The 72,089-nt window shown below is 40.2% G+C and overlaps 1 protein-coding gene and 1 pseudogene across 1 annotated transcript; both read left to right on the top strand.

Moving 5' to 3' along the window:
• The first annotated feature begins 28,035 nt into the window (after positions 1-28,035).
• On the top strand, positions 28,036-29,380 carry LOC130869057 (spindlin-2-like; annotated as a pseudogene).
• A 5,770-nt stretch (positions 29,381-35,150) lies between these two features.
• On the top strand, positions 35,151-35,948 carry LOC130869079 (spindlin-2-like; the record flags this gene model as incomplete). The annotated part of the gene is made up of 2 exons (XM_057761171.1): positions 35,151-35,622; positions 35,770-35,948. Coding segments are annotated over 2 exons (651 nt in total), but the record flags the coding sequence as incomplete, so codon positions are not given.
• Between the last annotated feature and the right edge of the window lie 36,141 nt (positions 35,949-72,089).

Here is a 72,089-nt window from a genome sequence, read left to right as displayed (position 1 = left end):
TTAAGATTTTTTAAAACATACAGTCTCCTCCTTTTACATAACTATCCCCGTTCCCACCCCTTCCTCTCCTCCTGCTTCCCTCACCTTCCCCATCCCACTCCCCCATCCAGTCTTCATAAAGGGTAAGGATTCCTGTGGGGAGTCAACAAAGTCTGACACTTCACCTTGAGGCAGGTCCCTCCCCTGAGCAACGTTATCCCTCCAAAAAGAATGTGCTCCTAGATGCCAATTCAAGTACTAGGGATAAAACCTGGTACTATAGCCTGTGGCCCCACAGACTGCCCAAGCCTTACACTGTCCCCCATATTCAGTGGGCCTAATTTGGTCTTCTGCAGGTTCCCCCGCTGTCAGTCCAGAGTCAGTGAGCTCTCACTAGCTCAGGTCAGCTGTTTCTGTGGGGTACCGGGCGCGACATTAACCCCAACCAGCCAGCTCCCTCATGCTACACCCAGGTTTAATTCCCAGCACCCACATGGCAGCTCGCAGCTGTCTGTAACTCCAGTTCAAGAGAATCTGACATCGTTATACCAATGCACATGAAACAAAGTTAAATAAAGTTAAAAAAAAGATAAGTAATGTAGAAACTATTCTGGCTGGAACATTTATTTCTGACCAAGGAAATAATTTAATTGAAATGTCTGTAACTTATCCTGCTCCAGATGAAGTTTTTTTTAAGTGTTTAGATAATTCTCAATAAGTGATTAATAAATTTAAGAATGTAATAGATATTTGTACAACTAATTTAGGACTTTAAAATATAAGCTACATATTGAAACATCTAAGCAGTCTAGAACACAGTTTTTAGCGTCAGTGTTATTTGTTTTGTGTTTTGAGACAGGGTTTTGCTATGTAGTCCTTTCTGGCTATGAACTCAAAGGATCTGCCTGTCTCTGCCTCTAGACTATTGAAGGCATGGGATCAGACACCCAGCTTTAGTGGTTTTTGTAATGGTGCATATAGAGTTAGGACTCTGTAAAGTGCTACATAAGGTTATGTCTTGAAGAGTTAACATGCATCTTGCGTTGTACTACATTTGGTTCTTCATTTGTGCTTTGAGAATAGATTGGTGATTATGCAAAAGCTAAACCAGTATAAATAGCCACAAATATTTCTAAGTATTTGGGTATTTATGTATTTAGCTTATTTATTTATTTATTTGTTTGTTTATTTATTTTGATAGTCTTACATAGTCTTCTGTAGTCTAAGCTGGCCTGGAACTCATGAAGTTTAGGATGAATCATTCCTGCTGCCAATTCTACCTTAATGCTGTCGTTATGGGTGCACATCACCGAACCTTGGACATTTGAATGTTTTCATTTTTTGGAGTTTAAGAATCTACGTAATTGTTACATTGTATGTTAGATAAGTAATGATGTTCATTTGTCAAAATGATGTTTAATTAAAGTATTGCTTTATATAAAAGTTTAAAAAGTTACGTTTTTGTGTGTATGTGTGTGCATATGTTTGTGTGCTTTGATGTGTGTGTAGAATCAGAGTGCAAGTTTGCAGATTCTGTACTCTCTTTCCACCTTTATGTGGATACTGGTGATTGAATGTAGTTCATTAGGCATGTGCAGAAAGTACTTTTACTTACTAAGTCATTTTGCTGCCCTCACTTTACATAGTTTTCTTTTTTGTTGTTGTTGTTAAAATTGCAGAAGAATAGACTTTATAGACCTGGTTTTGTAGGAGGTTTTATTGGCCTGATATGATCTCAAGCATGTTTGTTGTTCTGGTATTACAGAGTAGAATACCAGTTTCTTCATACATATTCCCTGTCTAGTTTCATTCTTTTTATTGGCTGCATCTGTATTATTCTTTTGGGTTTTTTGATGCAGGGTTTCTCTGTGTAGTCCTGGCTGTCCTGGAACTTTGTCTGTAGACCAGGCTATCCTGGAATGGAGAGATCCACCTGCCTCGTACTCCCAAGTGCTGGGATTAGAGGCTTGTCTCACCACTCCAGGCAGCATCTGTACTTTTAAAACTTGTATTTTTCTTCTCTTTTGAAAGTTGTGTCTTTACTTGTTTCTTTACATTTGTGCTTGCCATTTTTAAAAATTCTTCCTCCTATTTCCTGTAATTTAGAACTTTGAAACACACATTGTTTGGTGAAATAGTCAAGTAAGTGAGCAACCATCATTGCTGTGAAAACAATTTGTTTCCTGGGGAAGCTCTGATGTGAGTAAACAGTAAACTTCAAAAGGTTCTGTATGGAATGTGATCTTGTCAAGCAATATGGATGTATAAAAATAACAGACTCTGGACCTGATTGGTTTTCATATGGACTTTGATTTAAGGAGTGGCTTTTATGGAGCACATTTGGTAATAATAGAACCGGCCAAATGTTTGGGTTTGTGTGAGGTGAAGGACTTTATGACATTGGTAAAGAAGGGTGGTCAGTGGAGACCATGAGCCTTGGAGAAACAAAGAAGAAGGTGGGGTGAGAATAGCTCTTGAAGTGCAAAGGAAATATAATTGAAAGCATTCAGATAGTCATGGTGGTGCAAGCCTGTCATCCCAGAACTTGGGAAGGGGAGGCAGGAGAAACTTAAATTTGTATGCAGCCAGGTCTGTGTATCAAGTTCTAAGGTAGTCTGGGGTACACAATGAGAACCGCTGGCAAGAAAACATTTAAAATTGATGTGGATCTGAGTGAATGTATCTTTTAGGATTTGAATCATTTTTAGATGACTATAAATTTGCATGTAGTTGAACAAAATAATACAGGGATTCCTCTGTACTCTTTACTCAGTTTTCCCCATTGATAACATCTTATAAATACTACGATGTCAGGTCCACAGTATTGATATTGTACCTTGATAATTAAATTGACATACTTCATCATCACAAGGAATGCTCAGGGTACCTTTCTTATAGCTTGGCCCATTTCCCTCTGCCTGTATTTTCTCTTCCACCTGACAACCAGTCATGTGTTTTGTATCAGGTTTTCAAAGAACCATATCTTATATACCCTACCTAACATTCTAGGATTTACTTTTTCCACTTAGCGCTGAAGTTTATCCTTTTGTTATAATGTAGCAACAGTGTACTTTTTTTTAATTGCTGAGTAGTTTGCCACAGTATAACTGTACCACCTTTTATCATTTACTCATGAAGACATCTTGGTTGTCTCTGGGTCTTGGCTATTATAAATAAAGCTCTTATATAAACATATACATATAGACTTGTCTTTGAACATATGCTTTTCTTTTCTTTTTTTTAAATTTTGTTTTGTTTTGTTCTTTTCGAAACATGGTTTCTCTGTAGCTTTTGGAAACTGTCCTGGAACTACCTCTTGTAGACCAAGCTGGCCTCTAACTCACAGAGATCCGCCTGCCTCTGCCTCATGAGTGGTGGGACTAAAGCTGTGTGCCACCACCGCCTGGCTGAACATCTACTTTTGATTCTTTTGGCTTATCCATGAGTAGAATTGCTAGTGTTATAGTAACTAACTTGATTGCCAAAATGTTCTAATTCCTTCATATCATTACTAGCATTTGGTGTTGCCATCTTTACAAGTTTGGTTAGTCTCTTCTATATGTAACAGTTTTAACTGTAGGTGTTTTGTGTTTTGTTTTTTTCCAACTGGTTCTTAGGTAACTGAGGCTGCTCTTGACATTCTGGTGTTCTCCTGCCTCTATGTGAGCTACTGCATCAGGCTTCATTGTAGTTTTCATTTTAATTCTTGTTGTTAATGACGTTTAACATTTTACATGTGCTCATTTGTTTTATATATCACTCAGGGATTCTTGCACTCAGGTACTTCACCACTGACCTCTACCTACTGCTTTTTTTTCTTTCTTTTTTTTTGGCATGAGCTAAATTGTTTTTTCCTGAAAGTTCGAGGTATTTTTTTAAGAAAATGGTTTAATATAAATAAACACACGCATATGTGTGTATGTGTGTGTGTGTGTTAAGGAAAGGGGCAGTTGTACACACAGTAGTAAGGGTGGGTATAGACTTCTCAAGATAGAGTTGCCAGCAAGACACTGTTCTATGCAATAATGTATCAGGATTAGCTTTTCAACTAGAAAACACCATTGTTTTTATTCTTTTTTAATTAATATTTCCACCTGCTCCCCGTTTCCCATTTCACTCCCCTCCTCCCAAATATTGCTCCCTCAGGCCAACCCCTTCCTTCTATCCCCACTCCTCTTCTCTGCACCCCACCATTCCCCCTCCCTTTCGATACTGAAGAGCAGTCCAAATTCTCTGCCCTGCGGGAAGACGATGGTCTTCTATCTACATCCAGGAAGGTGAGCATCTAAAAAGGCTGGGTCCCACAAAGCAGATTCATGTATTAGGATCGAAACCTAGTGCCATTGTCCTTGGCTTCTCATCAGCCTTGATTGTCCACCATGCTCAGAGAGTCCAGTTTCAACCCATGCTTATTCAGTCCCAGATGACCTGGGCTTGGTAGGCTCCCAATAAATCAGATCCACTGTCACAGTGGGTGGGTGCATCCCTCGTGGTCCTGATTTCCTTGCTCATGTTCTCCCTCCTTCTGCTCCTCATTTGGACCTTAAGAGCTCAGACCATTGCTCTGTCTCTACCTCGATCCATTGCCAGATGAAGGTTCTAAGGTGATATGTAAGACATTCATCAGTATAGGATAGGGTCATTTCAGGTTCCCTCTCCTCAGTTGCCCAAGGTACCAGCTGGGGACATCTCCCTGGACACCTGCGAACCCCTCTAGAGTCAAGTCTCTTGCCAACCCTAAGATGGCTCCCTTAGTTAGGATATATACTTTGCTGCTCCCGTAACCTCCCTTCCTATATCCCAACCATCCCAATCCCCCAAGCTCCTCCCATCCTCCCCTTCTCATGTTTCTCATCCCATTTCCCCTTTGCCCCATGCCACCTCACCGGCAAGTTCCCAGTTTTTGCCCTGCAATCTTGTCTACTTCCCCTCTCCAGGCAGGTGACTATACGATTTTCTTTGGGTTCACTTTCTTATTTAGCTTCTCTAGGATCACAAATTATATGCTCAATGTCCTTTATTTATGGCTAGAAACCGATTATGAGTGAGTACATCCCATGTTCCTCTTTTTGGGTCTGGGATACCTCACTCAGGATAGTGTTTTCTATTTCCATCCATTTGCATGGAAAATTCGAGAAGTCATTGTTTTTACTGCTGAGTAGTACTCTAATATGTATATATTCCACACATTCTTCATCCATTCCTCCATTGAAGGGCATCTAGGTTGTTTCCCGGTTTTGGCTATTACAAATAATGCTGCTATGAACATAGTTGAACAGATACTTTTGTCATTTGATGGGGCATCTCTTGGGTTTATTCCCAATAGTGGTATTACTGGATCTTGGGGTAGGTTGTTTCCAAATTTCCTGAGAAATCGCCACACGGATTTCCAAAGTGGTTGCACAAGTTTGCTTTCCCACCAGCAACTAATGAGTGTGCCCCTTTCTCCACAACCTCTCCAGCAAAGGCTATCCTTGGTGTTTTTGATTTTAGCCATTCTGACAGGTGTAAGATGGTATCTCAAAGTTGTTTTAATTTGCATTTCCCTTATCGCTAAGGAGGTTGAGCATGACCTTAAGAGTCTTTTGGCCATTTGAATTTCTTCTGTTGAGAATTCTCTGTTCAGTTCAATGCCCCATTTTTAATGGGTTAATTATCATTTTAACATCTAGTTTCTTGAGTTCTTTATATATTTTGGAGATCAGACCTTTTTCTGTTGCAGGGTTGGTGAAGATCATCTGCAGTCAGTGGGTTGCCTTTTTGTCTTAGTGACAGTGTCCTTGCTTTACAGAAGCTACTCAGTTTCAGGAGGTCCCATTTATTCAATGTTGTCCTTAATGTCTGTGCTGCAGGAGATAAACGTAGGAAGTGATCTGCTGTACCCATATGTTGTTGAGTACTTCCCACTATTTCTTCTATCAGGTTCAGTTTTTTTCAGACGAATATTGAGGTCTTTAATCCATTTGAACTTGAGTTTTGTGCATGGTCTATTTTCATTCTTCTACAGGTTGACAACCAGTTCTGCCAGCACAATTTGTTGAAGATGCTCTCATTTTTCCATTGATACTTTTAGCTCCTTTATCAAAAATTAGGTGTTCATATGTTTGTGAGTTAAAATCAGGGTCTTGTACTCGGTTCTATTGATTGACTTCTCTGTTTTTATGCGAATACCAAGCTGTTTTCAATACTGAGGCTCTGTAATAGAGTTTGAGGTCAGGGATGGTAATGCCTCCAGACGATCCTTTATTATTTAAGATTGTTTTGGCTATCCTGGGTTTTTTGTTTCTCCATATAAAGTTGATTATTGTCCTCTCAAGATCTGTGAATAAAATTGATGGGATTTTAATGGGGATTGCATTGAATCTATAAAGTGCCCTTGGTAGAATTGCCATTTTTACTATGATGATCCTCCCAATCCAAGAGCAAGGGAGATCCCTCCATTTTCTGGTATCCTCCTCAATTTCTTTCTTCATAGACTTAAAGTTCTTGTCAAATAGATCCTTTACTTCCTTGGTTAGAGTTACGCCAAGATATTTTATGCTATTTGTGGCTATCATGAAGGGTGATGCTTCTCTGATTTCCTTCTCTGCTTCCTTATCCTTTGTGTATAGGAGGGCAACTGATTTTTTGGAATTGATCTTGTATCCTGAAATGCTACTAAAGGTGTTTATCAGCTGAAGGAGTTCTTAGCTGGAGTTTTTGGGTTCGCTTATGTACACTATCATATCGTCTGCAAATAATGAAAGTTTAACTTCTTCCTTTCCAATTTGAATCCCTTTGATCCCCTCATGTTGTCTTATTGCTATTGCTAGAAATTCAAGCACTATATTGAAGAGGTATGGAGAGAGTGGACAACCTTGTCATGTTCCTGATTTTAGTGGAATAGCTTTGAGTTTCTCTCCATTTAATTTGATGTTAGCTGATGGCTTGGTATAAATAGCTTTTATTATATTTGGGAACGACCCTTGTATTCCTAATCTCTCTAAGACCTTTATCATAAAGGGATGTTGAATTTTGTAAAATGCTTTTTCCGCATCTAATGAAATGATCATATGGTTTTTTTCTTTCAGATTATTTATATGATGGATTACATTGATAGATTATCGTATGTTGAACCAGCCCTGCATCTCTGGGATGAAGCCTACTTGATCATAATGGATAATTTACTAATGTGTTCTTGGATTCGGTTTTCCAGTATTTTTTTGGGTATTTTTGCATCGATGTTCATGAGTGAGATTGGCCTGTAGTTTTCTTTCTTGGCTGTGTCTTTGTGTTGTTTTTTTGTCAGAGTAACTTCAGCCTCATAAAAGGAATTTGGCAATGACTTCTCTTTTTCAATATTGAGAAATACATTAAGGAGTATAGGTATTAGGTCTTCTTGGAAGTTCTGGTAAAATTCTGCATTGAAGCCGTCTGGACCTGGGCTTTTTTTGTGGGGAGGTTTTTTATAACACCTTCTAATTCTTCGCGACTAACAGGTGTATTTAGATTTTTCATCTGGTCGTGGTTTAACTTTGGTATATGGTACTTATCTTAAAAAGTGTCCATTTCTTTTACATTTTCCAATTTTGTGGCATACAGGTTTTTTTAGTAAAATCTAAAGATTCTCTGAATTTCGTCTGTGTCTGTGGTTATGTCTCCCTTTTCATTTCTGATTTTTTTAATTTGCGTATTCTCTCTCCGCCGTTTGATTAGTTTGGATACGGGTTTATCAATCTTATTGATTTTCCAAGAACCAGCTTTTTGTTTCCTTGATTCTTTGGATTGTTTTCTGTGTTTCTATTTTGTTGATTTCAGCCCTCAATTTGATTATTTCCAGTCTTCTACTTCTCCTAGGTGAGTCTGCTTTTTTTTTCTAAAGCTTTCATGTGGGCTCTTAAGTCTCCAATGTGTTCTTTCTCAGTGTTCTTTAAAGTGGGCACTTAATGCTATGAACTTTCCTCTTAGCACTGCTTTCAGAGTGTCCCATAGGTTTGAGTATGTTGAGTTTTCGTTTTCATTGAATTCAAGAAAGACTTTAATTTCTTTCTTTATTTCTTCCTTGATCCAGGTGTGGTTCAGTAGTTGACTGTCCAGTTTCCAAGAGTTCATAGGTTTTCTGGGGATAGCATTGTTGTTGAATTCTAACTTTAATCCATGGTGATCTAATAAGACACAGGTGGTTACCGATATTTTTTTGTAACTGTGTAAGTTTGCTTTGTTACCGAGTATGTGGTCAATTTTCGAGTAGGTTCCATGAGCTGCAGAGAAGAAGGTATATTCTTTCTTATTCGAGTGGAATGTTCTATAGATGTCTGTTAATTCTATTTGATTCATTACCTCTCTTAATCCTCTTATATCTCTGCTAGGTTTCTGTCTGATTGACCTGTCCATTGGTGAGAGAGGAGTGTTGAAATCTCCTACTATTAGAGTGTGTGGTTTGATGACTGCCTTGAGTTTAGTAACGTTTCTTTTACATAAGTGGGTGCTTTTATATTAGGGGCATATATATTCAGGATTGAGACTTCATCCTGGTGAATTGTTCCTGTTACGAGTTAAAAATGTCCCTCTCCATCTCTTTTGATTGATTTTAGTGTGAGGTCAACATTCTTAGAAATTAGTATGGCCACACCTGCTTGTTTCTTTGGTCCGTTTGCTTGATAAATCTTTTCCCAGCCCTTTACTCTGAGTAGATGTCTGTCTTTGTGGTTGAGGTGTGTTACTTGTAAGCAGCAGAATGTTGGATCCTGTTTTCGAATCCAATCTCTTATCCTGTGCCTCTTTATAGGTGAGTTGAGTCCATTGATATTAAGTGATATTAATAACCAGTGGTTTTAACTCCGGTCATTTTTCCCTTTCTCTCTTTCTTTATTTTGGTAGTAGAGTTTGTGTGTTTTCCTTCTTCAAGTTGTGCTGGTGAAGGGTCATTAGATGTCTGAGTTATTGTGGGCATTGTTGGACTTCTTGGTTTGTGATTTTCCTTCTATTACTTTCTGTAGGGCTGGATTTGTGGCTACGTATTGTTTAAATTTGTTTTAATCCTGGAAAATTTTTTTCTCCATTTATAGTGAATGAATGCTTGCCTGGGTATAGTAGTCTGGGCTTGCATCCATGGTCTCTTCGTTTCTGCAGCACATCTATCCAGGACCTTCTAGCTTTCCTGTTTTCCATAGAGAAATCAGGTGTAAGTCTGATTGGTTTACCTTTATAGGTAACTTGACCTTTTTCCTTTGCAGCTCTTAATATTCTTTCTTTATTCTGAATGTTTTGTGTTTTAATTATTATATGATGAGGAGATGTTTTTTTTTTTTTTTAATCCAGTCGATTCGGTGTTCTGTATGCTTCTTGGACCTTCAAAGGAATATCTTTCTTAAGGTCGGGAAAGTTTTCTTCTATAATTTTATTAAATATATTTTCTGGACCATTGAGCTGTACTTCTTCTCCTTCTTCTATCCCTATTATTCTTAGGTTTGGTCTTTTTATTGTGTCCCAGATCTCCTGAATGTTTTGTGATGAAAATTTGTTGGTTATGCTGTTTTCTTTGATCAGAGAGTTTATTTTCTCTATGGTATCTTTAGTGTCTGAGATTCTTTCTTCTGTCTCTGGTAATCTGTTGGTGGTACTTGTCTTTGTAGTTCCTGTTCCTTTATCCAAATTTTCCATCTCCATCCTTCCCTCGGTTTGTGTTTTCTTTATTACTTCCACTTCAAGTCTTGAACTGTTTCCCTTACCTGTTTGATTTCTTTCTCTTGTTTCTCTTGGTTTTCTTGGGTATCTTTGAGGTATTTATTCATTTCCTCTACCTTTTTGTTGGTAATCTCTAATTGATTATTGCAGTTTTTCACTTCCTGTTTAAGGTCGTCTATTATTTTCATATAATTCACGTTTGAATCGAATTCTTCTAATTCTTCTGGATTAGGGTGTACACTTCTCATTTCGGGATTCCTGGATTCTGGTGATGTCACGTTGCTTATCAAGTTGTTGGGGGAATTCTTGCATTGGCGCCTGCCCATCTTTTCCTTCAAATGGAGCCAGGAGAGGCCTGGTGTCTTGGACCAGTGAATATTTCCATTCTTTTGGAGTTTAAGACTCCATGTAATTGTTACATTGTATGTTAGATAAGTAATGATGTTTGTTTGTCAAAATGGATGACTTTAATTAAAGTATTGCTTTATATAAAATTTTAAAAAGTTACTTTTTTGTGTGTATGTGTGTGCATACGTTTGTGTGCTTTGTTGTGTGTTTAGAGTCAGAGTGCAAGTTTGCGGAGTATGTTCTCCCGTTCCATCTTCATGTGGATTCTGGTGATTGAATGTAGTTCATTAGGCATGTGCAGCAAGTACTATAACTTGCTGCCCTCACTTTACATATTTTTTTTTGTTGTTGTTGTTGTTAAAATTGCAGAAGAATAGACTTTCTATACCTGGTTTTGTAGGAGGTTTTATTGGCCTGATATGATCTCAAGCATGTTTGTTTTTCTGGTATTACAGAGTAGAATACCAGTTTCTTCATACATATTGCCTGTCTAGTTTCATTCTTTTTATTGGCAGCATCTGTATTATTGTTATTCTTTTGGGTGTCTTTGATGCAGGGTTTCTCTGTATAGTCCTGGCTGTCCTGGAACTTGCTCTGTAGACCAGGCTGTCCTGGAATGCAGAGATCCACCTGCCTCTGACTCCCAATTGCTGGGATTAGATGCTTGTCTCACCACTCCAGGCAGCATCTGTACTTTTAAAATTTGTATTTTTTTCTATTTTGAAAGTTGTGTCTTTACTTGTTTCTTTACATTTGTGCTTGCCATTTTTAAAAATTCTTCCTCCTATTTCCTGTAATTTAGAACTTTAAACACCAGTGTTTGGTGAAATAGTCAAGTAAGTGAGCAAGCATCCTTGCTGTGAAAACAATGTGTTTCCTGGGGAAGCTCTGATGTGAGTAAACAGTAAACTTCGAAAGGTTCTGTATGGAATGTGATCTTGTCAAGCAATATGGATGTATAAAAATAACAGACTCTGGGCCTGATTGGTTTTCATATGGACTTTGATTTAATAAGTGGCTTTTATGGAGCACATTTGGTAATAATAGAGCTGGCTGAATGTTACGGTTTGTTTGAGGTGAAGGACTTTATGACATTGGTAAAGAAGGGTGGTCAGTGGAGACCATGAGCCTTGGAGAAACAAAGAAGAAGATGGGGTGAGAACAGCTCTTGAAGTCCAAAGGAAATATAATTGAAAGCATTCAGATATTCATGGTGGTGCAAGTCTGTCATCCCAGAACTTGGGAATTGGAGGCAGGAGAAACTCAAATTTGTATGCAGCCTGGTCTGTGTATCAAGTTCTAAGGTAGTCTGGGGTACACAATGAGAACCGCTGGCAAGAAAAAACATTTAAAATACATGTGGATCTGAGTGAATGTATCTTTTAGGATTTGAATCATTTTTAGATGACTATAAATTTGCATGTAGTTGAACAAAATAATACAAGGATTCCTCTGTACTCTTTACTCAGTTTTCCCCATTGATAACATCTTATAAAAACTACAATGTCAGGTCCACAGTATTGATATTGTACCCTGATAATCAAATTGACATACTTCATGCTCACAAGGAATGCTCAGGGTACCTTTTTTATACCTTGGCCCATTTCCCTCTGCCTGTATTTTCTCTTTCAACCTGACAACCAGTCATGAGTTTTTGTATCAGGTTTTCAAAGAACCATAACTTATATACCCTACCTAACATTCTAGGATTGACTTTTTCCACTTAGCGCTGAGGTTTATCCTTTTGTTATAATGTAGCAACAGTGTACTTTTTTTAATTGCCAAGTAGCTTGCCACAGTATAACTGTACCACCTTTTATCATTTACTCATGAAGACATCTTGGTTGTCTCTGTGTCTTGGCTATTATAAATAAAGATCTTATATAAACATATACATATAGATTTGTCTTTGAACATATGCTTTTCTTTTCTTTTTTTAAATTTGTTTTTTTTGTTCTTTTCGAGACATGGTTTCTCTGTAGCTTTTGGAAACTGTCCTGGAACTACCTCTTGTAGACCAAGCTGGCCTCTAACTCACAGAGATCCGCCTGCCTCTGCCTCATGAGTGGTGGGACTAAAGCTGTGTGCCACCACCGCCTGGCTGAACATCTGTTTTTGATTCTTTTAGCTTATCCATGTGTAGAATTGCTAGTGTTATAGTAACCAATTTGCTTGCCAAAAAGTTCTAATTCTTTCATATCATTACTAGCATTTGGCGTTGCCATCTTTAGAAATTTGGTTAGTCTTTTATATATGTGACAGTTTTTCATTGTACCTGTTTTGTGTTTTGTTTTTTCCAACTGGTTCTTAGGTAACTGAGGCTGCTCTTGACCTCCTGGTGTTCTCCTGCCTCTATTTGAGCTACTGCGTCAGGCTTCATTGTAGTTTTCATTTTAGTTCTTGTTGTTAATGATGTTGAACATTTTTCATGTGCTCATTTGTTTCATATATTACTCAGGGCTTCTTGCACTCAGGTACTTCACCACTGACCTCTACCTACTACTTTTTTTTCTTCATTTCTTTTTAAATTAAGGATGAGCAGAATTGTTTTTTCCTGAAAGGTTGGGGTTTTTTTTTTACTTTTTTATTTTTTGAGGAAATGGTTCAATATCAATAAACACACGCATGTGTGTGTGTGTTTGTGTGTGTTAAGGAAAGGAGCAGTTGTACACACAGTAGTAAGGGTGGGTATAGACTTCTCCAAGATAGAGTTGCCTGCAAGACACTGTTCTTTGCAATCATGTATCAGGATTATTTTTTCAACTAGAAAACACCATTTGTATGGAGCAGGGAATTGCCAAATGTTTCTTGCATAATTCTAGAGGAAGAACGTCTTTCTAAGTAAGGGCTTTATTTTGTTTGAAATTTTTAAGTCAGTTTTAAACTATAAGTACTTATATGTGATACTAGTAATGAATCAGAAAGTGGCTTCTTTTTAAAAGTTCTATGAAAAAATACTTGATATCACTAATCATTAGAGTAATGAAAGCAAAACCACAGTGAGATATCATGTTATTGCCTCTTCTATGTTCAGAGGGTCATTGTGGAAAAGACAAAAGAAATAAAGCTTGTGGTGCACACCTTAATCCCAGCTCTTGGAAGGCTGAAGTGGGAGAACTAGGAGTTAAGCCTAGGTAAGTGTACCGTTGCCTAAATAGTGCATAGTGAGCTCAAGATCACCTTGCAGTATTAACCCCCCCCCAAAAAAAAAGAATAAAAAAAAAGAAAAAAAAGACAAAGACATTTTGGTAAAGACATAATAACAATCTCTATAGGCTGTTGGTGGAATTATGGCTTGGTACAGTCATTATGGAAAATAGTATGGAGATCCCTTAGAAAGTTAAAAGTAGAAACAAGATGATCAGCAATAGATAACGATAGCATGGTGTTTACAAGCATGCATGTATACACACAGTGGAAGACAACTCATACTTAATGAAGGGAATCCCATCATTTTATGTGATCTAATCTGGAAGACATTATAATAAATGAAATAAGCCTAGAACTGAAAGACATGGAAATACTGATTGTTTTAACTTATAAATACAATATAAGAAGTTGAACTCAGAGACAGAGGCTAAAATGGTGGTTATCAGAGGCTGCCTGGGAGAGGAGATGGAAAGATATTATTCCTAGGGTACAAAGTTTTAGTTAGGCTGAGTATGTTCTAGAGGTCTATTATACATCACAATTGCTATAAACAACAATGTAGCTCTTTAGAAAGGCTCAGTGATTGATGTACCATCACAGTTTGTACAAACTGCCTCTGACAAAACTATGCTGTAATAGATTGGAATAGAAAACCCTTGTAATAAAATTGTTTACTTTCATACAAAGAAGATTGAGAAAACACCAAAATCTGCATGTGGTGTGTGCCCATTTCATCTTTAAGGGGTTTGTGTGGTGAGATTCATGACACCATCTAAATCAGAATGGTTCAGCAGGGCCTATATTGCATCCATGTATGCTAAATATGTTCATGACAAGGTCCAGGATACTTTCCTTATTGAAGATCAGAAATCACTGTAAAAGTATTGTAGCCGAGAATTATAAAGCTAAAAAATGTAGTCTTTTTAAGGAATAAGAGAAACACATACTTGAAAATTGCAAAGAGTGTGGATCTTAAATGTCAGCAATAAAATGTGATAGGTAAGTGAGATGATAGTTGGTTACTTCATCTTAGACAATTTGTAATGTTTATCTGCATTAAGACCTTTACCCTGTAAATTTATCTGTTGGTTATACTTTAATAAAGCTGAGTAAAATTGAAAAAAATGAAAGTATGCACTATCATCATTAGAACAAAAAAAGACATTGACCTCTTTCTATAAGTTAAATTCTGGCAGATTGCTAGGGTAGGAAATTAAGCCTTTAGTGTTTTATCAGCTGTCAGCTGTCATGCTTTGGACATCATGGCCTAGAATCTGTTCTTGTTATAGGCTTATTAAAGTAAGCTAGGGGTTTATTATTAAAGTTAATTCTGAAAAGAATCTCTTGGGCCATCTTTGTATTTTTTTATTAAATATCCTACCCTCGACTTGTTAAGGAATTTTATTTTTTTTACAGTACAGTAAACTGGGTCCTGGAAGCTCAGTTTTCTTGCTGCTAATTTTTTTTTTATTTTACAAATTTTTTAATTTACAAAGTTTGTTGATAAGAGGGGAGAAATTGTCTGGATATATGAGACAGAGTCTCAGAGGGTTCTCATTTCCTTCTTTTTCTTCTGTTTACATTTTTATTGATTATTTGGGAATCTCACATTATGAGCCTCCATGGTGCTCACCTCCCAGTCTTCCCATGTCTATTTCCTGTCCACCATGATCTCCCCACTTCAAAAAAGACAAATCTATTTTGTATTGACTGTATATTCACTGAAATGGTAAAATTCTTTGTGGCCAAGTTCCCAAAGGAAATGAGTCTTTCTCAGCCTATATCCATGCCAGAAACCATCCATCAGCTGAGGAAACTTTGCAGTGGCTGGGATGGGGCGGGACTAGATGTCCTGCACCCATTCTACTGCCTGTATTGCCTGCACAGAAGGGCAGAGCAGGCTCTCCCATACTCACGGACATTAACATGGCTTCAGACATCAACTCTGACCATGGGCTTCCTCATGGACTTTGGTGGTAACTTGGACCACAGACATCAACCTGGCTGTTGGCCATATCAGAACCCTAGGGACTGCATGGACCGTGTCCCTCACACATGGTCTCAGGTGGTTACACATGCCACTCACACGGGCTTGGTGCACCAAGACAGCAGAGCCTGAGGACATCACCAAGGCATTGGAAAGTAGCACAGACTGTGTAGGTCCATGTGGATCTCAGGCTTCATCTCTGTCTGGGAAAGCAGCATGAACCTCTAACACCAACATAGCCTCTTGTGCTATCGTGGACAACACTGGTCCTTCAAGGAGGTCCAATCCAGAAGATGAATGTAGCCTCACGTCAGGTCTCCATTGGTGCCCAGAGCCAGGAGGAACTGCTGCCTGCCAACAGCCTGAAGGCTGTTGTATATCATGCTGTACTTGAACCTTTTGTGCATACCCTGCCTCCAAACTAAGCATCCCCTGCCTCAGCCTCTCAAATGTTAGGATTATAGATATGACCCACCATGTCCAACAAAGCAGACTGGCCATTTTTTCTTCATTTTTAGGGTAGAACCTCGATCTTATACATACTAGACAAATTCTTAGCTTCATCTTCAGACCAGAGAACTTGGTTTATTTTATAGATTGATTTTATTTTTATTTTATGTGTGACTGTTTTACCTGGATGTATATTCTGGGTGAAGTGCCCAAAGTGCAGAAGAGGGTACTGGAGCCTCTGGAACTGGAGTGATGATTGCTAGCCTCCATTTGGGTGCTGGGAGCCAAACCAGGGTCCTCTGGAAACGCCATTATGTACTCTTAACCTCTGAGCCATCTCTCCGGCTTCGAAGAAAGGTTCTTTTAATTGAATTTTCTGTGTTTAGTTCATTCACAGGTTAGCAACTCCAAAGTCTTAGAAATGAAAAACTTGCTTTCAGTAGATGACTGTACAGTTTCCATGAGTTTGTAGGCTTTCTGGGGGTAGCATTGTTCTTGAATTCTAGCTTTAATCCATGGTGATCTGATAAGATACAGGTGGTTACAGTTATTTTTTTGTAACTGTGGATGTTTGCTTTGTTACCGAGTATGTGGTCAATTTTCGAGAAGGTTCCTTGAGCTGCAGAGAAGAAGGTATATTCTTTCCTATTTTGGGTGGAATATTCTATAGATGTCTGTTAAGTCCATTTGATTTATTACCTCCATTAATTCTCTTATTTCTCTCTTAGTTTTCTGTCTAACTGACCTGTCCACTGGTGAGAGAGGAGTGTTAAAGTCTCCTACGATTAATGTGTTCTGTTTGATTGCTGCCTTGAGTTTTAGCAATGTTTCTTTTACATACATGGGTGCTTTTATATTAGGGGCATAGATATTCAGGATTGAGACTTCATCCTGATGAATTGTTTCTGTTAGGAGTAGAAAATGTACATCTCCATCTCTTCTGATTGATTTAAGTTTGAAGTCAACTTTGTTAGAAATTAGTATGGCCACACCTGCTTGTTTGTTAGATCAATTTACTTGATAAGCCTTATCCCAACCCTTTACTCTGAGTAAGTGTCTGTCTTTGTGGTTGAAGTGTGTTTCTTGTAAACAGCAGAATGTTCAATCCTGTTTTCATATCCAATCTCTTAGTCTGTGCCTTTTTATAGGTGAGTTGAGTCCATTGACATTAAGTGATATAAATGACCAGTGGTTGTTAACTCCGTTCATCTTTTAGTAGTAAATTTTCTGTGTTTGCCTTCTTCGAGTTGCGCTGGTGAAAGGTCTCTAGTTTTCAGAGGTATTGTGGTCATTGTTGGACTCCTTGGTTAGGTTTTTTCGGTTCCTCCCTGCCTCCCATTTCTCTCCCCCTCCCCCATCCCCCTCCCCCTCCCACCACTTCTCTTCTCCTCCCTCTCCAGTCCCAAAAGCAGTCAGGGTTCCCTGCCCTGTGGAAATTCCAAGGTCCTCCCCACTCCATCCAGGTCTAGAAAGGTGATCATCCAAACTGTCTATGCTCCTACAAAGCCAAAACATAAAGTAGGATCAAAACTCCGTGCCACTGTCCTTGGCCTCTAGCATCAACTCTCATTGTCCGCCATGTTCAGAGAGTCCTGTTTTATCCCATGCTTTTTCAGTCACAGTCCAGCAGGCCTTGGTGAGCTCCCAATAGATCGGCCCCACTGATTCAGTGGGTGGGTGCACCCCTCGTGGTACTGACTTCCTTGCTCATGTTCTTCCTTTTTCTGCTTCTCATTAGGACCTTGGGAGCTCAGTCCAGTGCTCCAGTGTGGGTCTCTGTCTCTCTCTCGATCCATTGCTAGATGAAGTTTCTATGGTGATATGCAAGATATTCACCACTATGGCTATAGGATAGGTTCATTTCAGATTCCCTATCCTCTGGTGCCCAAGGAACTAACTGGGGACATTGCCCTGGGCACCTGGTTGCCACTCCAAGCTCAAGTCTCTTGCCAACCCTTATGTGGTTCCCTTAACTAAGATAAGAGTTCCCTGCTCCCTGATACAACCTTCCTATATCCCCAATCATTCCGTTTCCTCAAGTTCCCCTCATCCTCTCCTTCACACTTTTCTCTCCCCATCTCCCCTCACCCCCATCCCACCCCACCCTCAAGATTCCAAATTTTTGCCCAGCAATCCTGTCTATTTCCCATAGTCAGGAGGATAACTATATGATTTTCCTTGGGTTTACCCTCTTGTTAGCTTCTTTAGGATCATATATTATAGACTCAGTGACCCCTATCCATGGCTAGAAAGCAATTATGAGTGAGTACATCCCATGATCTTCTTTTTGAGTCTGGGTTACCTCACTCTGGATTGTATTTTCTATTTCCATCCATTTGCATGCAAAATTACAAAAGTAATTGTTTTTTACCGCTGAGTAATACTTTAAATTATATATATTCCACACTTTCTTCATCCATTCTTCCATTGAAAGACATCTAGGATGCTTCCAGGTTCTGGCTATTACAAATAATGCTGCTATGAACATAGTTGAACAAATGCTTTTGTCATATGATAGGGCATCTTTTGTGTATATTGCCAAGAGTGGTATTGCTGGGTCCAGGGGTAAGTTAATCCCAATTTTTCTGAGAAACTGCCACACTGATTTCCAAAGTGGTTGCAAAAGTTTGCAGTCCCTCCAGCAATGGATGAGGGTACCCCTTTCTCCACAATCTCTCCACCAAGGCTATCCTTGGTGTTTTTGATATTAGCCATTCTGACTGGTGTAAGATGATATCTCAAAGTTGTTTTGATTTGCATTTCTCTGATCACTAAGGAGTTTGAGCATGACCTTAAGTATCTTTTGGCCATTTAAACTTCTGTTGAGAATTCTCTGTTCAGTTCAGTGCCCCATTTTTTAATTGGGTTAATTATGATTTTAACTTCTACTTTCTTGAGTTCTTTATATATTTTGGAGATCAGACATTTGTCTGTTGCGGGGTTGGTGAAGATCTTCTCCCAGTCAGTAGGCTGCCTTTTTGTCTTAATGAATGTGTCCTTTGCTTTACAGAAGCTTCTCAGTTTCAGGATGTCCTATTTATTCAGTGTGCCTTCAATGTCTGTGCTGCTGGGGTTATACATCTTGTTGATATTTCTATAATTAGATTAAGAATTTTATTTGTTCATTTAAGTCACACTAGGTAGGGCTGCTTACTTTTCATAACTTGTACTATTTGGAGTTGTTTCCATAATTAGATTGCGATTATTATTTGTTCTTTTTGAGTCACACTAGGTGGGACTGTTATTTGTGATATTTTAAGTATTTATATCTTTTAACTATTATCAGCAAACAGTACATTATTAGGACTTGGCTTTCATTTTTGTACTACTAATAGTACCAAGAGGTGTTTAATAGACCTTTTTTTCCTATATGATGCAGTGTAGATCCAGGCTGTGTGCTGACATAAGCATTTTGTTTACAGCTAATCACTTTGAAAGGGGAGGTCATCAGGTTTTGTGTTTGTTTTAAAAAGTGGTTTTTTAGCTTTACTTATATCCATTTGTAGGGATACATCTCTGATTTGACCCAATAGATTCTACTTCAGTATACCTGTGCTATAGCCACAACTTGTTATTTCTGTTTTCTGTAAGTTTATTCCACACAGCATCACTTGAAAGGGAAGTCAGTTGGTTAAGTGAGTTAAGGCGTGGTGGCATGACTAAGACCCTAAGCAATAGAGGTGAGGCAGCCAGATCTTGAGTTGCCCTCTATCCAGACTCATGATTATCATAAATATCACCATAGAACCTTCATCCAGCAACTAATGGCAAAAGAGGCAGAGATCCACATTGGAGCACTGGACTGAGCTCCCAAAGTCCAGTTGAAGAGTTTAAAGTTGTTTTCTTCTACTTCTTATGGGTTAGGATTATCAAGTCTTCCTGTTGTGTGACCCCTGGGTTCTGGTGTTACCATGTTGATTTTTAGGTTGTTGGAGGGATTCTTACTATGGCGCCTACCCATCTAGTCCTTCAAATGAGGCCTGCAGTGTTTTTGTGTCTTGGTCCAGTCCTTGAAGTGGCTGTCTGAGTGTTTGGGAGTTTTTCTTGATATGCTTTACTGTCCCTGTTTGTCTCAGAAGCTTCTGAGGTCTCTATATGCCTGCTCTCTCAGTCTTCTTTCCTGTTGTGTTCTCTTGGTGCTCTCTTAATCCCCTCAGTGTTGTAGCAAGCTCTTGGTCCCCTCAGTATTATAGCAAGCTTTCAGCTCTTAGGCAGCGTGTGGCTAGTACCTTGGGTGTTGTCCCATGGTGGGATTGGGTTTGAGGGGATCCTAGCCACAGGAAACTCCCTGCTGGCTGGCTAGAAAAGCCGAGCGAGTTGGGGAGGGGCCTGGAGTTTTATCCCACTTGGGAGGTCCTAGAGAGTGGGGCGTCCTGCCATGTGAATGTTCACTCACCTCTTAAGTCCCCTCAGTATTGGAACAAGCTGTGTTTTAAAGTCCAACACAAGTTGCAGAAGAATAGCCTTTATTATTTTTTAAAAAGATTATTTTAAAAAGGATTTATTTTATTTGTATGTGTGTCTTGAGTATGTACCAGGTATGTGCTGGTGTCTTTTGGCATGGTGAGAAGAGTTCAGATATCCTGGAACTGGAGTTACATGTCCATGAACTTACTCATGGGGCTGCTGTGATCCAAACCCAGGCCTCCTAGAAGAGCAGCAAGTACTCAGTGCAAAGCTATCTTCTCAGCCCCACGTTGAGTACATTGTTTTACAAAAAGTTAAACTGTAATCTTTACTATGTTGATTATAAATTAAAGAACTAGAAGTTTTTTACATTTATTTCCACACACGTGGTGGAGGGAGAGAAAGAGAAAGAGATAGAGAGAGAGAGAGAGAGAGAGAGAGAGAGAGAGAGAGAGAGCACGATACCAAGCTAATTTATAAAAGAAAGCATTTTACAGTTTCAGAGGGTTAGTGCATCACTGTGACTCTGGAATCTCCAACATCTTGGATCTTTAGTACAAATCCAAGCATCATGTTCTCAGCTTTATATGATGGCGTCTATGGGCATGCATGCCACATGCCATCAGGGCTGTAACATTTTTTTCTGAACTAATGAGGAAGATTTCACAACCTCTTAACTCCAGTATTTTGGATTCTAAAGTCAGGCATATTGTTGTACATTTTGGATGGAATATGGCTCTCTCATTGGATTCCATTTGTATAAACTTTGAACTCTTGGTGTTTTCCTTTGTTGAATAAACTTTACTTTGTTTTTGGAGTTGATTCTCTAGGGATTTTCTTTTTGCAGGTTTCATGGTTAGCTAGGTGGGATCTTTACCTTCATTCCATTTATCTGTACCTCTTTCAGCACAAACCTAGGTGTAGGTATTTTATATCCTGGTCTTCCTTTTTCTCCTCAGATTGTGCATTTGTATTTCTCTTTGCCCTGTTTACACTTTTCTTTCTTTCTTTCTTTCTTTCTTTCTTTCTTTCTTTCTTTCTTCCTCACTTCCTTTTTTTGGGGGTACAGTGTTTCTTTGTAGCTTTGGAACCAGTAGTTGGGGTTTTAGGTCAGTGGTAGAACACTTGCTTAGCACTTTTTCATTTTAGAGCTGCATTAAGAATGATTACTTATAACCATGTGTCAATACTGTCTTGAATGAAATCTCTGCCAATAATATTGTTCCAAAACTCTTCAATTTAGCCTCAAACAGGTTCTTAGGACAAGGGCCAAAAGCAGCCACATTGTTGGCTAAAACATTACAAGAATTGTTTTTATTCCAGTTTCTTTTTAAATATTTTTTTATTTTTTTAAAAATAATATCATTCAAAATTTGCACTTCCTCCCCTCCTCCCATTTCCCTCCTACTTCCCCACTCACTATGCCCCCTCTCCCCCACACCTAAGAGGGCAGGGTACCCTGCCCTTTGGGAAGGCCCTCCCCCCCTCCATCCAGGCCTAGGAAGGTGTGCATTCAAACAGACTAGGATCCCCAAAAGCCAGTATATGCAGTAGAGACAAATCTCAGTGCCATTATCATTGGCTTCTCAGTCAGCCCCCATGCCTCCAGCTGGATTTAGCTCAGGCACACTGTCTCAGTGGGTGGACCAACCCCGCCTGGTCCTGATGTCCTTACTCATCTTCTCCCTCCTTCTGCTCTTCAACTGGATCTTAGGAGCTCAGTCTAATGCTCTGATGTGGGTCTCTGTCTCTATCTCCATGCATCGCTGGATGAAGGTTCTATGGTGATATTCAAGATAATCATCAGTGTGAGTGTGGGACAAGGCCAGTTCCGGCACCCTCTCATCTACTGCCCAAGGACCTAGCTGGAGATATCCCCGTAGACACCTGAGAATCCTTCTAGAGCCAAGTTTCTTGCCAACCCTAAAATGGCTCCCTTAATTAAGATATCGTCTTACCTGCACCCATATCTACACTTCCTCCATTGCAACCATCCCACTCTCCCAAGCTCTCCGTAATTCTTACCTTCTCCCTTCTCTCTCCAACCTCCCCTTCCTCCCACCCTATCCCCACCTTCACAACTTTTTCCCAGTGCTCCTTTCTGGTTCCAGTTTCCAGGAGGATCTATATGTTTTTCTTTGGGTTCACTTTATTCCAGTTTATAATACTGTTTCACCCTGAAACTACTTGAACTGGGCCTCTATATTCCACAATGCTCTCAGTACTACTGTCTTCAAAGCTCTTATAGCATTTTTACAGCCCCACTTAAAACATTCAACCACTTCCCTCATGCAGAGTTCCCAAGTCAACATTCCTCTAACAAGCAGTTTGACAAGTCCTGTCACAGCAATACCATGTAACAACTTTATCATAGTTACTTTTCTATTATAAAGAGACACCATAATGAAGGCAGCTTATAAAAGAAAACATTTAATTGGGGGCTTGCTCATGGTCAGAGAGTGAGTACATGACAATCACGTCATGGGGCATGGCAGCACACAGGCATGACACTGGAGAGTAGCTGGGAGTTTTAACCTGATTTACAAGTTGGTAGCAGAGGTGGTGGAGGGAGGGGATGGACCTGTCTTAGGCTTCTGAAATCTCAAAGTCCACCTCCTGTGAAACACCTGTCCAATGAGGTCACATCTAATCTTTCTCAAAATGGTTCCACCAACTAGGGAATAAGCATTTAAATATAGGAGCTTTTATGGGACTATTCTCTTTCAAACCACCACATTAATCAAAATACCATTTTAGGACCCAAATTGCTCAATATTATATGATTAAGAACCAGCAAAGCAGATTCAGAGACTACTAGAGAAAAGAAATATATATTATAAGCATTATAATCAACTTCTAAAACTTGACAGAGATATCTTGCTGCCTGGACAGTAACCCAAAGTTCTTTTGTAACATCAGGAAATCCTTCTTCAGCCTACAGGCCCATAGTATCTGGCAGACTTTTCCATGAAGCAGTGAATTTGAAAGACTGTTTTGCCTCTATTGGCAGTTTGTCAGTCACTTTCTTCTGTGTCCTGCAGAATGTCTGGAACATTTCATGAAGCAGGAACCCTGAAGGACTCAGGAGACATTTTTATGGTGTTGGGTTTCTTCTACCTTTATGCAAGTTACAGGGATCAAACTCAGTTTGCCAGGCCTTGGTGGCAAACAACTTTGCCTGTTGAGCCCTCTTATATTTTCATTTATCTTTTTTCTCACACTGGACTAAGAGAATAGACTTCCTCCCTTTCCTGAAGAATCAAAGAAAAGGCCTTTTTCTTTTAGTGGGCCATGAGAATGTTTGGTTTTGGAGTCTGGAAGGATGTTTTGCACACATTTTCTCTGTCTCTTCAGAAAACTGCCCTTGTTGAGGGACCAGGTTTATGCCAAGTTTGCCTGTTTAGTATTGGGAGTGATAAGCCAGAGAAAATGAGGGGGTTGTCTGAGTTTCCTACCGGACTCAGGCATTGAGATCCAGTATGGTGTTTTCCAGCAGTAGTTTCTTTTCAATTCTATTTTGTTTCTAATTGCCATTTCTTGAGAAGTTTCTTCAGGTACTTAATGGTCTTTGGGGTTCTCCTCCTGAGAAGTACCTCATATGTTTATTATTTGTTTGTTTTAAAGTTTTTCTGAGGTCTATGTTTGAACATAATATGCAGCCGAGGCTGGCCTGGGACTCAGGATCCTTTCCCCTCAGTCTCTCAAGTGCTAGGATTACAAGCATGTGCCACCAGTGTCCAGCGCTGAGCAATACTCTAGCCTGAGATATTTGAACAACATCAACTTTGACCCACTGGGAAGTGTACTTTGTGGTATACTTTTTCCCTCTTGGTAATTGTCTTTTTCTTGTTCTTAGGTGATCTCTTGAGGCTGAGTGAAACTGGTGTGGTTGAAGACTGAGTCAGAGGAGCTGAGGGGGGATGCCCAGGAGAACTCTTCATCCAAACTGTAAATAACCATTGATGCAGAGTGACAGGGGGAGGACTTGTGTGTTGTAGTGGTGAGCTGAGGGCCTCTACCCACAGCCGGGCTCATGGCTGCCTGGCTAGCTCATGCCCCAAAATAACGACACACAAACTGTATTCTTTAAAACATTGCTTGACCCATTATCTCTAGCCCTTACTGACTAAATCTCATATCCTGCAATGAGTCGGATTCCCATGAGCTCTGACACTGTGATCTCACATAGATAACTCATTCAGTGTTCACTTCCAGGACATTGAGTTTTAATTTTTGTCCTAATCTGATAAAGAAAAATAGATGAGGAGAATAGAGGAGCCTTATGTAAGGCCTCAAAATGGGTCATTTGAAAAGGTAAGACTGCCTGCCTCCATGTGTGCTGCCAACCTTTATTAGCAAATCCATCCTTCCATAGATTAGCTATACACAACCCAAGTGTCCAGCACACTATAAAACACAGGTTGGTACCTAACTGCCTTTAATTTCTGGAGCAATTGCTGTCCCATCAAGGTCTCCTAACAACACAGCGAGTTATGTAAGAATGCCCCACCACCACCTTAGAGGAATTTCAGGACCCCAAAGAGGCAGCAAGTTATCTTTCTTGGAAATACAAATGTTTCTGCAGGGACAAAATGATGTACATGAAAAAACACATTGGTGTACTCACTCTGATTGTATGTGATATGACACACACAGGATTTTGGTTCTTAATACTTGGTCACTAGGAGGTTTTTAAGGTTGTGGAGAATCAGTACCTTGCTGGAGAAATTGGTGTCTGAAAGGATTAGCCTTGATTATTCAGGGCATCTTTCTTTGGTCCCCAATGTTTACTGATTTCCTTACAGAGAACAAGAAGCCTCCAACTCATGCTGCAATGGCTTCTGCAACATGAAATGTGAGAACCCCCTCCACACCCTGGCTGTTTTCATCACCAAAGAAGGTGTAACTCACAAACAATCTCCCACACCAGTTTAGAATTATGATTCATAAAATGGTTATTTCTTTTAAGGGGAAAAACTTACAAATTACCATGCCAGAAAACAGCCATGTGCAGGATCAGGAGGGGAGCCTAGTTGCTGGATGAAAAGGTGCATGAAAGAGAACAGCTGAAGGCAGTTGCTCCTTATTGAAAGAGAGAGAGACCACACCCCAATGGCCTTTATCTCAGTTGCTATAGCCTGAAGGAATAGAAGGAGCTCCTGCAACACACCTATTTGCAATTGGCACTATAATTTACCAGTATGTGACAAAACCTATTTTACTTTACTGTTTTCAGTCTTTCAGGATACACAGCAGAGACAGTATCTGCTTCATTCATTTGTGTGACCAATGATTTCCCTGTAAGAAAAAACCCAAAAACACTCCCAACAACATCACCAGCATTCAAAAACATGTCCATGATTTCTTTGTTTTGCCTTTGATGGAGTGGTAAATCATGCTGTTAGTTAATCTGTGCAAGCAATGTGAATTTCCCTGTGAATATATAGAGAGAATAGACAGTTTATCTTAAAAATGTCAGGTACATGGCAGAGACAGGACCTGCTTCATGCATTTGTGTGACCAATTATTTCCCTTTAAGGAAAACCCACAAACACTCCCAAGAACATCATCAGCATGACGAAAGGAGATGCAGTGTGTGGAAGAGGACAAGATGGCTGTTTAGAAAACAGAGGAGAGTGGCCAAAAAGATGTAGGAACTCAGAGAGGGATAATGCATGAGGGAAAAGCATGTCATATGGAAAGATGTGACATCGAGGTGTTGGGACTTAAGAGGATAGAGAGTGATCATGAAGGGTCACAAATGTGTACTCAGAAGCAAAGAAAAGAAGCAATCTGAATTTCTCTGTAAATATATAGACAGAATTGACAGGTATCTTAAACATGTCAGGGGGTCACACTGCAATGGAGTGGGTTAATCATCACCATCTGACAGTGACATATTTAAGATCTCTCCTTTGTCATTAAATCTCAGAATTGTCAAGATGTTATGTTTTTGTGAAGACTTCTCAGGGTTTTCTCCCATTCATGGTTTCCATGGATGTTTGCTAGTTACGCTTAAATGTCTTTTGCCAGATTCTGTCAGTTTTGCCATGCACTCTCAGCTCCACAACTTCTCCTGCCCTAAGATTCTAGTTCCAGGCATTTTAGACATCTGTGACTGTTGCACGAGTGTCTCATGTTCCGCCTAAATGATTTGGAATGTTATTTAGCCTGAGTTTTAACTTCCATCCCTGAGTTCATTGACTTTCCTTGACCATCTTTCTTGGGCCACTGAGCTGAACTAGTAGAGATTTGCTCCTGTTACTTCTCCATGCTGAGACAGCCTACAGTCTCAGTACTACTGTGATAGTGTTTCAGTAGCAAGTATTCTTCTCAAGATAAGAAGAAATTTCAATATTATAATCCATCTGCTGTTATTGTGTCTTAAACACACAAACACACCCCCATAAGTTAATGCACACACACTGTTGATATCTCAACTTAGGGTGCCGTTCTGGGGTTAGTAAGAGGCTTCTCTCTAGAGGGGTTCCCAGAAAGCCATGGGGTGACACCAACGAGGACCTTGGGCAGGTGAGCTGTGGGTGCCTGCACTGTGCCATGTCCCTAGGCACTACGGGTGCTTTGTCCCATAATCAGACTGATGACTATCTTGAATATCACCATAGAACTGTTGTACGGAAAAGGATGGAGATAAAGACAGGGACCCACATCAGAAAACTAGACTGAGCTACCAAGCTCCAGTTGGAGAGCTGAAGGGGAGAGAATAAGAGCAATGAACTAAGGAATACAAGGGCTTCGTCCACCCACTGAGACACTGTGTCTGAGCTAATGGGAGATCAACAAAACCAGCTATGCTGGGACTGACAGAGCATGGGATCAAAGTGGAAAAATTGAATGTGGCTGACAATTGGGGCAGAAGGAGAACCCATTGATAATGGCACTGGGATTTGTCTGTACTGCACATACAGATTTAATCGACCATATTATATGTACATGCATACCTTCCACAATCTGGATGGAGGGGGGGCAAGGGCTTCCCACAGGTTAAGGTACACTGCCTTCTATTAGGACTTGATTGGGAGTGGAGAGGATTGGTTGTTGCGTGAGTAGTTAGGGAGAGGAGGAAAGGAAGTGGAAATTTGAAATTTATTATTTATAAAGGAAGAAAAAATCAATAGAAGATAACCAATGGGAGATGCGATCTAAGAAAAAAAAACTTTCATGTGATTTGTTGACTCAGACACCAAAGATTTTTCAGAAAAATAAGATACAGGGATTGAGTTGCTTGGGCAAGAGTGTGACTTGAGTAATTTGGAAGATGAGTGGGGGCTTATTTTGGGTCCCCTGGTGGCTGTATACAGCTTTTGAGGAGCTGAATGCTGGATGTTTCTGTGGGTAAATAGGGAAGTAACAAGTTTGTGAGGGGATATCTGACATAAGTAGAGCCTTGGTGATGTCACAAAGCCTTGATTCCTGGTAGCAACTCTGTTCCACTCAAAGCACTAGTCTTCCATGAAGGTGGGTTTATTATCCTCACAGTGCCTGAGGAGGACAATTCAGCTCCTGGTCTCCACAACTGTACAACAGGCTTTTTGCACCTGAACATTTCCGGAAGATGGAATCTGGAGAGGTAGGACATTTTCTTTTGGTAAATATGTTTCCAAAGCAACTAAGACCTCAGTAGTACAAAAAAGTTTTCCTTCAACTGTCCTGCGGATCCACCATTTTTGATGTTTCCAGCTCCTATATTTGATAGCTGTGGGGATGGTGAATCCCAGCTATTCTTCCCACTTTATCTTTGCTAACAATATCAAATTCATCAATCCACTAAAATGGCAAAGCTCCTCTTTGTCCATAGGTGTTTTAAAAGATACTAATTATTTCTCAGTGACTGCTGTTGCCCAGAATCATGAGTCTTTCAGGTTGAAGTGCGTCTCACAGTACTCACTTCGACAATGAAGACACAGAATGGCTTTATGTAATATACCTGGGTCTGGATCAGCAGACACAATACAGAGAGCCAGTGGACTGGAGTGCCATGACCTTGGGCAGGCCGTCTTGGATTGAGCCCCCTACCTATTAGCTTGATGTCGATGGAGACGTATGGATGTCCTCGGAATTCTTTGTTATCTGTTCAGATTTTTCTTATTCATTTCGGGGATAGGCATACGTTATCCTCTCATTGACTTAGTCAGTCAGAAAGTAGGTTTCTCAGAAGAGGTCATTTGCCTTTGGGCAGCAGGAATGTGTCTCTGAGATTGCTATACTGAGCTCTAGAGAAAAATTTGCAAATTGCCATATTTATTTCTTAAGAGAAAATTACAGTTAGGTATGCAAACCTGTTGATCAATATCTTTGTCTCCTGCACCACAGATCTTCCAGAAAAGAGCCTTGACCTCATAGCCTTCCCTTGTTATCCTTGCAGGCACTCATGGTTGAGGCCACGACTTTGTTTCTGAATTAAAAGAAGGAAAGTTCTTTCAACCTAGAGAGTGGGCAGCTATGAAGCCCAAGCACAGAAAGATAGCCAAGAAACAGCGGACCAGGAGGTCAGTGGCCTATCTCAGTAAGTCTACAGCCATGATGAAGATGCCTCTTAGTATGAGATGCATGCCACCTGTCCAGAAGAGGAATGAGTCATCTCTCCAGAAGCAAAAACTGAGGAGGCCTTTTGAGGCCCTGGAGAATATTGTCAGCCGCAGAATTACTCACGGCTGGAAGGAAGCCTATGAACCAGTCACCCAGTGGAAAGCCATCATTCTAGATCAACTGCCAACAAATCCCTCTCTCTATTTGTTGAAGTATGATGGGATAGATTGTGTCTATGGATTGGAGCTTCACTGTGATGAAAGGATTTTAAACCTTAAGTTCCTGCCTAACAACGTACCATTTCGTCAGGAGACAGACACTCATCTCTCAAACACCATAGTTGGCAGAGCAGTGAAACATATATTTGAGGGCACAAATGGCTCTAAGGATGACTGGAAGGGGATGGTCCTAGAGGAGGTGCCAATCATGAAGACCTGGTTCTATATTACCTACATGAAAGATCCGGTCTTGTACATTTACCACCTCCTGGTTGACTACCTTGAAGGCAACCTCCACATCATGCCAGGCTCTATGGAGGAGTGGACTGGGGTGGTCCAAGATGAGGTGCAGACCATGAAGACCTGTTTCTACATTACCTACGAGAAAGATCCAGTTGTGTACCATCTAGATGACTACATTGAAAGCAACCTCCACATTATGCCAGGATGTCCTCCAATAGGGGTGAATTAGGAATTAGGCAGGGATTCCTTGGCAGGCAAAAGCGTGCAGCACAACGAAAAAGATGGAACCCAATAGATAGGTAAAATTATTTACCAAGTTCCCACCAAACCTTCCGTGCATTTCATCAAGTTTGATAATGACTTCCATATCTATGTCTATGATTTGATGAAGATGTGTTAAAGTGAAATTCACAAATTTTGGGGGTCAGACTTAAAACTGTATTTGGGGAACTCTTTTTTTCAGAAATACCTCAGGTCTTCTATTATTCCTGGTATCTTTCCCAATGGAAAGTTTTTGCTCTAAAAATAAAAATTTGTGAAGATGTTATGTTTTTGGTCAATGATGGAGTGTCTGGTGGATGGGACATCACAGAAAGACAGGCCTCAAAACAAAAGAGGACTTATGGTCTTTTCCCCTTGGAGAGGTAATGATGAAAGGAGATGCAGTGTGTGGAAGAGGACAAGATTGCTGTTTAGGAAACAGAGGAGAGTGGCCAAAAAGATGTAGGATCTCATAGATGGATAATGCGTGAGGGAAAAGCATGTCATATGGAAAGATGTGACATCGAGGTGTTGGGACTTAAGAGGATAGAGAGTGATCATGAAGGGTCACAAAGGTGTACTCAGAAGCAAAGAAAATTGGGTTTCATTTGATTAATGGTTTAATTCATACCATCCTGAAGCCACTGGGTATATTATCTCCACCTGAGCATGTTGAGTGACCCGTATCCTCCTGCCAAAAGAAAAGTGTCTCCTCTCAGTGGCTCTTCTGCAATGGGGTTGACCTCAGGCTACCTACTTACTTTTGCCAGGCTTCTATCTGCTACCTACTTTGTCATGCCTGGATTCTTTCTGTCTTGCACTCTCATAGGTCTTATGCATGACATTCAACCCCTGTGGGTTCATTTAAACAATTGGCCTGCCTTAACTGTAAAACATTCTTCCCATGTCATTGATCATGTTCTGTGGGATTTGGGCTATAAAACTCATGACCTGACTCACCCGAACCCAGGCTAAACTAGTACACATTGAATCACATTGGTGTGTGACATGCACAGATATGATGAATGCACCGAGCTCCGTAAAATCAGTTACCTAGGGAATCAGTGATGTTAGGTGAAGTGTGGCAAAGACCCCACAAAGCCATCAGACCCAAGGATACCAGTATGATATTGATGCCTGACTCCCATCATGCAAGGATCCTGACATCTATAATAGGGCAGTTTTGGTTCCTTCATCTTCAAAAACTTGGTTAGTAAGGTTGTTGGTGTCAAACTGCCATTCAGGGCCCAGCATGTGGGTCCCCTGTGCCAGGTCAGGTGATTTGGCTACAATGTGGGTGAAAACTTGTACCAGGGCATGCTGGTACCCTCGCCCCTTCTTCTCCTCAACATCATCATCACTCTCCTGGGTGGGTCTAGAGCACAAAGAAGGCAAAATGGACTAAGCTTCCTCCTTAGTGGATAACCTTATCTACCCTCAATTTGGACTGACTTTCAGAGGGCATGCAGCACATTTTATCCTATTAGCCATCTCTTTCATTGGATCACTCACTTATCCAATGAATGATTGAATTTATCCATTCCTCCATGTCTCTATCTTCTTCAATCCCTTCTTCCATTTCCCCATGTCTTGTGTCTACAGGTTGCCAAGATAAATCTACTATGTCTCTTCTGTTCTAGAAACTTTCATTTGTAAAGAACTTGCCCTCTCAGGGGTGGATTTTTCTGAGTTCTCTGTAGATGGAGACCATATGAGGAGGAACAGAGGAGCAACCATGACAACACTTGCGCAGTAGAGTTAGGCAGATTACAGATTGATGCCTGGCAAGCCTGTACAATGAGTCAGATTCCCATGACTCTGTCACTGTGATCTCACATAGAATACTCATTCAGTGTTCACGTCCAGGACATTGAGTTTTAATTTTTGTCTTAATCTGGTAAAGAAACCAAGATGAGGAGAATAGAGGAGCCTGATGTAAGGCCACAAAATGGGTCATTTGAAAAGGTAAGACTACATGCCTCCATGTGTGCTGCCACCCTTCTTAGGAAATCCATCTTTCCATAGATTAGCTATAGGCAACCCAAGTGTCCAGCACACTGCTAACCACAGGTTTGAACCCAGCTGCCTTTGATTTCTGAAACAATTGCTGTCCCGTCAAGGTCTCATAACAACACAGCAAGGTATGTAAGAATGCCCCACCATCAGCTTAGAGCAATTTCAGGACCCCAAAGAGGCAGCAAGTTATCTTTATTGGAAAAACAAATGTTTCTGGAGGGACAAAAGGATGTACATTAAAAAAACGATTGGTGTACTCACTACGATTTTATGTGATATGGCCCAAACAGGCTTCTGGTTCTGAATACTTGGCCTCAGGAGGTTTTGTAGGTTGTGGAGACCCAGAACCTAGCTGGAGGAATTGCGGTCTGAAAGCTCAAGCCTTGATGTTTCAGGGCATCCTTTCACTGGTCCCCAATGTTTACTGATTTCCTTACAGAGAATGAGAGGCCTCCTACTCCTGCTGCCATGGCTTCTGCAACATGAACAGTGAGAACCCCCTTCACACCCTGGTTGCTCTCATCACATAGGAATGTGTAAGTCACAAACAATCTACCACACCAGTTTAGAATTATGATTCATAAAATGGTTATTTCTTTTAAGGGGCAAACCTTACAGATTGCCATGCCAGACAACAGCCCTCTGCAGGATGAGGAGAGGAGCCTAGTAGCTGGATGTGGAGATGGTTGCAAGAGACCAAGCTGAAGGCAGTTGCTCCATTTTGAAAGAGAGAGACACCACACCCCAATGGCCTTTATCTCAGTTGCTATAGCCTGAAGGAGCAGAAAGAGCTCCTGCAACACACATATTTGGACATAGCAGCAAAATTTACCAGTATGTGACAAAAATCTATTTTAGTTTATTTTTTTCATGCTTTCAGGTACATGGCAGAGACAGGCTCTGCTTCATGCATTTGTGTGACCAATGATTTCCCTTTAAGAAAAAACCCACAAACGCTCCCAACAACATCATCAGCATTCAACAACATGTCCATTATTTCTTTGCTTTGCCTTTGATTGAGTGGTAAATCATGCTGCTAGTTAATCTGTGCAAGCAATATGAATTTCTCTGTAAATATATAGACAGAATTGACAGGTATCTTAAACATGTCAGGGGGTCACACTGCAATGGAGTGGGTTAATCATCACCATGTGACAGTGACATATTTAAGATCTCTCCTTTGTCATTAAATCTCAGAATTGTCAAGATGTTATGTTTTTGTGCAGACTTCTCAGGGTTTTCTCCCATTCATGGTTTCCATGGATGTTTGCTAGTTACGCTTTCATGGCTTTTGCCAGATTCTGTCAGTTTTTGGCATGCACTCTCAGCTCCACAACTTCTCCTGCCCTAAGATTCTAGTTCCAGGCATTTTAGACACTTGTGACTGTTGCACGAGTGTCTCATGTTCCGCCTAAATGATTTGGAATGTTTTTTATCTTGAGTTTTAACTTCCATCCCTGAGTTCATTGACTTTCCTTGACCATTTTTCTTGGGCCACTGAGCTGAACAACTAGGGGTTTGCTCCAGTTACTTCTCCATGCTGAGACAGCCTACACTCTCAGTACTACTTTGATAGTGTTTCTGTAGCAAGTATTCTTCTCAAGATAAGAAGAAATTTCAATATTATAATCCATCTGCCTTTATTGTGTCTTAAACACACAAACACACCCCCATAAGTTAATGCAAACACACTGTTGATATCTCAAACTTAGGGTGCCGTTCTGGGGTTAGTAAGAGGCTTCTCTCTAGAGGGGTTCCCAGAAAGCCATGGGGTGACACCAACGAGGACCTTGGGCAGGTGAGCTGTGGGTGCCTGCCCTGTGCCATGTCCCTAGGCACTACGGGTGCTTTGTCCCATAATCAGACTGATGACTATCTTGAATATCACCATAGAACTGTTGTACGGAAAAGGATGGAGATAAAGACAGGAACCCACATCAGAAAACTAGACTGAGCTACGAAGCTCCAGTTGAAGACCTGAAGGGGAGAGAATAAGAGCAAAGAACTAAGGAATACAAGGGCTTGGTCCACCCACTGAGACACTGTGTCTGAACTAATGGGAGATCAACAATCCCAGCTATGCTGGGACTGACAGACATGGGATCAAAGTGGAAGCATTGAATGTGGCTGACAATTGGTGCAGAAGGAGAACCCAATGATAATGGCACTGGGATTTGTCTGTACTGCACATACAGGCTTTAATCGATCATATTATATGTAGATGCATACTTTCCTCATTCTGGATGGTGGGGGGGCAAGGGCTTCCCACAGGTCAAGGTACCCTGCCCTCTATTAGGACTGGATTGGTGTGGGGAGGATTGGTGGTTGCGTGAGTAGTTAGGGGGAGGAAGAAAGGAAGTGGAAATTTGAAATTTATTATTTATGAAGGAAGAAAAAATCAATAGAAGATAACCAATGGAGAGACGGGATCTAAGAAAAAAAAACTTTCATGTGATTTGTTGACTCAGACACCAAAGACTTTTTCAGAAAAATAAGATACAGGGATTGAGTTGCTTGGGCAAGAGTGTGACTTGAGTAATTGGGAAGATGAGTGGGGGCTTATTTTGGGTCCCCTTGTGGCTGTATACAGCTTTTGAGGAGCTGAATGCTGGATGTTTCTGTGGGTAAATAGGGAAGTAAAAAGCTTGTGAGGGGATTTCTGACATAAGTAGAGCCTTGGTGATGTCACAAAGCCTTGGTTCGTTGGGTAGCAACTCTGTTCCACTCAAAGCACTAGTCTTTCATGAGGGGGGGGTTTATTATCCTCACAGTGCCTGAGGAGGACAGTTTAGCTCCTGGTCTCCACAACTGTTCAACAGGCTTTTTGCACCTGAACATTTCCGGAAGATGGAATCTGGAGAGGTAGGACATTTTCTTTTGGTAAATATGTTTCCAAAGCAACTAAGACCTCTGTCGTACAAAAAAGTTTTCTTTCAAATGTCCTGCGGGTCCACCATTTCTGTTGTTACCAGCTCCTATATTTGATAGCTGTGGGGATGGTGAATCCCAGCTATTATTCCCACTTTATCTTTGCTAACAATATCAAATTCATCAATCCACTAAAATGGCAAAGCTCCTCTTTGTCCATAGTTGTTTTAAAAAATACTAATTATTTCTCAATGGCTGCTGTTGCCCAGAATAATGAGTCTTTCAGGTTGAAGTGCGTCTCACAGTACTCACTTCCACAATGAAGACACATAATGTCTTTATGTAATAGACCTGGGTCTGGATCATGAGACCTAATACAGAGAGCCAGTGGATTGGAGTGCCATGACCTTGGGCAGGCTGTCTTGGATTGAGCCCCCTACCTATTAGATTGATGTTGAAGGACACGTGTGGATGTCCTTCGAATTCTTTGTTATCTGTTCAGATTTTTCTCACTCGTTTCGGGGATAGGCATACCTTCTCCTCTCATTGACTTAGTCAGTCAGAAAGTAGGTTTCTCAGCAGAGGTCATTTGCCTTTGGGCAGCAGGAATGTGTCTCTGAGATTGATATACTGAGTTGTAGAGAAAAATATGCAAATTGTCCTATTTATTTCTTAAGAGAAAATTACAGTTAGGTATGCAAACCTGTTGATCAATATCTTTGTCTCCTGCACCACAGTTCTTCCAGAAAAGAGCCTTGACCTCATAGCCTCCCCTTGTTGTCCTTGCAGGCACTCATGGTTGAGGCCACGACTTGGTTTCTGAATTAAACAGAAGGAAGTTCTTTCAACCTAGAGAGTGGGCAGCTATGAAGCCCAAGCACAGAAAGATAGCCAAGAAACAGCGGACCAGGAGGTCAGTGGCCTATCTCAGTAAGTCTACAGCCATGATGAAGATGCCTCTTAGTATGAGATGCATGCCACCTGTCCAGAAGAGGAATGGGTCATCTCTCCAGAAGCAAAAACTGAGGAGGCCTTTTGAGGCCCTGGAGAATATTGTCGGCCGCAGAATTTCTCATGGCTGGAAGGAAGCCAATGAACCAGTCACCCAGTGGAAAGCCATCATTCTAGATCAACTGCCAACAAATCCCTCTCTCTATTTGTTGAAGTATGATGGGATAGATTGTGTCTATGGATTGGAGCTTCACAGTGATGAAAGGATTTTAAACCTTAAGTTCCTGCCTAACAATGTACCATTTCCTCAGGAGACAGACACTCATCTCTCAAACACCATAGTTGGCAGAGCAGTGAAACATACATTTGAGGGCACAAATGGCTCTAAGGATGACTGGAAGGGGATGGTCCTAGAGGAGGTGCCAATCATGAAGACCTGGTTCTATATTACCTACAAGAAAGATCCGGTCTTGTACGTTTACCACCTCCTGGTTGACTACCTTGAAGGCAACCTCCACATCATGCCAGGCTCTATGGAGGAGTGGACTGGGGTGGTCCAAGATGAGGTGCAGACCATGAAGACCTGTTTCTACATTACCTACAAGAAAGATCCAGTTGTGTACCTTTACCACCATCTAGATGACTACATTGAAAGCAACCTCCACATTATGCCAGGATGTCCTCCAATAGGGGTGAATTTGGAATTAGGCAGGGATTCCTTGGCAGGCAAAAGCGTGCAGCACAACGAAAAAGATGGAACCCAAAAGATAGGTAAAATTATTTACCAAGTTCCCACCAAACCTTCCGTGCATTTCATCAAGTTTGATAATGACTTCCATATCTATGTCTATGATTTGATGAAGATCTGTTAAAGTGAAATTCACAAATTTTGTTGGTCAGACTTAAATCTGTGTTTGGGGAACTCTTTTTTGCAGAAATACCTCAGGTCTTCTATTAATCCTGGTATCTTTCCCAATGGAATTTTTTTTTGCTCTAAAAACAAAAATTTGTGAAGATGTTATGTTGTTTGGTCAATGATGGAGTTTCTGGTGGATGGGACATCACAGAAAGACAGGCCTCAAAACAAAACAGGACTTATGGTCTTTTCCCCTTGGAGAGGGAATGACGAATGGAGATGCAGTGTGTGGAAGAGGACAAGATGGCTGTTTAGGAAACAGAGGAGAGTGGCCAAAACGATGTAGGATCTCAGAGAGGGATAATGCGTGAGGGAAAAACATGTCATATGGAAAGATGTGACATCGAGGTGTTGGGACTTAAGAGGATAGAGAGTGATCATGAAGGGGCACAAATATGTACTCAGAAGCAAAGAAAATTGGGTTTCATTTGATTAATGGTTTAATTCATACCATCTGAAAGTCACTGGGTATATGAACTCCACTGGAGCATGTTGAGTGACCCGGATCCTCCTGCCTAAAGAAAAATGTCTCCTCTCAGTGGCTCTTCTGCAATGGGGTGGACCTCAGGCTACCTACTTACTTTTGCCAGGCTTCTATCTGCTACCTACTTTGTCATGCCTGGATTCTTTCTGTCTTGCACTCTCACAGGACTTATGCATGCCATTCAACCCCTGTGAGTTCATTTAAACAATTGGCCTGCCTTAACTGTAAAACACTGTTCCCTTGTCATTGCTCATGTTCTGTGGGATTTGGGCTATAAAACTCATAAACAGACTCACCCGCACCCAGGCTAAACTAGTAGTACATTGAATCACATTGGTGTGTGACATGCACAGATATGATGAATGCACTGAGCTCCATAAAATCAGTTACCTAGGGAATCAGTGATGTTAGGTGAAGTGTGGCAAAGACCCCACAAACCCATCAGACCCGTGGTTACCAGTATGATATTGATGCCTGACTCCCATCATGCAAGGATCCTGACATCTTTAACAGGGCAGTTTTGGTTCCTTCATCTTCAGAAACTTGGTTAGTAAGATTGTAGCTGTCAAACTGCCATTCAGGGCCCAGCATGTAGGTCCCCTGTGCCAGGTCAGGTGATTTGGCTACAATGTGGGTGAAAACTTGTACCAGGGCATGCTGGTACCCTCGCCCCTTCTTCTCCTCAACATCATCATCACTCTCCTGGGAGGATCTAGAGCACAGAGAAGGCAAAATGGACTAAGCTTCCTCCTTAGTGGATAACCTTATCTACCCTCAATTTGGACTGACTTTCAGAGGGCATGCAGCACATTTTATCCTATTAGCCATCTCTTTCATTGGATCACTCACTTATCCAATGAATGATTGAATTTATCCATTCCTCCATGTCTCTATCTTCTTCATTCCTTCTTCCATTTCCACATGTCTTGTGTCTACAGGTTGCCAAGATAAATCTACTATGTCTCTTCTGTTCTAGAAACTTTCATTTGTAAAGAACTTGCCCTCTCAGGGGTGGATTTTTCTGAGTTCTCTGTAGATGGAGACCATATGAGGAGGAACAGAGGAGCAACCATGACAACACTTGCGCAGTAGAGTTAGGCAGATTACAGATTGATGCCTGGCAAGCCTGTACAATGAGTCAGATTCCCATGAGCTCTGTCACTGTGATCTCACATAGATAACTCATTCAGTGTTCACGTCCAGGACATTGAGTTTTAATTTTTGTCCTAATCTGGTAAAGAAACCAAGATGAGGAGAATAGAGGAGCCTGATGTAAGGCCACAAAATGGGTCATTTGAAAAGGTAAGACTACATGCCTCCACGTGTGCTGCCACCCTTCTTAGGAAATCCATCTTTCCATAGATTAGCTATAGGCAACCCAAGTCTCCAGCACACTGCTAACCACAGGTTTGAACCTAACTGCCTTTGATTTCTGAAACAATTGCTGTCCCGTTAAGGTCTCACAACAACACAGCAAGGTATTTAAGAATGCCCCTCCATCACCTTAGAGAATGTTCAGGACACCAAAGAGCCAGCAAGTTATCTTTATTGGAAATACAAATGTTTCTGGAGGGACAAAAGGATGTACGTAAAAAAAAAAAAAAACGATTGGTGTACTCACTACGATTTTATGTGATATGGCCCACACAGGCTTCTGGTTCTGAATACTTGGTCCTCAGGAGGTTTTGTAGGTTGTGGAGACCCAGAACCTAGCTGGAGGATTTGCAGTCTGAAAGCTTAAGCCTTGATGGTTCAGGGCATCCTTTCACCTGTCCCCAATGTTTACTGATTTCCTTACAGAGAATGAGAGGCCTCCTACTCCTGCTGCCATGGCTTCTGCAACATGAACAGTGAGAACCCCCTTCACACCACGGTTGCTCTTATCACATAGGAAGGTGTAAGTCACAAACAATCTCCCACACCAGTTTAGAATTATGATTCATAAAATGGTTATTTCTTTTAAGGGGCAAACCTTACAGATTGCCATGCCAGACAACAGCCCTCTGCAGGATGAGGAGAGGAGCCTAGTAGCTGGATGTGGAGATGGATGCAAGAGACCAAGCTGAAGGCAGTTGCTCCATTTTGAAAGAGAGAGACACCACACCCCAATGGCCTTTATCTCAGTTGCTATAGCCTGAAGGAGCAGAAAGAGCTCCTGCAACACACATATTTGGACATAGCAGCAAAATTTACCAGTATGTGACAAAAATCTATTTTAGTTTATTTTTTTCATGCTTTCAGGTACATGGCAGAGACAGGCTCTGCTTCATGCATTTGTGTGACCAATGATTTCCCTTTAAGAAAAAACCCACAAACGTTCCAAACAACATCATCAGCATTCAACAACATGTCCATGATTTCTTTGCTTTGCCTTTGATTGAGTGGTAAATCATGCTGCTAGTTAATCTGTGCAAGCAATGTGAATTTCTCTGTAAATATATAGACAGAATTGACAGGTATCTTAAACATGTCAGGGGGTCACACTGCAATGGAGTGGGTTAATCATCACCATGTGACAGTGACCATATTTAAGATCTCTCCTTTGTCATTAAATCTCAGAATTGTCAAGATGTTATGTTTTTGTGCAGACTTCTCAGGGTTTTCTCCCATTCATGGTTTCCATGGATGTTTGCTAGTTACGCTTACATGTCTTTTGCCAAATTCTGTCAGTTTTTGCCATGCACTCTCAGCTCCACAACTTCTCCTGCCCTAAGATTCTAGTTCCAGGCATTTTAGACATCTTGTGACTGTTGCACGAGTGTCTCATGTTCCGCCTAAATGATTTGGAATGTTATTTAGCCTGAGTTTTAACTTCCATCCCTGAGTTCATTGACTTTCCTTGACCATCTTTCTTGGGCCACTGAGCTGAACAACTAGGGGTTTGCTCCAGTTACTTCTCCATGCTGAGACAGCCTACACTCTCAGTACTACTTTGATAGTGTTTCTGTAGCAAGTATTCTTCTCAAGATAAGAAGAAATTTCAATATTATAATCCATCTGCTGTTATTGTGTCTTAAACACACAAACACACCCCCATAAGTTAATGCAAACACACTGTTGATATCTCAACATTAGGGTGCCGTTCTGGGGTTAGTAAGAGGTTTCTCTCTAGAGGGGTTCACAGAAAGCCATGGGGTGACACCAACGAGGACCTTGGGCAGGTGAGCTGTGGGTGCCTGCACTGTGCAATGTCCCTAGGCACTACGGGTGCTTTGTCCCATAATCAGACTGATGACTATCTTGAATATCACCATAGAACTGTTGTACGGAAAAGGATGGAGATAAAGACAGGAACCCACATCAGAAAACTAGACTGAGCTACGAAGCTCCAGTTGAAGACCTGAAGGGGAGAGAATAAGAGCAAAGAACTAAGGAATACAAGGGCTTGGTCCACCCACTGAGACACTGTGTCTGAACTAATGGGAGATCAACAATCCCAGCTATGCTGGGACTGACAGAGCATGGGATCAAAGTGGAAGCATTGAATGTGGCTGACAATTGGTGCAGAAGGAGAACCCAATGATAATGGCACTGGGATTTGTCTGTACTGCACATACAGGCTTTAATCGATCATATTATATGTAGATGCATACCTTCCTCAATCTGGATGGAGGGGTGGCAAGGGCTTCCCACAGGTCAAGGTACCCTGCCCTCTATTAGGACTGGATTGGTGTGGAGAGGATTGGTGGTTGCGTGAGTAGTTAGGGGGAGGAAGAAAGGAAGTGGAAATTTGAAATTTATTATTTATGAAGGAAGAAAAAATCAATAGAAGATAACCAATGGAGAGACAGGATCTAAGAAAAAAAAATTTCATGTGATTTGTTGACTCAGACACCAAAGACTTTTTCAGAAAAATAAGATACAGGGATTGAGTTGCTTGGGCAAGAGTGTGACTTGAGTAATTGGGAAGATGAGTGGGGGCTTATTTTGGGTCCCCTTGTGGCTGTATACAGCTTTTGAGGAGCTGAATGCTGGATGTTTCTGTGGGTATATAGGGAAGTAACAAGCTTGTGAGGGGATTTCTGACATAAGTAGAGCCTTGGTGATGTCACAAAGCCTTGGTTCGTTGGGTAGCAACTCTGTTCCACTCAAAGCACTAGTCTTTCATGAGGGGGGGTTTATTATCCTCACAGTGGCTGAGGAGGACAGTTCAGCTCCTGGTCTCCACAACTGTTCAACAGGCTTTTTGCACCTGAACATTTCCGGAAGATGGAATCTGGAGAGGTAGGACATTTTCTTTTGGTAAATATGTTTCCAAAGCAACTAAGACCTCTGTCGTACAAAAAAGTTTTCTTTCAAATGTCCTGCGGGTCCACCATTTCTGTTGTTACCAGCTCCTATATTTGATAGCTGTGGGGATGGTGAATCCCAGCTATTCTTCCCACTTTATCTTTGCTAACAATATCAAATTCATCAATCCACTAAAATGGCAAAGCTCCTCTTTGTCCATAGGTGTTTTAAAAGATACTAATTATTTCTCAATGGCTGCTGTTGCCCAGAATAATGAGTCTTTCTGTTTGAAGTGGGTCTCACAGTACTCACTTCCACAATGAAGACACAGAATGGCTTTATGTAATAGACCTGGGTCTGGATCAGTAGACCCAATACAGAGAGCCAGTGGACTGGAATGCCATGATCTTGGGCAGGCTGTCTTGGATTAGCACCCTACCTATTAGATTGATGTCGAAGGAGACGTGTGGATGTCCTTCGAATTCTTTGTTATCTGTTCAGATTTTTCTTACTCGTTTCGGGGATAGGCATACCTTCTCCTCTCATTGACTTAGTCAGTCAAAAAGTAGGTTTCTCAGCAGAGGTCATTTGCCTTTGGGCAGCAGGAATGTGTCTCTGAGATTGATATACTGAGCTGTAGAGAAAAATTTGCAAATTGTCCTATTTATTTCTTAAGAGAAAATTACAGTTAGGTATGCAAACCTGTTGATCAATATCTTTGTCTCCTGCACCACAGTTCTTCCAGAAAAGGGCCTTGACCTCATAGCCTCACCTTGTTATCCTTGCAGGCACTCATGGTTGAGGCCACGACTTGGTTTTTGAATTAAACAGAAGGAAAGTTCTTTCAACCTAGATAGTGGGCAGCTATGAAGCCCAAGCACAGAAAGATAGCCAAGAAACAGTGGACCAGGAGGTCAGTGGCCTATCTCAGTAAGTCTACAGCCATGATGAAGATGCCTCTTAGTATGAGATGCATGCCACCAGTCCAGAAGAGGAATGGGTCATCTCTCCAGAAGCAAAAACTGATAGGCCTTTTGAGGCCCTGGAGTATATTGTCGGCCGCAGAATTTCTCAAGGCTGGAAGGAAGCCAATGAACCAGTCACCCAGTGGAAAGCCATCATTCTAGATCAACTGCCAACAAATCCCTCTCTCTATTTGTTGAAGTATGATGGGATAGATTGTGTCTATGGATTGGAGCTTCACAGTGATGAAAGGATTTTAAACCTTAAGTTCCTGCCTAACAACGTACCATTTCCTCAGGAGACATACACTCATCTCTCAAACACCATAGTTGGCAGAGCAGTGAAACATACATTTGAGGGCACAAATGGCTCTAAGTATGACTGGAAGGGGATGGTCCTAGAGGAGGTGCCAATCATGAAGACCTGGTTCTATATTACCTACAAGAAAGATCTGGTCTTGTACATTTACCACCTCCTGGTTGACTGCCTTGAAGGCAACCTCCACATCATGCCAGGCTCTATGGAGGAGTGGACTGGGGTGGTCCAAGATGAGGTGCAGACCATGAAGACCTGTTTCTACATTACTTACAAGAAAGATCCAGTTGTGTACCTTTACCACCATCTAGATGACTACATTGAAAGCAACCTCTACATTATGCCAGGATGTCCTCCAATAGGCTTCTGTCTGCCACCTATTTTGTCATTCCTGGATTCTTTCTCTCTTGCACTCTCACAGGTCTTATGCATGCCATTCAACCCTTCTGAGTTCATTTAAACAATTGGCCTGCAACAACTCTAAAACACTGTACCCTTTTCATGGATCAAGTTCTGTGGGACTTGGCTATAAAAGTCATTAACAGACTCACCTGCACCCAGGCTAAACATGTACACATTGATGTACATTGTTGTGTTACATGCACACATATGATGAATGCACCGAGCTCCCTAGAATCTGGTACCTAGGGAATCTGTGATGTTAAGAGGAGTGTGGAAAAGATCCCACAAACCCATCAGACCCGAAAATACCAGTACGATATTGATACCTGACTCCCATCAAGGTGTTTTGGGGAGTGTGTGAATTAGGATTAAAGTGAGGGGATGGATGATTCTGGAAATCAAATCACTGAAGGAAAGATTGAGTAAGGTATGTGGCCAACTGGCCCATTATATACAAAGGAATAAGATGTCAATATATCAGTGGTGAGGTGTCCATCATAATGCTGTGCATATCTGTCTAGGGCCAATGTGAAGGTAATGCAGTATGAACTTGCCTTTCAGCTCCTCAGAGTGTGAGTTCATTCTCAGTTGAAAAAAAAGTATGGTCGTGCAGTGAGTTCCTTGATTAAGATTTTAGACTTTGGTAATGAATTCAAATCTTGATTCCATCCTTCCTTTTTAAGACTGTGTAACATGTCTGAGACTAGCTTCCTTTTATCTTTGGAAGAGAGGAGGGAGGATTCAAGAGGCCAAATGAGATAGTGGAGAGGGTTCTTACAGAAAGATTTTCTCTAATGTCATTGTATGAGGAAGGCCAAAGTGATGGATGAGGGTTAAATGTCTATAGGTTAATAAAGAAACTGCCTTGGACCTTTTGATAGGACAGCAGGTTAGATATGCAGAGAAAACACAGAATGCTTGGAGAAAGAAGCCTAGTCAACAGACGCCATGCCCCCCTCCCCCCCGAGACAGAAGCAGCTTATGATTCTCATAAGCTCATGGTGCTTCACAGATTATTTGAAATGGGTTAATCAAGATGTGAGAATTAGCAACTAACAGGCTAGTCCTAATGGGCAAAGTATTATTTAAAATAATACAGTTTCTATGTAATTATTTTGGGTAAAGCTAGCCAGTGTGGGAACCTGGTGGCAGAAAACATTCAGCTGTTCCTACAACTCAAAAGAGCAGTCAAAATTAAGCTCAAAACTTCACCACAGAAATGTGTATATTTAGAAATTCAAAAGACAGTTGTTTAATATATGAGTGTAACTTTTTATGGAGATGTGTATACATGCATGCAAAGGCCAGAATTAACCCTGGGTGTCTTCCTTAATTACTCTCTGTCATGATTAAGATACGTCATCTCTTTGAACCTGGAGCTGACCAATTCCCCTTGACCAAACAACGAGTCTTAGAGACCCAGGGGTTGCTGTCTCCTCAGCTCTGAGTGATGAGTTGATATCTTTAATGCCGAGAATTTTGCACAAGTTTGAAGGGATCAAATTTATGGTCTCCATCTGTATGGAATGCACCTTACTGACTGTGCCATGGCTGAAGTACAAGACAGTTGGTTAAAAAATATTGAGCTGTGAGCAAATATTCTGGATCACAAAAGGGAATGGTATAACTTTAAAAGAAGTGCTGTGGAGATTGAGATGAGAGACATTCAAACGTGAATGCCTTTGTTTCCTCCCCTCAAGTCTCCTGGTGGATGTGTCCAGAGGCCTACTGTATTATCACAGCATGGGGAAACTGCGAACTGTGAAATCTGTTTGTGCTCAGGTCTTGATATCAAATTTAGGGTGTAATTATATAAAAGTGTACATCCAAAGGAAACATGCAATGGTAGGTCTATCCCAGTAGTATATCGCTTTTTAAAGCAGATGTTAATTTCTGTAGATAATCATTTTAGAGGGGTATGACAGCAGATGCTCAAGGCCGAGGTGCATTGCTATAGATGCTTAAGGAAAAGAAATATTGCTCCAGATGCTCAAGACAGAAATGCATCATTGTAGATGCTCAAGGCAGAGATTCATTACATGGGATTGAGATGTAATTTCAGCTCCTGAGCTCTGACTGCCAGGATTTGTGGCTCAATAACTTTTAAAAATGATATCAGTATCATGTTGGGATAGGGACTTGGGGTTCTTCATTGCTCAGTGACCACCCTTGACTCCCTCACTGCCTCCTTTTTGCAGTCCCAATTTTTCTACTTTCTGATTATGAAAGCCATCTTTTGCAGTCTTAGCTTTTTCCAGAATGTAACTGAATTTACTCTCTGAAACTCTGAAACTACCCATGGTGTTACATGACTTAGCTTTGGTATTAGGTCCTCAACTTCCATTGATGCTCAGAATTCTTCATTTGTTTCCTTGTTGCTGCATATGTAATTGTGGCCATGTATGTTATACCTCATTCTGGATGCTCTACCTATTTTTCTGTTATTCCTGCAAATGGTTCATCCCAATGTACCTGAGAGAGAGACCACTCTGAGGTAGAAGACCAGCAAAGAGGACATTTTAATGCCCTGGTATTACAATCCCAGATGAGATGCTTCCCAAACCAGCAGGCATTCTGTTCATATGATCAGAAGACAGGCAGATGTGCCTGTGTAGATTGACATCATCACATCCTAGAAGATGTATTATCTCCCAACTCTGTTAGTTATAATGCTTCTCCAAGTGTCCTTAATAAGCCTTTTTATTTTCATCTGTGAGATTGTTGTTGAGATTCTAGGGAGACATGCCTCCTTCTGTCCATGATGAGGATAACTCCAGGGAAAATGGTCATATGTGGCACACTCTGGCTGCCCCTCTCAGAAGAGAAACTTCCAATGCGTGTGCTAGCTGCTTGGAGATATTGTGGCCTAGACAGGAATAGTGACTGTGGAAAGAGCTGTGGCTGTTTCCTTCTTAGCTCAGGTCCCCTCCTCCATTTTGAAAGACTATAGGGTAGTGATCTCATACTCCCTTTCCTTCTCTTTTCTCTCTCCTGTCTGCGTCCACAATTGGAACTTCTTATCTGACTCTGACCCTTCAACCTCCCCATTTATAGATCTTTAATACCAACATGTAGTCTTGGTTGGTAAACACTATCCTGCAGGGAAACTACATAAGATAGAAAGTAACCAACTCAAATTAATTATAGAGAGTCCATTAAACTGAGCAGATTCAATAGACCCCTTCCTCCAAACAATATATTGGCAGTAAATATATAACCGAGCAATCATCACAGACAAATAGACATGCTTAGATGAAGCCCAGATCAAGTGAGCAAACAGATTTAGAAAAAAAAAAACACTCTTCAGTTCAACAAGCTGATTTGTTTGTGGAGGCCACTCATTAGTTAGTTTTCTGACCACGTTGATTTGAAATAATCACATAAAAACTATATTATTCACAATAGTCTTTGGCCAATAGCTTAACCATATTTCTAGATTCCTCCCTCATTCTAAACTAACCCATTTGCATTTATCTGTATCACCACTAGTTCATGTCTTACCAACAAATTTTTGTAGCTCCAGAGTAGGTGATTTTCCCTGGTGGTGTCTAGGTGGCTTCTCACTGACCCCACCTCCTTTCTCCCAACATTGTTTACTTTTACCACCTAGGTCTATTCTGCTAAGCTACTAGCTGAAATAATGTTATTCATTAACCAATAAAAACAAACATAGACAGAAGGACTTCCCAAACCAACCCTTTGTCCAATGTATAAATTCCAAGAACTGGTATAAAAATTTATTATTAAATGAAGTACTTGAAAGAGGTTGATGTTTATTCTCACGATCTGGAATTAATGTGTTGGTGGGGAACCTACTTCCTCAAGATGGGCTAGGAAATTTGGCTTTTGATATTCGTCATTTTGTATCACTTCTCTTAATGTCTTCATTATTTTATGAGCACACCACTGTTTTCCTGTGTGACTCTTTTGATATAGGGGTTTGCCATTGAATTTAAAGACCATCCTGACCTGAAATGACCAATTTTGAGAATCTTAAGCTTCTATTTACCAAGTTCTTTTTTTAAATAAAATCCCTCAGATGGCTACCTTAATTAAGATATATGCTTCCCTGCTCCCATATTCATACTTACTTTTTCCCAATCATCCCAATTCCCCAAGTTCCACCCATCCTCTCCTTCTTACTTTTCTCCTCCCATCCCCTCTTATCCTATCCCACCCCACCCCCCAGATCCCAAATTTTTGCTTGACAATCTGGTCTACCTTTCATATCCAGGAGAATAACTATATGTTTTTCTTTGGGTTCACCTTCTTATATAGCTTCTTTGGAATCACAAATTATAGATGCAATGTTCTTTGTTTATAGCTAGAAACCAATTATGACTGAGTACATCCCATTTTCATCTTTTCGGGTCTGGGACACCTCACTCAGAAAAGTGTTTTCTATTTCCATGCATTTGCATGCAAAATTCAAGAAGTCATTGTTTTTTACCACTGAGTAGTGCACTACTGTGTATATTTTCCACACTTTGATCATCCATTCTTACATGGAAGGGCATCTAGGTCATGTCCAGATTCTGGTTATTACAAATAATGCTGTTATGAACATAGTTGAACAAATGATTTTGTAATATGATAGGGAATCTCTTGGGTATATTCCCCAGTGTGGTATTGCTTGGTCCTTGGTTAGGTTGATCCCAAATTTCCTGAGAAACCGCCACACTGATTTCCAATGTGGTTGGACAAGTTTGCATTCTGACCAGCATTTGATGAGGGTACCCCTTCCTCCACAACCTCTCCAGCAAAGGCTATCATTAGTGTTTTTGATTTTAGCCATTTTGACAGGTGTAAGATGATATCTCAAAATTGTTTTGATTTGCATTTCCCTGATCGCTAATGAGTTTGATCATGACCTTAAGTGTCTTTTGGCCAATTAAACTTCTTCTGTTGAGAATTCCCTGTTAGTTCAGTGCCCCATGTTTTAATTGAGTTAATTACCATTTTAAAGTCTAGTTTTTTGATTTCTTTATATATTTTGGAGATCAGACCTTTGTCTGTTGCAGGGTTGGTGAAGATCTTCTCCCAGTCAGTGGGTTGCCATTTTGTCTTAGTGACAGTGTCCTTTGTTTACAGAAGCTTATCAGTTTAAGTAGGTCCCAATTATTCAATGTTGCCTTTATCATTTATGTTGCTGGGGTTATACATATGAAGCAATCTCCTGTGCCCATATGTTGTAGGGTACTTCCCACTTTCTCTTCTCAGGTTTAGTGTGTTCAGATTGATATTGAGGTCTTTGATCCATTTGGACTTGAGTTTTGTGCATGGTGATAGATATGCATTTATTTTCATTCTTCTACAGGTTGATATCGAGTTTTGCCAGTACCATTGGTTGAACATGCTTTCTTTCTTCAATTGTATACTTTTAGCCACTTTATAGAAAATGAGGTGTTCAGATGTTTGTGGGTTAAAATCAGTATCTTCTATATGATTCAATTGTTCGAATTCTTTGATTTTATGCCAATACCATGCTGTTTTTATTACTGTAGTTCTGTAATAGAGTTTGAAGTTAGGAATGGTAATGCCTCCAGACATTTTTTTATTGTATAAGATTATTTTGGCTATCCAGGATTTTTTGTTTTTCCATATTAATTTGATTAATGTCCTCTCAATATCTGTCAAGAATTTTGATGGGCCGGGCGATGGTGGTGCATGCCTTTAATCCCAGCACTTGGGAGGCAAAGGCAGGTGGATCTCTGTGAGTTCGAGACCAACCTGGTCTACAGAGCTAGTTCCAGGACTGGCTCCAAAGCCACAGAGAAACCCTGTCTCGAAAAACCAAAAAAAAAAAAAAAAAAGAAATTGCCTTTGCTGGAATTGCCATTTTTACTATGTTGATGCTCCCAATCAAAGACCAAGGGAGGTCCTTCCATTTTGGTATCCTCTTCAATTTTCAATTTCTTCCTTCAATTTCTTAAAGTTCTTGTCAAAGAGACCTTTCACTTTCTTTTGTTAGAGTTACCCCAAGATATTTTATGCTGTTTGTGGCTACGAGAAAGATGATGCTCTTAGTGGGAACTAGTACTTGGGTATATCTCTTTTATGTCCTGGTTTCCTACTCTACTGTGTATTCACATGTTCTCATTACAAAGACTATGTTACTTGGCAAGAGGCACTACATTTTACTTAACCCTGTGTGATTTGTTTTTCCTTTGTTAAATAGTATCTTTAATGTATTTGAGAGAAAGGAAATGAAATGCTATTTCAATATCTTAAATATGCCTTAATCCTTGGTCATCTTTCTTTCTGAGGGTTGGTTTTGTGTTAATTTCAGGTGTGTACTTGCAAAATGTCATGGTTTCATTCCGTTTGCTGTGACAAAGCATCGTGACAAACAAGCAATCAAAAAGCATCATGAGAAAAACAACTTAATGGAGAGAAAAGGTTTAATTTGGTTCACCATTTCAGAGGGATTGGTTCAATAGCTTTGAGAATAGCATAGCAACAGGAGTGTGAGGCTGACTGGCCACATTGCCTAAACAGTTAGGAGGCAGAGAGAGAAGAGGACGTTGGGTGATTCTATAGATTCTTAGAGCCTATCTTCAGTGGCATACTTCCTCCAGCAATTCTATGCCTCCTAAAGGTTTTGCAACCTCTTTAAAGAGCAGCACATGTTGCCGATAAAATGTTCAAATATGGGAGCTTATGGGGGACATTTCTCACTCAAACCACAATAAGTTCTATGACAGTAGCTTCCAGAAATAACCAGTGAAAACTATTATCACCCATGATGGGCAGCTTCTCATACTCAGGGAGAGATAAATATTAACTCATGCACAACCTAAAGATGGCTCCTGTAACTTTAAGCTGTCATAATTACATGCACAATGTATAGGCATCAGGTAGATTCATAAAAATGCAACCTTGAAAGTCTAATCAATATTAATACTTTAAAGTCTTTTAACCCCATGTAAGGATCCTTCTTTGAAGAAGCTGGTCTGTGGGAGAAGAAGAGGTGACAAGTTGAATTACAGGGAAAAGGATAAAATGTTCTCTAGCTTGATCAGCTGTTTGAGGAGCTGGTCAGTGAAGCTCCATGGGAAATGAGCACAAGCCCCACAGTAGCAGCTTTATTGGATCAGTGTGTGCCAGCACAGTAGGCTGTTTGATCGAAGTCTCCCTAAGTATTTGGGCTTCCAGAGTAGATTAAATGGAAGTCAAGTGTGTTCTGAGAGGGCTCCTCAGAGAGACACACGAGTTGACATCATCCCTCAAGCAGTGGGAACAGGCCAGGTGTAACAGACAGGGAGAGGGGGATTTGACAGGACAAGGATGAATTCTGGAATGAGCAACTATTATTTCCATTGTATTTTGACATCATAGAAACCCAAATAAACCTGCCTCTTTCAATTTGACTTGAAAGAACATAGAGAGAATTCTAAAAAATCAAAGAGACAAAGCCATTTCTTTTCCTCTTTTAATGTACAATGCTTCACACAAAAAAATACTATGTAATAAAGCCCCACTCTTTGTCTATTTCTGGGCAAAAATTTCCTTCTTTTCCATCATTGCCAGGAGCCACACAGCTAAGAAAAAGTTGTCAGGCAGTTTGGCTCTTGGTCATTTTGCTGGTACTTTGGAAATTTTTTGTTTCATTTCGTGTTGGAGATGTGTGATATATTGTTCAGGCATATACACTGTGTATTCTCAATCTTTTTTTTCTGAAACTTCATTACTGAAGTCGCAAGTCATAAACAATCCCACACCAGTTTGGAATTGTGATTAATAGGGTGGTATTTATTTAAAGGGGAATAAACTTACAGATCACCATCCCAGACAACAGCCCTCTGCGCACGCAATTAGGAAGAAGTCTAGTCGCCAGAACCAGAGCAGGAAGTAAAGAGAGAGAGGAGGGAAGTAGCCACTTGTTTTTTTAAAGGGAAAGAGACCACACCCAAATGGGCTGGTATCTCGGTGGCTATTGGCTGGAGGAGCAGAAGGACGTCCCACAACACCTCCCCCTTTTGTTTAAGTAAGAGAGTTCTAAACCTACTATGAAATTATATACAATAAGTAAAAATATCCTATTCTAACTAGCTTAGGTCTTATATAATAAATAGCTGGGCTAAGTCATGAGTCGAAAGTAACAACATTTATATTGTCTTCAACCCCATCGAAGATCTGTGAAGGGAAATAATGTTTCCTGAGTAATTAGAAAGTGCAATCAAACACCTTCCAAAACATGCAACAAATCACAGAGACAACTAGCTACCTGGGCAATCACCCAAGGTCACTTTTGCAGTGTTGAAGCAACCAACTTTGGCTAAGGCCTAGCATAACTGACACACCATTTTCAAAGTCAAGAAACTTGTCAAAACTATCTTACCCTGTCTTGGCAGGATATGACAGTCCTGTTTTTTCCATTCACAGATACTCTGTATATCTGTCAGTGGTTGAGGTATGAGCATTTCTTTACCCAAAGGCCAGTTCAGCCAAGAAGAAAGGCTCCAGGTGGAGTGTCTTTGGTGCTCAACATTCTCTCGGGCATAGAGCGGTGTTGCCAGGAGCAATTGTGTCTCACTACCACAAAACTCTGAGTTAGATTAAAAGACATTTTCTACAGCTCTTTGAAGAGGTTGAAGATTATCTATCTATACTGAGTATAATCTCTATGTATCTAAAGAACCTGATTAGTCTAATTATAAATGACAAACTTAGAATACTATTGATCTATATAATTCTCAATAACTATCTAACTTAAAGACTAAGACAATAAACAACTGTGAAACAAATGAGGATAATGACCTCCAAATATAAGCAATGTACAAATATACATTGCAGTATGGTAAATATATATCAATACACAAGCAAAATGTAAGTATCTTAATCAGAGGTAGAAATGTACACTGCAATATGGTAAATATATACAATATATATCAATACAATATATGTCAATACATAAAAAATGTTTTTAAACAGAGGTAGAAACATGCATTCATACAATAGTCAATATAATTTCACTTTGTATCAATATATAAGAATCGATACCAATACATTTGTCTCAAAACAATAACTCACAAGTACCAACAAGTACCAATCTATTATCCCTCTTTTTTTTTCCCAAATGATCCCCGAGCTTATAAAATTTTTTCCCCAACCCTCAACCATATACCAATTTATAATCAACCCCTAAATGATGTCCCTAAACCCAAGGGCAAACTTTACTGGGAGAGGGGACGTCGTCCTCTAGAGTTACTTCCAGCTGTCATGGGGGCGACGTTCTTTCTGGGAGATCCTGTGAAAGTAAAATGATGGTTAAATTTCAAGATCGATGTCTTTTAAAATTGCAAGTAGTCTCTGACATATTGTGCAAGTCTGGCCAGAATGTTGTATAAGAGGTGCACCATTTCAGCTAACCAAGTTGGGATCATCTTGTGCAGCTGGTACCCAAAACAGGTCTTGTAATAGCGCTATCAGTATCATGACGTCATATCAACCAGGTGTAGTCGTAGTTATGGGGCCCCATCTTCTTCCTGGAAACTTTAAATGTCACTTCAGGAAAAACTCATTGTTCATTGTGAAAAACTTAAACATTAATCATATAGACATACACACACACACACACACATATATATTCAATGAAAGGAATGATAGATATATTCAATGAAAAGTATGATAGATATGAAGAAAAGCAAAGATGTTTTCTAAACTCATATTTCTTTCTGTCCCATATCATGGCTCTTGACAATAGACAGAAACTCCAGAAACTCTGGGTTTTTCTCTTACCAACAGGCTTGGAATTGGAGAGGGACTGAGCCAGAGTCCACCTTCAAAACCAGCTCTATAAATTTAGAAATATGGTTTAGTATATTTTACTTACACAACTTATTTAGTTTTCTTGATAGTTCCTATTGGGCAGGTATTTTTCCATCTGTCAGTATCCAAACATCCAGGATCCCTTGAAATTTTCAAAGATGAGTGTTTTCCTGTGGAGATAAGAACAGAACCCTGCCCGCATTCTATATGTTTTTCTTACCACCTGTAGGAATATCATCATTGTGGATGAGTTGTCATTTCTCCTTTCCAAGAGGTTTCTCCTCTTCAAATCAAACCTTTATTAATTTTGATGGTACCCACAATTTTTCTTCTCCTGTGGAAACAAGAGCAAAACCCCTTCTCCAACGTAGCACATCTCCTGGCTTTCATTGAGAGGTCAGGACATCTTTGTAGTAAATTGGTTGATTTAGTTCAGCAGACTTTTCCATTATCCAATGTCTTTCTGCTACTGTCGTTCCTTTCTCATTAGCGTTAAGAAATTTCAAGGTCAATAAAGCATTATGTAATCTATTTCTGGGAGTATTTTTGGTCCCTTTCTGTTTGTTCAGCATATCCTTTATAGTACAATTTGATCTTTCTATAACTGCCTGACCTGTGGGATTATGTGGTATACCTGTAATGTGTTTTATATTATAATAAGCAAAAAAGCATTTCATTTTCTTAGATACATATGCTGGACCATTATCTGTCTTTATTTGTGCAGGTATTCCCATGATGCCCATAACTTCCAATAGATGTGTGATTACTGAATCAGCCTTTTCTGAGCTCAGGGCAGTAGCCCATTGAAAACCTGAATACGTGTCTATGGTGTGGTGTACATATTTTAATTTACCAAATTCCATAAAGTGGAACACATCCATCTGCCAGATTTCATTTCTCTTAGTACCCTTTGGGTTACTCCCTGCAGGCAACGGTGTTTGATTATAGAAAGAACAAGTAGGACATCTCTTTATAATGTCCTTAGCTTGTTGCCATGTAATGGAAAATTCTTTCTTTAGGCCTTTACTATTGACATGATGCTTCTTATGAAATTCTGAGGCCTGCAACACGCTTCCAATCAATAATTGATCAATCTCCGCGTTGCCTTGTGTTAGAGGACCAGGCAGACCTGTATGGGACCGGATGTGTGTTATGTACATTGGACAAAGCCTCTTCCTGATTATGTCTTGTACCTGGATAAACAATGAAGTCAACTCTGTGTCATCTGGTATAAATTCAGTGGTTTCAATATGCAAGATAACTCTTTCTGCATATTGTGAATCTGTAACTATATTAAGAGGTTCTTTAAAATCCCTTAGCACCATAAGAATGGCATATAATTCTGCCTTCTGGACAGAATTATAAGGGCTTTGTTCCACCTTACTCAATTCATCTGACTTATAACCTGCTTTCCCTGATTTATTTGCATCAGTATAGAACGTACAGGCTCCAGTTATTGGAGCATCACGTACAATTCTAGGAAGAATCCAAGAAGTTCTCTTTATGAGGTTAAGTCTACCACTTTTGGGATAGTTGCTATTAATTTCTCCCAAAAAATTAGCACAAGCTCTTTGCCATGGTTCATTGTCTTCCCATAACTTTTTTATTTCTTCAGTAGTAAAAGGCACTATAATTTCTGCTGGGTCTATACCTGCTAGTTGACGAAGTCTCAGTTTACCTTTTATAATTAATTCAGAGACTTTTTCCACATAAGTTTTTAATTTTTTACTTGGTTTATTAGGTATAAATATCCACTCTAAAGTAATATCTTCCCTCTGCATTAGAATCCCTGTAGGAGAAATTCTGGAAGGTATTATGACTAGGATGCAGCTAAGATTTGGGTTCATCCTATCCACATGTGCCTCCTGTAATTTTTCCTCAATCATTTTCAGTTCCTTTTCTGTTTCAGCTGTCAGTTTTCTTGGACTATTCAAACCTTATCACCATCTAAGGTTTTGTTTAAATGAACTATTAGATCAGGTGTTATCCCAACAGCTGGTCGTAGACTGGAAATGTCTCCTAACAATCTTTGGAAGTCATTAAGAGTCTTTAACTGGTCTCGCCTAATTTGTGCCTTTTGCGTTTTAATTTTCTCTAACCCTATTCTGTAACTTAGGTAATTAATATAATTTCCTCTTTGAATCTTTTCAGGGGCAATTTGTAATCCCCACCTAGGCAAGACTTTCTTTACTTCTTCAAACATCCTTTCTAAAGTATCTTTATTTGAATCAGATAACAAGATGTCATCCATGTAATGGTAAATTACGGACTTGGGGAATTGTTTACGAATTATTTCCAATGGCTTACTTACAAAATATTCGCACAATGTAGGACTATTGAGCATACCCTGTGGGAGGACAGTCCATTGATATCTCCTATTAGGCTGAGAATTATTATAAGTAGGCACTGTGAAGGCAATTTTTTCTCTATCATTTTCTTGTAATGGTATGGTGAAAAAACAATCTTTCAAATCAATAACTATAAGAGGCCATCCTTTTGGTAATAGAGAAGGCAAAGAAATTCCAGATTGTAGTGGGCCCATAGGTTGAATTACCTTGTTGACAGCTCTTAAATCTGTCACCATTCTCCATTTACCGGATTTCTTTTTTACAACAAACACAGGAGAATTCCAAGGGCTGGTTGATTCTTCAATATGGTGAGCATCTAGTTGCTCTTGCACCAGCTGTTCCAATGCCTGTAATTTATCTTCAGCTAGAGGCCACTGTTTGATCCATATTGGCTTCTCAGTTAGCCATTTTAAAGGTAGGGCTGTTGGTACCTCTAAAGGTTCGGTATTTGCTGTATGTTCTTGTACAGCCTGAATGGCTGGTGACGTTTTCCCATAATATCTCATCATGTCCTTCCCAGAATTATGAGTTCCTGGAACTACAGGAATGTTAATCTGGGTATTCCATTGCTGTAGCAGGTCGCGGCCCCAGAAATTTATTGTGATATTGGCAATATATGGCCTTAGTCTTCCTATTTGCCCTTCAGGCCCTATGCATTCAACCCATCTTGTGCTTTGTTTTACACGAGATAGGGTTCCAATTCCCAGGAACTGAACATCTACCTCTTGAAGAGGCCAATTCGGATGCCAAGATTCTGGAGTAATGATACTTACATACACACCTGTGTCTAATAAGACTTCAATAAAAGTGCCATTTATACAGACTCTTAGCTTTGGTCTTTGATCATTAATAGAAGTCTGCCAAAATATGCGTTTACTCTGTCCTACTGGGTTATTTTTACTCATCCTCCATGCGTAATTCATCATTTAGACCAGTAATATTTTTTAGGGCAGAAATTGGAGCTTTTAATTTTCTTGGTGAGGCACGTTCTCTCCTGTGACTGGGAATGACTGGGCCACTGTTGGCTTGGGGGCCTGCGAGAGGCCCCTCAAGGAGTTTCCCAATGGTATCGGGTTGCCTTGTCTGTCTGTTGTTGACCTGCATTCGTTGGACCAATGTCGGCCTTTACCGCATCTCCTACATATACCTGAAGGCCGAGGTCTCCTATTTTTGTCATTCCCAGAAGGGATATTATTCCTAGAAATCCTTTGCCTGCAATCCCTTTTCAGATGTCCTAATTTACCACAATTAAAACACCTGGCAGTTTGATGTCTCCTCATTGCTTGGGAAATCACTTCTCCTACCCAAGATTCATCATTATAGCTAAACGTCTCAACATTCATTGTATGCTGAATCCATTCATCCATAGGTGCTGATCTAAACTTTAAAGTCCCAATTATCTTTTTGTATTCTATGTTTGCATTCTCAAAAACTAGAGATTCAAGAAGTAGTCGTCTAGCTTCTGGGTCTGTTAGCCCTATGTCCAGAGCCTTAATTAATCTTTGCAAAAAGTCAATAAAGGGTTCTCTCTGTCCCTGCCTAATTCTGGTATATGATTCAACCCTTTTTGCTGGATCTTGTAGCCTATTCCAAGCATTTAAAGCTGCTTGGTGACATAAACACAGTACTTCATCATCATAAAGAGCTTGGATCTGTGGATCAGCATATTGTCCTACACCAAGAATTTGATCTTGAGAAACCTCCACACCTTTTGCTCTTCCTTGCTGTTCCATATGTTTAGATTCTTCTCTGAAAAAGATTCCAAACATCAAGGAAGGTCCATTATCTAAAACTGCAGACACTAACTGATGGAAATCGTGGGGCTTAGCTCTAGCATTAGAAGCCCAAGTCTTTATCATTTCCTTAATATATGCAGAGTGCAAGCCAAAGGTAACAATAACTTGCTTAATTTCTTTTAGATTATTCATTGCTATTGGCATCCATCTAGCTTCTCTGACTCCCTTTGAGCCTTTAGAAGTTGACGCTTTGTCAGAATGAATTACAGGGTATGTCGCTAAAACCCTGGGTAAGCCAGATCTAATAGCTGGTGGTGGCATTGTATCCTGTCCTTGTGCCTTCTCACTCTGTTCACCAGCTCCAATAATTTCTTCAATCATTTCAAGTCTTTTTATCATTTTCTCTCTTAAATCCTGAATCTCCTGGGCTACATGTGTTTCTAGTGATTTCACTGAGGTATCAATTTTTTTGTCCGCATTGTGCACCTGTGATTTCAAAGCTTTTGAATCCTGAATCTCCTGACCTGTATTAGTTTCTGTTAAAGATTGTATGGTTCTTAGGACCATATTTTTCCTAAATAATAGAATATTCAAAAGAATACTGAAATCTAGTAACCAGTAAATTAAGTTATCTCCATAGTGATATAAACCTTGCATGAAAAAACCCATTGTTTTGGTAGTCAAACAGTAAAATTCATGTTGGAAATGAAAACTTTCATATTACCTATTATCCAGCAGGTGGCGCTGTTCCCAAGTCGCGACGAAAACAGGGTCCTGTTTCAGTGTCCGCCTAGTATTGGTTAAAAACTGGGAAATGCCAGTTGCTCAACAAAGTAAATGTAATTAAATCAATTCCGTACACGGAACCATAAACCCAGAATCCAGGGGTAGAGAAGAGTAACCCGGAAGCCGTGTATGCCTCCACGTGACAGAGTTGTCCCAAGGGGTTGCAGCTTTCCACAACCGGTAACCGCGTGCTCTGGTTCATTCCGCTTAAGAGCTGCGCTTGCAAGGGAGATTTGAAAATGATTCAGAAAAGAGCATACCACTTGGGCAAAGAATATGCGGGCCTGTGGAATTTAAATCCACATAGCGAGGCAAACGATAGGCTGCGTCGGGACTTGAAGTCAATCTGAGGTGTCTAACGGGAAAATATAAAAAACTGCAGGAAGAAAAGCCACTGCATGATGATTTATGTTAAACTGCTGGCTCCACGCACAAGGCATATGCCGCAAGGAACAGGCCGTGGGCGAACTGGCGGCTGGCAGCCGAGCGGGGATGCGGGGGGAAGGAGGGGTCCTAAAACCAAACTTTGGGTGCCAGATGAAGGCGCAATTCATAAACAATCCCACACCAGTTTGGAATTGTGATTATTAGGGTGGTATTTATTTAAAGGGGAATAAACTTACAGATCACTGTCCCAGACAACAGCCCTCTGTGCATGCAATTAGGAAGAAGTCTAGTCGCCGGAACCGGAGCAGAAAGTAAAGAGAGAGAGGAGGAAGTAGCCACTTTGTTTTTAAAGGGAAACAGACCATGCCCCAATGGGCTGGTATCTCGGCGGCTATTGGCTGGAAGAGCAGAAGGACCTCCCGCAACACATTACACTTTTAATATCAATTAGAGCATATTTTAATTTTTGCCTTTGGCATGTCTAATTTAGAATAAGCATCCTGGCACTACTTCTACCTTTATCAAGGCAATCTTGGAATGAGCCATCTTGAACCTACATACTTCCAGCATCTCTCAGGAGTTGTGCAACTTCACTCCCTTCCCACCCATTACATGATTTGAATACCTGTTGCTCTCCTTCTCTAGACAGAGACCTGGGCAGATCTGGTTGCTGGTACCTATGACTTCCATGGATACAATTATTGTCTGCTGTACATGTGCTCCCTGGGAATTAAGTGATTCAAATACATTTTGTTATTTGATGTAAGTGTAATTAGTTAGTGGTGGAACTATCAGCTTTATTGGAATTAATTGAAACAAACTGCCAAGTTCAACTTAGTCACACACATGTAAGATTCAGTCCCAAGTAGGGGTGTATCTAGGGACAGGATATATGTGACAAGGCTAGTGACCACTTCTGCCATATGTTTCCTAACAACTTTTCAGAGCAGTAATGGATGTCCATGAAAGGTAAATCTTTAAATGAATACCGATTAGGCTTTCTTTTATGTTATAGGTGTTTTTCAAATGCATTGATGTTATCAAAATTACTCACCATCAATATCACAGTTGACTTTTTTTCAGTTTTTTTTATTAATTTATTTCTTTATTAAAGATTTCTGTCTCTTCCCCGGCACTGCCTCCCATAACCTTCCCCCTCCCCCATCAGTCCTAAGAGCAATCGGGGTTTCCTGCCCTGTGGGAAGTTCAAGGACATCCCACCTTCTTCCAGGTCTATTAAGGTGAACATCCAAACAGCCTAGGCTCCCACAAAGCCAGTATGTGCAGTAGGATCAACACCCAGTGCCATTGTTCTTGACTTCTCAGCAGTCCTCATTGTCCGCTATGTTTATTGAGTCCAGTACTATCCCATGTTTTTTGAGACCCAGTCCACCTGGCCATGGTGAGTTTCCAAAAGAACATCCCCTTTGTCTCAGTATGTGGGTGCACCCCTCGTAGTCCTGAGTTCCTTGTTCATGCTCTCTCTCCTTCTGCTCCTGGTTTGGGGTTGTAGTCTGTTGCTCCAATGTGGGACTCTGTCTCTGTCACCTTTCATCGCCTGATGAAGGTTAAAATTCAGGAGGATGTCTATATGTTTTCCTTTGTGTTCACCATCTTTTTTAGCTTTCCTAGGGTCATAAATTATAGAGTCAATGTCCTTTATTTATGGCTATAAACCAAATATGAGTGAGTACATCCCATGTTCCTCTTTTTTTGGGGGTCTGGCTAACCTCACTCGGGATAGTATTTCTATTTCTGTCCATTTGAATGCAAAATTCAAGAAGTCATTGTTTTACTGCTGAATAATATTCTAATATGGATATATTCCATACTTTCTTCATCCATTCTTCCATTGAAAGGCATTTCGATTGTTTCCAGGTTCTGGCTATTACACACAATGATGCTATGAAAATAGTTGAGCATATACTTTTGTTGTATGATAGGGCATCTCTTGGGTATATTCCCAAGAGTGATATTGCTGGGTCAGGAGTATGTTGATCCCGAATTTCCTGAGAAAGTGCCACACTGCATTCCAAAGTGGTTGCACAAGTTTGCTTTTCCAACAGCAATGGATGAGTATACCCCTTTTTCTACAACTTTTCCAGCAAAGGCTATCATTGGTGTTTTTGATTTTAGCCATTCTGACAGGTGTTAGATGACATCATAAAGTTGTCTTGATTTGGATTCTCCTTATCTCTAAGGAAGTTGAGCATGACCTTAAGTGTCTTTTGGCCATATGAACTTCTTCTGTTGAGAATTCTCTGTTCAGTTCATTGCCCCATTTTATAATTGGGTTGATTAGCCTTTTACGGTCTAATTTATTGAGTTCTTTATATATATTGAAGATCAAACCTTTGTCAATTGTGGGGTTGGTGAAGATCTTCTCCCAGTATGTGGGTTGCCTTTCTGTCTTATTGACAGTGTCCTCTGCTTTACAGAAGCTTCTCAGTCTCAGGAGGTCCCATATTTTCAAAGAGGCCCTTAATAACTGTCCTGTTGTGGTTAAACGTAGGAAGTGGTCTCCTGTGCCCATCTGTTGTAGAGTACTTCCCACTTTCTCTTCTATCAGGTTCAGTGTGTTCTGACTCTTATTGAGGTCTTTAATCCATTTGGACTTAAGTTTTGTGCATGGTGATAGACATGGATCTATTTTCATTCTTCTACAGATTGACATCCAGTTTTGCCAGCATAATTTGTTGAAGATGATCTTTTTTATCCATTGTATGCTTTTAGCTCCTTTATCGAAAATCAGGTGTTCATAGGTTTGTGGGTTAAAGTCTGGGTCTTCTTTACATTCCGTTGGTTGACTTCTCTGTTTTTATGTCAATACCAAGCTGTTTTCAATACTCTAGCTCTGTAATAGAGTTTGAAGTCAGGGATGGTAATGCCTCCAGACAATCCTTTATTGTATAAGATTGTTTTGGCTATCCTGAGTTTTTTATTTTTCCATATAAAGTTGATTATTTTCTTCTCAAGGGCTGTGAAGAATTTTGATGGGATTTTGATGGGGATTGCATTGAATCTATATATTGCTTTTGGTAAAATTGCCATTTTTACTAGATTGATCCTCCCAATCCAAGAACAAGTGAGATCCATCCATTTTCTGGTGTCCTCTTCAATTTCTTTCTTAAAAGACTTAAAGTTCTTGTCAAAGAGATCTTTCACTTTCTTGATCAGAGTTACCCCAAGATATCTTATGCTATTTGTGGCTATCGTGACAGATTTGTGGCTATCGTGACAGGTGATGCTTCTCTGATTTCCCTCTCTTCTTCCTTATCCTTAGTGTATAGGAAGGCACCTCTTTCTTGGAGTTGATCTTGAATCCTGCCACATTACTAAAGGTGTTTATCTGCTATAGGAGTTCTTTGGTAGCGTTTTTGTGGTCGCTTATGTATACTATCATATCATCTGCAAATAACAAATTTTCACTTCTTCCTTTCGAATATAAATCCTCTTGATCCCCTTATGTTGTCTTTTTGCTATTGCTAGAACTTCAAGCACTATATTGAAGAGGTATGGAGAGAAAGGACAGCCTTGTCGTGTTCCTGATTTTAGTGTGATGGCTTTGAGTTTTTCTCACTTTAATTTAATGTTTGCTGTTGGCTTGCTGTAAATAGCTTTTATTATATTTAGGTATGACCCTTGTATCCCTAATCTCTCCAGGACCTTTATCATAAAGGGGTGTTGGATTTTGTCGAATGCTTTTTCAGCATCTAATGAAATGATCATATGGTTTTTTTCTTTCAGTTTATTATATGATGGATTACATTGATAGATTTCCCTATGTTGAATGAGCCCTGTATCTCTGGAATGAAGCCTACTTGATCATAATGGATAATTTTTTTTCATGTGTTCTTGGATTTGGTTTGCCAGTATTTTATTGAGAATTTTAGCATCACTGTTTACGAGTGAGATTGACCTGTAATTCTCTTTCTTGGTTAAGTCTTTGTGAGGTTTTGGTATCAGGGTGACTGTAGCTTCATAAAAGCAATTTGGCAGTGACTCTTCTGTTTCTATATTGTGAAATACCTTCAGGAGTATAGGTATTAGGTCTTCTTGGAAGTTCTTGTAGAATTCCACATTGAAACCATCTGGTCCTGGGCTTTTTTTGGAAGGGAGGTTTTGGATAACAGCTTCTAATTTTTTGCGACTAACAGATCTATTGAGATTGTTCGCCTGGTCTTGGTTTAGCTTTGGTATATGGTACTTATCTAAAAAAATGTCCATTTCTTTTGCATTTCCAGTTTTTTGGCATACAGGCTTTTGTAGTAAGATCTAATGATTCTCTGAATTTCCTGTGTGTCTGTGGTTATGTACCCTTTTTCATTTTTGATCTTATTTATTTGAGTGTTCTCTCTCTGTCGTTTAGTTAGTTTGGATAAGGGTTTGTCGATCTTGTTAATTTTCTCCAAGAACCAACTTTTTGCTTCATTGATTCTTTGGATTGTTTTCTGTCTTTCTATTTTGGTGATTTCAGCCCTGAGTTTGATTATTTCCAGTCTTCTACTCCTCCTGGGTGTGTCTGCTTCTTTTTTTTTTTCTAGAGCTTTAAGGTGTGCTGTTAAGTCCCCATTGTATGGTTTTTCTGTTTTCTTATGTGGGCACTTAGTGCTATGAACTTTCCTCTTAGCACTGCTTTCATACTTTCCCATAGATTTGAGTATGTTGTCTCTTCAATTTTATTAAATTCACGGAAGATTTTTATGTTTTTCTTAATTTCTTTCTTGACCCAGGTGTGGTTCAGTAGTTGACTATTCAGTTTCCATGAGTTGGTCAGCTTTCTGGGGGTAACATTGTTGTTGCCTTCTAATTTTAATCCATGCTGATCTGATAAGACACGGGTGGACACTGATTTTTTTTTGTATCTGTGGAGGTTTTCTTAGTTACCAAGTATTTGTTTAATTTCAAGAAGATTCCATGAGAAGAAGGTGTAGTCTTTCCTATGTGAGTGGAGTGATCTATAGATGTCTGTTAAGTCCATTTGCTTCATTACTTCCAATAATTCTCTTATTCTCTATTAGGTTTCTGTCTGATTGACCTGTCCATTGATGAGAGAGGTGTGTTGATGTCTCCTACAACTAGTGTGTGTGTGGTTTGATGTCTGCCTTGAGTTTTAGTAATAATTCTTTTACATAAGTGGGTGCTTTTATATTATGGGCATAGATATTTAGGATTGAGACTTCATCCTGATGAATTTTCCTGTTATGAGTATAAAAAGTCTCAACCTCTTCTGATTGATTTTGTTTGAAGTCAGTTTTGTTAGAAATTAGTATGGCCACTCCTGCTTGATTCTTAGGCCCGTTTGCTTGAAAAACTTTTTCCCAACCCTCTAGTCTGAGTAGATGCCTGTCTTTGTGGTTGAGATGTGTTTCTTGTAAAACAGCAGAATGTTGGATCCTATTTTCGTATCCAATATCTCAGCCTGTGCCTTTTTTTTCTTGTTTTTCTTTTATTTATTTTTTATTCTTTTTTAATTAAAATTTCCACCTGCTCCCCGTTTCCCATTTCCCTCCCCTCCTCCCAAATATTGCCCCCTCCCCCCACTCCCCTTCCCCTATCCCCACTCCTCTTCTCCTACCCCCACACCATTCCCCCTCCCTCTCGATACTGAAGAGCAGTCCAAATTCTCTGCCCTGCGGGAAGACGAAGGTCCTCTATCTACGTCCAGGAAGGTGAGCTTCTAAACAAAGCCAGTTCATGTATTAGGATTGAAACCTAGTGCCATTGTCCTTGGCTTCTCATCAGTCTTCATTGACCGCCATGCTCAGAGAGTCCGGAATCAACCCATGCTTATTCAGTCCCAGACCAGCTGGCCTTGGTGGGCTCCTAATAAATCAGTTCCACTGTCACAGTGGGTGGGTGCATCCCTCGTGGTCCTGATTTTTTGCTCTTGTTCTCCCTCCTTCTGCTCCTCATTTGGACCTTAAGAGCTCAGACCGTTGCTCCAAATTGAGAATCTGTCTCTACCTCGATCCAAGATCCAGTAATACCACTATTGGGAATATATTTTTATTCCCAATGATTATTATAATGTGAGGGTTTTTTTTGACTCATTCTATTCGGTATTCTCTATGCTTCTTGAACTATTATAAGAATATCCTTTTCTGAAGTTCATTGAATATATTTTTGGGCCTTTGAGCTGCAATTTATCTTCTTCTTCTAACCCTATTATTTTTATGTTGGGTCTCTTTATTGTGTCCCTGATTTCCTGGATGATTTGTGATGAGATATTTTTAGATATGCTGTTTTCGTTGAACAGTGTGTTTATTTTCTCTATATGGTCTTCAGCATCTGAGATAGCTTCTTCTATCTTTTGTATTCTGTTGGTTATGCTTGCTTTTCTCTGTAATCTCTGTTTGTTTACCTAGATTTTCCATATCCAGATGGCCCTTGTTTCTTGTTTTCTTCATTACCTTCATTTTAGTTTTCAAGTCTTGAACTGTTTCCATTATCTGTTTCATTGTTTTTTCTTGGTTTCCTAGGGTTTCTTTTCGGAATCATTTCTTCAAACTTTTTGTTATTCTTCTCATCCATTTCTTTAACGGAGTTTTTCACATCCTGTTTAAGGGACTCTATCATTTTCATAATGTCTATTTTTTCTATTTCTTCTGCATAAGTGTGTTCCAGTCTTCCTGTTATACGTTTATTGGATTCTGGTGTAATCATGCTTTTCAGGTTGGTGGAGGAAATTGTCTTCTCATTTCTTCCTTCCATTGCCTTCTGATGGATCTTCTGGTACAGAATCAGAGCCACTTGCTGGCCAGGGACATCTCAGAAAAATGGACTAGCTTGCTGTTTCCAAACTGAGTTAAACAAAGAAAATCCTGCCCGGTTGCACTCACCACACCATCCCAGAGCCTCAGCCCTCAAACAGTCTGAGCAGGGGTATTTTATGGCCTCACAGAAGGGAATGTGTTCCTGGGAGCAAGCTGGAATGGAATCGGATAAGAGAGGCAGTAACTGGGGAGAGAAGCTCCTGCAGAATGACCACAAAGTTTAGGGCCTTTGGGGGTGTCTGTGCTCCATTAATAGCATCGGCCAACCATTCAGGAACACACTCAACTTGCTGATGGATCTACTCTTCAGAATTAGGACCACCTTCTGTTCAGGGAACTCACAGATAAGAGGACTAGCTTGCTGCTTGAAGATCAGTGAAACAAACAAAATTCCTTCCTGGCTGCCCTCACCTCCTGACTTTATTTCTTTTCCTATCTAAATAACAAGGCATATGAAAGAATATACAATAATGTGACTTGCTTGTTTTGGCAAGGGTCATTCATTACATAAATTCAGACTTGTTCTCTATTGTCATTTGATTGGAACATATCAGTACACTCTAGTGAGCCTTGAATTGACAACTAAAAGGCAGAGAAGCATTTCTATGTTGAATCATACTCAATACAAAGCATAAAATTATGGATAGGGCAGAACGGGATGCAGAGAAATGTAACCTTAACTCTTGAGCACATAACTGTGAAAGAAGATTATAAGAAAATGCTTTACACTAAGTATCAAGATCACTAAAATTTGTACCCAAATTTTTCATTTGGTTACATGCACTACACAAAAAGAACACTGCATATGCCAGACCGAGATCTCATGTAAGGGAAAAACAAATTTTTAATTTATTTATTACTTTAAAACAATCTATTTTATATACTAGTCCCAGTTCTTACTTCCTCTGTTTCGTACACTCCCCCCAACTTATACCCTCCCAAACTCCCATCCACTGCTCAGAGATGGAAAGTCTTCTCATGGAAAGTCAGCAAAGTCTGATACATCACTTTGATGCAGGATCAAGTCCCTCTCCCCTTATCTAGTGTGAGCATGATAGCCATCCCTCCAAAGTAAATGGGGTTTACAAAACGAATTCAAGAAATAGGATTACATACCAGTCTTACTGCCAGTGGACCCACAGTCTGCCCAAGCCATATACATGTCAGTCACATTCAGACAACCTAGTTTTGTTCAATGTGGTATTCTCAGATGTCATCCTTGAGTCAGTGAGCTCCCACTAGCTCAGGTAAGCTGTCTCTGTGGGTTACCCCACCATGGTCTTGACTCCATTGCCTGTATACTCTCTTCTGCCTCTCTTCAACTGGACCTCAGTAGCTTCGCTCACTGTTTAGCTATGGATTTTAGCATCTTTTTCCATCAGTGGTTGAATAAAACTTCTATGATGATATTAGAGTGGTCAAGAATGTGATTACAGATGCAGGCCAGTTCAAAACCCTCTGCACTAGTACTAGAATTTTTATCTGGGACTGTTTTTATGGATTACTGAGAATTTTTCTGGCAGCAGTTTTCTCTCTAAGCCTAGTATTGCTTTCTATATCAAGATATTTTCAGGGCAGACACACGTGCCGGGGGAAACCAGTGGGCAGACGCACGCTGCGGGTGGAGACCAGCGGGCAGAATCGGCAGAGACAGGCATGCAGACGCGGCAGGAGACTGGCACACAGACATGGTGGAGACCTGCGGGCAGAAGCGGCAGTGACAGGTGCGCAGATGCGGCGGAGACCGGCAGAGGTGGGATAGTCTAAGCATGAAACAGTGAAGCCCACACTGAGAGCAGATCGCCCCACTACTATTAAATCAAGTAGGTTTCTTGGTGCCTAACCTACAGATTGGGAGGCCTTGTATTGGCGAGATCCACTGGCCTGCCCTGAAGACACTCCTGGGTGGGGAGAGTGTTCTTGGCCCACGGCGGGCCACAGGAAATGTAGCAGGGCCATTCCCAGACCCCCTTGACCCCTCAGTTAGTGTGTGAGGGCTGGTACCCTCTGCTGGGGCTGCTCTTCCTCTGCTGTGACCTCTCTCCCCCAGGCCCAGCTTGCGCCCAGGGGACGCCATCACTCTCCCTCCCTTAGCAGGGTCATGGGATCACCCAGTTTAGCCTATTTGGGCTCTGGGTCAGGCGCTCAGGACAAAGGGTAGTTGGAGATTCTCTGTTTTGGTGGCTGGCCCACAGAGTGGTAGGCCTTTTTTTGTGAGATCCCTGGCAAACGGGGAGCCTGGCCCTGTTCCTGAAGACCCTTCTGAGTGGTGAGAAGGATCTTTGCCCGTGGTGGGAGACAGGAAACGAAGCAAGGGCATTTTGTAAGCGAGGCCACTGGCCCAGCAGGGAACCTGATCCTGCCTTAAAAGACCCATTAGATCACATTGATAGGAGGAGATGGACAGGTACCAAGGAAAGAATTCACCCAACAATCTGAAAACAACATGAAAACACCAGAACCCAATGATCTTACACCAGAAGGACTTGAACACCCTAAAACAGAAGTAGTGGAAAAATTGACTTTATGAAACAATAGAGTCCCTTAAACTACATGAAAAATGCCCTTATAGAAATGGATGAGAAATATAACAAAAGGTTTGAAGGAATGGGTAAATACGTGAATGATACCCTGGGAAACCAAGAAAAAACGATCAAACAAGTAATGGAAACAGTTCAAGAATTGAAAACTGAAATGGAAGCAAGGAAGAAAACACAAACTGAAGACCAGCTCGGTATGGGAAATCTAGGTCAACCAGCAGAGACTAAAATATCAAGCATAATCAATAGAATAAAAGAGATGAAGAAAGAATCTCAGATTCTGAGGACATCATAGAGAAAGTAAATGCACTGATCAAAGTAAACAGCAAAGTCAACAAATTCTCATCACAAAACATTCAGGAATTATGGGACACAATAAAAAGAACAAACCTAAGAATAATAGGTATAGAAGAAGGAGAAGAGTCACAACTCAAAGGCACAGAACATATTTTTAAAAAAATTCTGGAAGAAAACTTTCCAGAACCCAATGACTTACATCAGAAGGACTTGAACACCCTAAAACAGAAGTAGTGGAAAAATTGACTTTATGAAAGCAATAGAGTCCCTAAAGAAAGATATTCCTTTGAATATTCAAGAAGCATCCAAAACACCAAACAGACTGGATCAAAGAAAAACATCCCCTCACAATATAATATTCAAAACACAAAATATAGTGATTAAATAAAGAATATTAAGAGCTGCAAAGGAAAAAGGGCAAGTAACTTATAAAGGTAATCCAATCAGACTTACACCTGACTTCTCTATGGAAACCATGAAAGCCAGAAGGTCCTGGATAGAGGAACTGCAGAAAATAAGAGACCACGGATGCCAACCCAAACTACTAGACCCAGCCAAGCTATCATTCACTATCAATGGAGAATACAAGACATTCCAGGTAAGAACAAATTTAAACAATACGTAGCCACAAATCCAGCCCTGCAGAAATTAATAGAAGGAAAATCACAACCCAAGGAATCCAACATTGCTAACACTGCCTACAATAACTCAGGCATCTAGCAACCCTTCAGCAGCACAACTCAAAGAAAGGAGACACACAAACTCTACTACCAAAAACAATAAGAATAACTGGAGCAAACAACCACTGGTCATTAATATCACTTAATATGAATGGTCTCAATTCACCTATAAAAAGGCACAGACTTAGATGTTGGAGACAAAAACAGGATCCAACATTCTGCTGTTTTGCAAGAAACACATCTCAACCACAAAAACAGGCACCTACTTAGAGTAAAGGGTTGGGAAAATCTTTTTCAAGCAAATGGTTCTAAAAAAAATCAGGTGTGGCCATACTAATTTCTAACAAAACAGACTTCAAACTAAAATCAATCAGAAGAGATCGAGATGGACATGTTATAATCATAACAGGAACAATTCATCAGGGTGAAGTCTCAATTCTGAATATCTATGCTCCTAATTTAAAAGAACCTATGTATCTAAAAGAAATATTACTAAAATTTAATGCAGACATCAAACCACACACACTAGTAGTTAGAGACTTCAACAAACCTCTCTCACCAAGGGACAGGTCAATCAGACAGAAACCTAATAGAGAATTAAGGGAATTGTTGGAGGTAAAGGCTTAACAGACATCTATAGAACACTCCACCCAGATAGGAAAGAATATACCTTCTTCTCTGCAGCTCATGGAACCTTCTCCTAAATTGACCACATACTCGGAAACAAAGGAAACCTCCACAGATACAAAAAAAAAATCAGTTTCCACCTGTGTCTTATCAGATCACCATGGATTAAAGTTAGAAGGCAACAACAATGCTACCCCAAGAAAGACAACAAACTCATGGAAACTGAACAGTCATCTACTGAACCACACCTGGGTCAAGGAAGAAATTAAGAAAGAAATTAAAGTCTTCCTTGAATTTAATGAAAATAAAGAGACAACATACTCAAACCTATGGGACACGATAAAAGAAGTGCTAAGAGGAAAGTTCATAGCACTAAGTGCCCACTTAAAGAAAACGGAGAAAGCATACATTGGGGACTTAACAGCACACTGGAAAGCTCTAGAAAGAAAAGAAACAGACTCGCTCAGGAGGAGTAAAAGACTGGAAATGATCAAACTGAGGGTAGAAATCAACAAAATAGAAACACAAAAAACAGTCCAAAGAATCAATGAAACAAAAAGTTGGTTCTTGGAGAAAATAAACAAGATTGACATACCCCTATCCAAACTAATTAAACGACAGAGAGAGAACATGCAAATAAAGAAGATCAGAAATGAAAAGGGGGACATAACCACAGACACAGAGGAAATTCATAGAATCATTAGATCTTACTACAAAAGCCTATATGCCACACAACTGGAAAATGCAAAGAAATGGACATTTTTTTTAGATAAGTACCACATACCAAAGCTAAACCAAGAACAGGTAAAAGATCTAGTAGACCTGTTAGTCGCGAAGAATTAGAAATTGTTATAAAAAATAGTCCTTCCTAAAAAAGTCCAGGAGCAGATGACTTCAATGCTGAATTCTACTTGAACTTCCAAGAAGAGCAAATACCTATACTCCTTAACGTATTTAACAATATAGAAACAAAAGAGTCATTGCCTAATTCTTTTTATGAATCTACAGTTACTCTGATAACAAAACCACAAAAGACATAACCAAGAAAGAGAATTATAGGCCTATCTCATTCATGAACATTGACGCAAAAATTCTCAATAAAATACTGGCAAACCAAATCCAAGAACACATTAGAAAAATTATCCATTATTATCAAGTAGGCTTCATCCCAGAGATGCAGGGCTGGTTCAACATATGCAAATCTATCAATGTAATCCACCATATAAATAAACTGAAAGAAAAAAACCATATGATCATTTCATTAGATACTGAAAAGCATTCGACAAAATTCAACACCCCTTTATGATAAAGGTCTTGGAGAGATTAGGAATACAAGGTTCATACCTAAATATAATAAAAGCTATTTAAATCAAGCCAACAGCTAACATTAAATTAAATGGAGAAAAACTCAAAGCCATCCCACTAAGATCAGGAACAGGACAAGGATGTCCACTCTCTCCATATCTCTTCAATATAGTGCTAGAAGTTCTAGCAATAGCAATAAGACAACATAAGTGGATCAAGGTGATTTGTATTGGAAAGGAAGAAGTTAAGCATTCATTATTTGCTGATGATATGATAGTATACATAAGCGACCCCAAAAATTCTACCAAAGAACTCCTACAGCTGATAAATACCTTTAGTAATGTTGCAGGATACAAAATCAACTCAAAAAAATCAGTTGCGCCGGGCGGTGGTGGCGCACGCCTTTAATCCCAGCACTTGGGAGGCAGAGGCAGGCGGATCTCTGTGAGTTCGAGACCAGCCTGGTCTACAAGAGCTAGTTCCAGGACAGGCTCCAAAACCACAGAGAAACCCTGTCTCAAAAAACCAAAAAAAAAAAAAAAAAAAAAATCAGTTGCCATCCTATACACTAAGGATAAAGAAGCAGAGAAGGAAATCAGTGAAGCATCACCCTTCACGATAGCCACAAATAGCATAAAATATCTTGGGGTAACTCTGACCAAGGAAGTGAAAGATCTATTTGACAAGAACTTCAAGTCTTTGAAGAAAAAAATTGAAGAGGACACCAGAAAATGGAAGGATCTCCCTTGCTCTTGGATTGGGAGGAATAACATAGTAAAAATGGCAATTTTACCCAAAGCAATCTTTAGATTCAATGCAATCCCCATCAAAATCCCATCAAAATTCTTCACAGATCTGGAGAAGACAATAATCAACTTTATATGGAAAAGCAAAAAACCCAGGATAGCCAAAACAATCTTATACAATAAAGGACTGTCTGAAGGCATTACCGTCTCTGACTTTAAACTCTATTATAGAGCTACAGTATTGAAAAAAGCTTGGTACTGCCATAAAAACAGAGAAGTTGACCAATGAAATCGAATAGAAGACCCTGACTTTAACCCATAAACCTATGAACACCTGATTTTGACAAAGGAGCTAAAAGTATACAATGGAAAAAAGAGAGCATCTTCAACAAATTGAGCTGGCAAAACTGGATGTCAATCTGTAGAAGAATGAAAATAGATCCATGTCTATCAACATGCACCAAACTTAAGTCCAAATGGATTAAAGACCTCACTAACAGTCAGAACACACTGAACCTGATAGAAGACAAAGTGGGAAGTACTCTACAACACATGGGCACAAGAGACCACTTCCTACATACAACGACAACAGCACAGACATTAAGGGCATCATTGATTAAATGGGAACTCCTGAGATTGAGAAGCTTCTGTAAAGCAAAGGACACTGTCACTAGACAAAAAGGGAACCCACTGACTGTGAGAAAATCTTCACCAACCCTGGAACTGACAAAGGTCTGATCTCCAAATTATATAAAAAACTCAAGAAACTAAGACCGTAAAAGGCTAATCAACCCAATTACCCAATTATAAAATCTGGCACTGAGCTGAGCAGAGAATTCCCAACAGAAGAATTTTAAATGGCCAAAAAACACTTAAGGTCATGCTCAACTTCCTTAGCGATCAGGGAAATGCAAATCAAGACAACTTTAAGATACCATCTTACACCTGTCAGATTGGCTAAAATCAAAAGCACCAATTATATCCTTTGCTGGAGAGGTTGTGGAGAAAGGGGTACACTCATCCATTGGTGGTGGGAATGCAAACTTGTGCAACCACTTTGGAAAGCAGTGTGGTGGTTCCACAGGAAATTTGGGATCAACCTACCTCTGGACCCAGCAATACCACTCTTGGGAATATACCCAAGAGATGCCTTATCATACAACAATATATGCTCAACTATGTGCATAGCAGCATTGTTTATAATAACCAGAACCTGGAAACAACCTTGATGCACTTCAATTGAAGAATGGATGAAGAAATATGGAATATATACATATTAGAGTCCTACCCAGCAGTAAAAAACAATGACTTCTTGAATTTTACATGCAAATGGACAAATATAGAAAACAGTATCCTGAGTGAGGTAAGCCAGCCCCAAAAAGAGGAACATGGATGTACTCACTCATATTTGGTATCTAACCATAAATAAAGGACATTGAGCCTAGAATTTGTGATTCTCGAGAAGCTAAATATAAGGTGAACACAGTGAAAAACATATAGGCATCCTCCTGAACAGTAACCTTCATCACACGATCAAAGGAGACAGATACAAAGACCCACAGTGGAGCACCAGACTGAAATCTCAAGGTCCAAATCAGGAGCAGAAGGAGAGAGAGCACGAGCAAGGAACTCAGGACCATGAGGGGTGCACTGAGATAATGGGGATGTTCTATTGGGAACTCACCT

Source organism: Chionomys nivalis, unplaced genomic scaffold (genome assembly GCF_950005125.1).
Source record: "Chionomys nivalis unplaced genomic scaffold, mChiNiv1.1 scaffold_29, whole genome shotgun sequence".
NCBI lineage: Eukaryota > Metazoa > Chordata > Mammalia > Rodentia > Cricetidae > Chionomys > Chionomys nivalis.
This window is presented reverse-complemented; position numbering and strand designations above follow the sequence as displayed.